A 71863-nucleotide genomic window follows, 5' to 3' on the forward strand; every position below is an offset into this window, starting at 1 on the left:
TCTGTCTATCTATCTGTCTATCTATCTATCTATCTATCTATCTATCTATCTATCTATATATATATGCCTGTCTGTCTGTCTGTCTGCCTGCCTGCCTGCCTGTCTGTCTATGTCTGTCTGTCTGCCTGTCTGTCTATCTATCTGTCTATCTATCTATCTATCTATCTATCTATCTATCTATATATATATGCCTGTCTGTCTGTCTGTCTGCCTGCCTGCCTGCCTGTCTGTCTATGTCTGTCTGTCTGCCTGTCTGTCTATCTATCTGTCTATCTATCTATCTATCTATCTATCTATCTATCTATCTATATATAGATGCCTGTCTGTCTGCCTGCCTACCTGTCTGTCTGTCTATGTCTGTCTGTCTGCCTGTCTGTCTATCTATCTGTCTATCTATCTATCTATCTATCTATCTATCTGACTGTCTGTCTGTCTGTCTGTCCATGTCGATGCTATGAATGTGAATGTGAACCACTGCTAGTACTAATAACCTTCATTAATGCTGTGCTCTTTTTTGTAGCTGTGAATTCTGATTTTAAGAACCTTCGACCTGTGAAAAACATCTGGATGCTTCATTCATTCATTCTGCTGATGCTGAAAATCAGATTTGATCTGAACGTCTGAACAGCTGGATTGTGGATGGTGACATGAAAGGAGATCCTGAAGGTGATGTGAGCTGGTTTGCAGGTTTAGTTGATGTTATTTGAATTATGTGAGATCATTGGGGCAGTTAATCAATATCATATTCTCCAATTTTAGTTTTGCTGAAATATCATTTTTGTGATAGACAATGGGGAATATAAATAAGTGATCAATAGCATCACTGTTTTAAATATGTATCAGAAATACACTTTTCTATTACTCCAGATAATAACTCTGCTTGTCTTGTGGTATATATATTGACATATAAAGAGTTCAGAACAGTATGGTGATTACTGGTTACCTAGGCTGTGTCCCAATTGCGTACTACTTAGTAATACTAACTACTTTATGAGTATGTAGTATGTAGAATAGAATAAAAGAGTATACTGAAATATCCACAATCTGTTTTTGAGTGTGGTTATGATGGACACTACTATCCCACAATGCAATGTAGCCATGCACATCTGTAAAAATGAGAAAAAAATGGTGCACACCGATGTGATGCAGTGATCTATTTTGGGATAGTAACTCTTCATCACTTCATCACTAGTATCCTGCCAAACCCGCACTATTAAGATGAGTGTATTAGCGTATTAGTGTGTAGTAGGCAATTGGGACACAGCCCTAGTTTTATATAGACATCGATCAGCCATAATATTAAAACCACTGACTGGTTCCAGTGGCTCCTGTAATCAGGTGGATCTATCACTCAGTGAGTGAACAGTCAGCTCTTGAAGGTCTTGAAGGTCTTGAAGGTGATGAAGGTGATGAAGCAGGAAAAATAAACAAGCGTAAGAATCTGAGACACTTTGACAAGAACCAGACAAATGTTCTAGATAACGACTGGGTCAGAACATCTCCAGAACATCAGGCAGGTCTTGTGGGGTGTTTCTCCCGGTATGCAGTGGACTGTACCTACCAAAAGTGCTCCAAGAAAGGACAACCTATGAACCCAGTGACAGGGTCTCAAGGCTCACTGATGCTCATGGAGGTCCCGCCCACCTCACAACTTACGGGACTTGCTGGATCTGCTGCTAATGTTAGTCTTGATGCCAGAGATGACAGCAGGACACCTTCAGAGTCCACCTGTGGAGTCCATGACGTGACCAGTCAGAGCTTTTTGAAGGTCAACTCAATATTAGGCAGGGGGTTTTAATGTTTCGGCCGGTTAGTTGAATTAAATCCCCTTAAACCTCCCTCGGTGCACTCACAGGGGTGTTATTTGGTGCATGTTTCCGAAGGGTTGAGCTAATTGCAGAAAAAGTGTGACGATTGTAAACCGCAGACCTGAAAGGCTATTTCCTATTAGACAAGACGATCTTGGTCCTGTGGTGAAAGACTACTTTTTAAATAGTTTAATGCTCAGCTTTCAGTCACGGAGTATGGAGTGTGTGAGCTGGTGGGCGTTGAGGTCACATTCAAAGCGTGGTCCTGTTCAATATGAGTGAGTGTTAGGGCGGCTTTCTGATAATGACGCTGACCTCGTTTGAAATCACTTGCAGAAAGTTTGTGTCATCAGAGGCACTTCCGCCACCCCCCGGAGTAAACTGGTTCTGAGTTTCTCCGCCATGGAATCTCTCTTTCCTCCCATTCGCTGATCTCACTGACGTTAATCAGAACTAGACTGATTTTCTGATTTCTCTGGTTTTTTGTAAAAAGGAGAACAAAATTGATCAGTGTCATCAAACTTAACCAGGTTATGGGGTGCAGGACGGCAAATGAAAAATATTGATAAATATTAAAAACTTCATAACCATTATTTATTTTATGTATACTTCATTTATACTATTTTATAAGAATTAGATAGATTACATGGATTCCACTTCATTGTCAGAGCTCAGTACAAGTACAAGGCAACAAAAAGAGCTTTATCTGAGTTGTATCTAGTGCAAAAAAGAGCACTGTGCAAAAACAAAATAAATTCAACTTAAAACTAAACTTTAAAAAAGGTGGTATATGGGCAGCATATGTGCAGTATATAGGCACATACAAATACTGTCCATACACTGCCTACACACTGCACATATTCTGCACACATGCATGCCTATGTGCAGCTACCGGAAGTGCAAATAACAGCACTGTGCAAAAACAGCACAGAGTGGAAGTCAACATCAATTAAATAAAACAGTATTATTATATAAGCAGTTTATGGACAGTAAATGGACAGTATATAAGCAGTATATGGACAATATATAGACAGTATATAAGCATTATATGGACAGTATATAGGCAGTATATAAACAGTATACAGGAGGTATATGGGCAGTATATAGGAGGAATATGGTCATATATAGGCAGTATATGTGCTGTATATAAGTAGTATATAGGCAGTTTATACACTGTACAAAATATCAAAATACCATATAGGAAGTGTATGGGCAGTATATAGGCAGTATATGGACAGTATAAGTGCAGTATATGGACAGTATAAGTGCAGTATATGAACAGTATATAGGCAAAATAAGTGGAGTATATGTGCAGTATATGTGGAGTAAAAGTGGAGTATATGGGCAGTATAAGTGCAGTATATGGACAGTATATAGGCAGTATATGGGCAGCATAAGTGGAGTATATGGACAGTATATTGGCAGTATAAAGGCAGTAGTATAAGTGGAGTATATGGGGAATATAAGTATAAGTGTAATATATGAACAATATACAGGCAATAAATGGACAGTATATAGGCAGTATATGGGCAGAATAAGTGCAGTATATGGACAGTGTATATAAGCCATATATGAACAGTATATAGGCAATAAATGGACAGTGTATAGGCAGTATATGGGCAGAATAAGTGCAGTATATGGACAGTGTATATAAGCCATATATGAACAGTATATAGGCAATAAATGGACAGTGTATAGGCAGTATATGGACAGTATAAGTGTAGTATGTGCAGTAAATGTGGAGTAAAAGTGCAGTTTTAGTGGAGTATATGGATAGTATAAGTGGAGTATATGGATAGTATATAGGTCATATATGGACAGTATATAGGCAGTTTATGGACAGTATAAGTGCAGTATATGAACAGTATAAGTGCAGTATTTGGACAGTATATAGGCAGTATACAGACAGTATATAGGCAGTATACAGACATCATATAGGCAGAATTAGTACAGTATATAGGCAGTATATGGACAGTATATAGGCAGTATATGGGCAGAATAAGTGGAGTATGTGCAGTAAATGTGGAGTAAAAGTGCAGTTTTAGTGGAGTATATGGATAGTATAAGTGGAGTATATGGATAGTATATAGGTCATATATGGACAGTATATAGGCAGTTTATGGACAGTATAAGTGCAGTATATGAACAGTATAAGTGCAGTATTTGGACAGTATATAGGCAGTATACAGACAGTATATAGGCAGTATACAGACATCATATAGGCAGAATTAGTACAGTATATAGGCAGTATATGGACAGTATATAGGCAGTTTATGGACAGTATAAGTGCAGTATATGAACAGTATAAGTGCAGTATATGGACAGTATATAGGCAGTATACAGACATCATATAGGCAGAATTAGTACAGTATATGGGCAGTATATGGGCAGTATATTGGCAGTATATAGGCAGTATAAGTGCAGTATATGGGCAATAATAAGTGATGCTTAATCAGTGCATGTGTTTAGTAATTACTATTATTAATTGATTAAAATGTTAATTCAATATTATCATACAATATTAATTCTTACAATATTGTAAGTTATTGTGCAATCTTTTCCACTCCTGTGGTTTCTGAATCATGACTTCTGACCCCTTTGATGGAGGTTCTATAACTCTTTCCACTAACCTTCTTAGAGCAGTTTCAAAACTTCCAGGAATGTGTCACTTTACACTCGTCCCTGCATCACTCTCATCATCTCTCTCTCTCTCTCTCTGAAGGAACGAGTGAGGAACCAGGGGCTTTCTGTGTGACCCAAAAAACAGCCACAGCCCTAGACCTAAGACCGCAGAGAGCGGCGTTATACCCTGCCATCAAACGTCAGCATTTCTGAGCCAGTTTTTAAAATATTACTCCATCGGAGAATAAAGCCCAGGATGTTGGCTCATGAGAAACATGGCGTGATGAAACCGATGACTTGCCTACATCAAACACTCACTAAATATGTGCAGAAATGAAGCCCTGCTCTTTGTTTTGTGTCAGATTGCTTCATCCATTCCACCACTGAAATGTGTTCCTGAGAAAAGTCCTAACAGAAAGTCTAGGTCAGATTCATGATGTGTTTCTTATCATGATGAAGCCTCAATGTTCTGCTGGAACACAGTCTAGCTGATGATCAGTCATTTTAAGGACTGTGTGCTCCCATAGTGGTAAGGATTTCGGCACCTTTTACCTTCTGTAAAACGAGCCATAAAAATAACCTCAGGTTATATTAAACAACAGGTGGGTAAATATTCTGTCATATCCTGTGGAGGTGGCTTTTCTCAAGTACGGAGGCTCTTTAGGGGGCATTTAGTTTTGACAAGCATGGCACCAATATCTTAAGCTTAAGTCTTAATAAGTAAACAATTCATCTCTATGATCAGACTATTTACTGTATATATACACAGTATTGATCAGACATGTTAGCCCCCTAACCTCATCCCTCTACCCCCCCAGCCCGTCTCTCAGCAGTGAGAGGGTTCTACAGTAGAAGCTCCAGATCTCATCAGAACAGATAAAGCAGCTGAACATGAATCCAGTAAAAAGGAGAAACAAGAGCTTCTCATTCTGAAGAAAGAAAGTAGTGAGATCTTGTCGGTGAGCTAGTCTGAAGAACAGAGCTCGGTTCCTCCAGGTTTCTCCTGGACGCCCCCCAGTCCAGCCAGCACAGCGTGGAGGATGTGTTCACCTCCATCAGCAGCAGCAGCAGCAGCAGCAGCTCACCTGATTTACCATCATTAAGCCCTGATTTACCACCAAACCAGGTGTTGATCTGAGGAGAACTCTAAATAATACTAGACTCCATGAGAGAGGAGAACTTTGGAGATGTTCTAATGATGAACACAGTGATGGAGAACCTCCACCACTTTCTGTAGGAGTGATATTAGTTACTTTCTGTAGGAGTGATATTAGTTACTTTCTGTAGGAGTGATATTAGTTACTTTCTGTAGGAGTGATATTAGTTATCTGCTAACAGGACTCTACAGGACTCAGTGTTTGTGTTTTTGATTAAAATCATCAAAAATAAACACAAACACAGAATCAGTATCAGTATCAGTATCAGTAAGGACTGACAGACATTTAGACCCAGAGCTCCTAATATGGGCAAAATGCCGACTACAACATGACTCATGACTTCTGTTTTGGTGCTGCCATAGTGCTCAGTACCCAAACATGACCCCCTCGCCACCCCTACAGATATATATATATATATATATATATATATATATATATATATATACACACACACTGATATTCATATATGCATACATATATATATATTTGCAGCCTTATGCAAAAGGTGTCTAGACTCTAAAGTGTAATTGCTTTTCTGAGCGTAAAGAAGCCATATCCTCTGCAGAGACACACTTCAGTACCCTTTAATAAACCCCTACTGATTATTTACTCAGTTTAACAAATTACAAAAAGTATTAAATGTGCAAAACACATGTGCAAAAGTAATGGCAGCAATTTGTTTTCTGAACTGTTTAGTTCAGTAAATACATTTTAAATGTGTTTCAAATGTGCAGAAAACATATTTATTCACATATTTATACATATTTATAATCCACAGTATCTGCCACATGCAGATGCAGGCGTGTGGAAACCTTTGTGTAAGACATTGCATAAGAAGATCTTGTAGTTTTTAATTCAGTTCTAAGAATAAAAACACAAACCAGCCCTTTTCCTGTCACATCACTCAGACTAATTTCAGCCCAAAAGGTGTGAATTCCAGCACTCTGTCTGAGGGTATTCAGAGGTTAGCAGCGTCTAAGCTGTGTGTCCACACACACACACACTGAGACATAAACAGTGGGTTTCGGTGTTTGCATCTGAAATGAGGGCAAAGAAGTGCTGATTGTCTTCCGATGCTGAAGACGAGTGAAGAGCAGCAGGACGCCAGTCAAAGTGAAAGATGAAGGAGAAAAAAACCCCAGAGGATACCAGCAGACCACATCACACACACACACACACACACACATACACACTGCAGCGCTGTATATGGTGGTTGGTCATACAAGGAAATATGAAGTGTGTATAGGTTAATTCAGTAAGCTGATCTTTACTGTAAAGTTGGTGCAGTCGGCTCTCGGCCCGCGGTAACGTTTCCAGCTGCAGAGCATCATTAACGCACCAGCTTTTATATTTCACATATATTAAATATATATTGTATAAAACTGAGTAAAAATAGAGTGGCTTTATTTATTACTGCTGATGCTCTTCTACACATTACAGCTATTGACAGATATTGAGAGTGAAATCCTTTAATGGATGTGTACATTGTATATGCAATGTACACAGTATACTGCTTTTACAGATATACAGTATATTTATATTTATATGACCAAGGAGGACACCATTGTTGAAACCAAATCATAAAAAAGCCAGACTGGAATTTGCCAAACTACATGTTGACAAGCCTCAAAGCTTCTGGGAGAATGTCCAATGGACAGATGGAAGTTTTTGCCAAGGCACATCAGCTCTATGTTCACAGATGGAAAAATGAAGCATATCAAGAAAAGAACACTGTCCCTACTGTGAAACATGGAGGAGGCTCTGTTATGTTCTGAGGCTGCTTTGCTGCATCTGGCACCGGATGTCTTGAATCTCTGCAGGGTACAATGAAATCTCAAGACTATCAAGTGATTCTAGAGAGAAATGTGCTGCCCAGTGTCAGAAAGCTTGGTCTCAGTCGCAGGTCATGGGTCTTGCAACAGGATAATGACCCAAAACACACAGCTAAAAACACCCAAGAATGGCTAAGAGGAAAACATTGGACTATTCTGAAGTGGTCTTCTATGAGCCCTGATCTAAATCCTATTGAGCATCTTTGGAAGGAGCTGAAACATGCCGTCTGGAAAAGACACCCTTCAAACCTCATGCTCATGAGGAGCGGACCAAAATACCTGCTGAGAGGTGCAGAAGTCTCACTGACAGTTACAGGAATTGTTTGATTGCAGTAATTGCCTCAAAACGTTGTGCAACAAAATATTAAGTTAAGGGTGCCATCATTTCTGTCCAGGCCTGTTTCATAAGTTTATATTTTTAAATAATTCTGGTGAAGCATGGTTGAAAAGCAATGTCTGACTTTCAGTGGTTAATTTTCATAGAATTTTTATTTATTATTACTTTTGTCAGATTCAAGTTATTTCTGTGACCATTGTGGGTTTTTCTTTCATTAACCGAGGGGTACCAACAATTTTGTCCACATATATATATATATATATATATATATATATATATATATATATAGTTATTTAAAATGTTTCATCCAGTTCTGTCATATTCCCTATATATAGACAAAAGTATTTGGACACCTACACATTCCACCTACAGGAGCTTTTATGACATCCCATTTAACCTGGAGCCGGTCCTCCTTTGCTCTAAGCTCTACCAGCAGCAGCAGGTCTGGAGCTTTTCTGCACTCTGCTCTGAGCTCAGCACTCGGCCCTGACCCCGCTCTGTAACTTTACGTGGTCTGACAGACACTCGGTGGACACTGAGCTGCTCTCTGTGAGCTGTTCCTCCTAAACTCTTCCACTGTTCAATAATAACACCACCCACAGCTGATGGAGGAAGATCTAGGAGGGAGGAGATTTCACCAGCTGACTTGTTGTTGTTGGTGCAGCGGTGTCTCCTATTACATACAGAACCACGCTGGAGTTCAGTGAGCTCTTCAGAACCTCCCGTTCTTTCACTGATGTGTGGAAGAAAGACAGACTGCAGGGCTAGAGGCTGGAGTTTATACACCTGTGGAAATGGGACTGAATCAGACACCTGAATTCAGTGATAAAGAGGTGTGTCCCAATACTTTTGTCCATATTGTGTATTTACTCTATACAGACAATTTAACAAGAACCTGACTGTGATGTTCTAGACAATGACTGGGTCAGAACATCTCCAAAACATCAGACAGGTCTTGTGGGGTGTTCCCGGTATGTAGTGGTCAAACGTGCTCTGAGGAAGGACAGCTGGTGAACTGGGTCATGGCTCGCCCACCTCACAACTTACAGGACTTAAAGGATCTGCTGCTAATACAGGTGCCTCAATGCTACCTCGACAGGTCAGAGCTGTTTTGCTGACACCAGGGAAACCTACAGAGCATTAGGCAGGTGGTTTTAATGTTCTGGCTGATTTGTCATTAATAAGATGCTGCCCAATAACAGCAGTTCATCAGTGTGTCCAGTACATTCACAGATTCTAAACACCCAGATAGAAGCTGATACTCAGGGATCCAGGCTGGGAGCTGCAGTGAGGCAGTGTGTGTTCTCAGTGTCGCGCTCTGAGCTGGGCCTCAGTGTGGGAGGCAGATATAGGCCACCGTCTGCACACTCACGGTAGCCGAGCGCCCCGCGGCTGAGCTCGTATCAGCGCTCACGATCTATCAAGAGCATCTTTCTCACTGATCAGGCAGATAAGGCCTGAAACACACAGGGGAGCAGTACTGGAATGATGCAGCACCAGGCAGAAGCTGCCTTTTCCCGCTCTCTGAGCGGGTGAGTGGCTTCTCTGGTTGATGGGTGAACAGATAATACTCCGTGCTTTCATGTTGAACTGCAAAACCACGCTGAAAAACACCATTGTTTTACATTTTGCTTATTATAACAAATCTGTATTCACAGGTAAGCACTTTACTCCCAACAGCATTTCACTTTCAGAATTCCTTCATGTTCTGCAGATCTTAAATATCCTCATATTTACTCCAGTCATGTGTGTGTACTGTACTCCCACCCGGCCACTGAGCATGATTGCTTTGTGTGTGCAAAATGAGCCAAAATACTGCATTTATTTTGTATTATTTCTGTATATCTTCTGTATACCAGTCCCATGTATCTCCATGCTGACCCACAAAGCATTGAACATATTTGCCTCTGTTAGCAACTAATTCTCAGCAAATAATTGAAAAGTATATGATTATGATGATTCACATTTAGCATGTTCATATGTATATGTAGAATAATAGTATTTAAGATTAGAAGCCCCACATGTGCAACTACTGTGCAAATATTTTATTTCATTCATTTATTTAGATTTAGTTTTTATTTTTTGTGTTTTTGCTCAAATTAACATTTCATATTTACACATGCATCCCTGTCCTATGTGTTATTTCTTTGTGCTTACTAAGCAGAAATTTAATATTTATATTTTTGCCCATTTTACATTTTGATATATATATATAAATATATACCAGTAGTATTTAAAATGTGTGCCTGCATATACAATGCTAAATCTTTTTTTTCTTTTGATTTTTGTTGTTTTAAAAATTGTGAATACATGATAGAAAATATGTACAATGTTATATGTACAATGCTGTAAATTATATTTTCCCAACAGTATCTGGAATAATTATCTTGTACATGCTGTGCAAGGAATTACTACATCAATTATTGTTTCTGCATCAATTTTAGCATATTTTAAAAATCTTATTTTATTTGTATCATGTACTTAAATCCCACCTTTACTGAATATGACATGTATCTGCAACTATATTACATTTTGCATGCATTTATTTAGCCTATTTTCACAGTTTAACAGTTTACAGCAAAAGGAGCTATATTAATTATAAAAGCATTTATTTATTTATTTGCACATTTATTTATTTTAGCATATGTTTTATCTTACATTTGACAAGTAGTTCTCTCAATAGCATTCCAGATAAATGAGCTGCATAAGAGAATATTTAGTTGTAGATGCAGACAGACAGTGTAGACATTCAGTAGAGGAAATAAGTATATATATGTATATGTATATACACTCATTTATACAGCGTGTTCTTTCTCACTCACCTACACACCTGTCCATGAAGCACCTCCCCCCCAGCAGAGCGTGAACCCTCCACACACACAGTGGCACTGAAGAAAGTGTGTGTGGTGAGGGTGGGCTCAGAGCAGAGGTGAACCAAAGCCCAGAGTCATGCTCAGTTACATCATCCACAATCAGTCACACATTACACAAGCCATGTGAAGACCGAAACCACGGCGGCCCTGCTCTTTACACCTCTGACAGATGAGCAGTAAACACTGTGGTGCTTATCAGATCAGTCTTACATCCGTAAACCCAAGATATTCCTGAGAAAAAAGAGATTCATGCAGAATTATTAATAGATAAGCTGTTAAACCCTTACAGAAACCAACAGGAGGCGCTCTATTCACAAGCTTTTCTCACATGCTCGAACAATACTGACTCTAAAGAAACGAAGCTGTATGTTTATTGTTTGTCAGATTATTCAGTGAGACTAATCACTGACCAGGCCTACGGGCACGCAAGTTGAGCAGCGGCCACTAGGGGGCCCTCAGCCAGTATAGGCTTTTAAAACAACATCCTGGTTATATTGACGCTCATATTCACAGCCAGTGATATATCTAGAACAGGCAGAAAGACTAGAGTACAGTTTCTCCTGCTCACACTCACAGCCTATCTAGAACAGATCTATCTAGAACAGGCAGAAAGACTAGAGTACAGTTTATCCTGCTCACACTCACAGCCTATCTAGAACATGCATATCTAGAACAGGCAGAAACACTATAGTAAAGTTTCTCCTGCTCACACTCACAGTCTATCTAGAACAGGCATATCTAGAACAGGCAGAAAGACTAAAGTTTCTCCTGCTCACACTCACAGCCTATCTAGAACAGGTCTATCTAGAACAGGCAGAAAGACTAGAGTACAGTTTCTCCTGCTCACACTCACAGCCTATCTAGAACAGGCATATCTAGAACAGGCAGAAATACTAAAGTAAAGTTTGTTCTGCTCACACTCCCAGTCTATCTAGAACAGGCAGAAAGACTAGAGTACAGTTTCTCCCGCTCACACTCACAGCCTATCTAGAACAGATCTATCTAGAACAGGCAGAAATACTAGAGTAAAGTTTGTTCTCCTCACACTCCCAGTCTATCTAGAACAGGCAGAAAGACTAGAGTACAGTTTATCCTGCTCACACTCACAGCCTATCTAAAACATGCATATCTAGAACAGGCAGAAACACTATAGTAAAGTTTCTCCTGCTCACACTCACAGTCTATCTAGAACAGGCATATCTAGAACAGGCAGAAAGACTAAAGTTTCTCCTGCTCACACTCACAGCCTATCTAGAACAGGTCTATCTAGAACAGGCAGAAAGACTAGAGTACAGTTTCTCCTGCTCACACTCACAGCCTATCTAGAACAGGCATATCTAGAACAGGCAGAAATACTAAAGTAAAGTTTGTTCTGCTCACACTCACAGTCTATCTAGAACAGGCAGAAAGACTAGAGTACAGTTTCTCCCGCTCACACTCACAGCCTATCTAGAACAGATCTATCTAGAACAGGCAGAAATACTAGAGTAAAGTTTGTTCTCCTCACACTCCCAGTCTATCTAGAACAGGCAGAAAGACTAGAGTACAGTTTATCCTGCTCACACTCACAGCCTATCTAGAACATGCATATCTAGAACAGGCAGAAACACTATAGTAAAGTTTCTCCTGCTCACACTCACAGTCTATCTAGAACAGGCATATCTAGAACAGGCAGAAAGACTAAAGTTTCTCCTGCTCACACTCACAGCCTATCTAGAACAGGTCTATCTAGAACAGGCAGAAAGACTAGAGTACAGTTTCTCCTGCTCACACTCACAGCCTATCTAGAACAGGCATATCTAGAACAGGCAGAAATACTAAAGTAAAGTTTGTTCTGCTCACACTCCCAGTCTATCTAGAACAGGCAGAAAGACTATAGAAAGGTTTCTCCTGCTCCCACTCACAGCCTATCTAGAACAGGCATATCTAAAACAGGCAGAAATACTAAAGTAAAGTTTGTTCTGCTCACAATCACAGTCTATCTAGAACAGGCATATCTAGAACAGGCAGAAATACTAAAGTAAAGTTTGTTCTGCTCACACTCCCAGTCTATCTAGAACAGGCAGAAAGACTATAGAAAGGTTTCTCCTGCTCCCACTCACAGCCTATCTAGAACAGGCATATCTAAAACAGGCAGAAATACTAAAGTAAAGTTTGTTCTGCTCACAATCACAGTCTATCTAGAACAGGCATATCTAGAACAGGCAGAAATACTAAAGTAAAGTTTGTTCTGCTCACACTCCCAGTCTATCTAGAACAGGCAGAAAGACTATAGAAAGGTTTCTCCTGCTCCCACTCACAGCCTATCTAGAACAGGCATATCTAAAACAGGCAGAAATACTAAAGTAAAGTTTGTTCTGCTCACAATCACAGTCTATCTAGAACAGGCATATCTAGAACAGGCAGAAATACTAAAGTAAAGTTTGTTCTGCTCACACTCCCAGTCTATCTAGAACAGGCACAAAGACTATAGAAAGGTTTCTCCTGCTCACACTCACAGCCTATCTAGAACATGCATATCTAGAACAGGCAGAAATACTAAAGTAAAGTTTGTTCTGCTCACAATCACAGCCTATCTAGAACATGCATGCAATTCAAATCAGAAGCTGGACCTGGATCTGAGTGAAACCAATGTAGACCACCTAATCAAAACTGAAACCACAGCGCCCCCTAGATTTCCAGTGCGATCTCAAACTGTAGATGTCACATTTGGTTACTTTTTTATGAGAAGGCAATTTTTTTTTATGTAAATTAATTATAAATGAAATAAAATTGAGATATTATTTTAAGTAATTGTGAAGTGTTTCTATTGATCCATTCATTCAATCAATTCAGCTGTATTGTTATTATATTAATACAGGCGTGTACAGAACCACCAAACACTGTTAGACTGAGTCTATACAATAGGACATACACTTGTGCAGGACAGTAGACATAACACGAGACAGGGTGCAGAGACAATAAGCACAAAGACAAGAAGAGACTGAATAAGCTCATAAAGAGGGCCGGACGGCTCTGTCCTGGGGTGCTTCTTAGACCCAGTGCAGGTGGTGGGAGACAGGAGGATGACAGCCAAGCTGGAGAACAGCTCCCACCCCATGCATGAGACTCGGGCAGCTCTGGCAGCCCCTTCAGAGACAGTGTGTAGAGAAGGAGGGGTATCACAGGTCCTTCCTACCTGCTGCCCTCAGACTCTACAACACACACACACTTAACCCCTACACACCTACAGGAAATAGAGCTCCTTCAATGTAACAATACAATGTGCAATAGTTTTCCTTGTGTGTGTACATGCAGAGTAAACAGGGAGGTCAGGAGTGTGGTTGGTGGCTGGTTTTTGAACAGCATCTCGTACGTAAACAGAGAGTAGCAGTAGCAGCTAGCGCTCAGGTAGAGAGAACAGTACACAGCTGATGTCTGCAGACAGTCCCTGATCTGATCTGCTGGAGCTCAGTGTGGAAATGTTCATCAGGAAATATTTACCCAGTGAAGAAGTGTAGAGAACAGCAGTGATATACACAAATACACATCCCCCCTGGACGTCCAGGTGCTGCAATCTGAGGCCATGCTACAGTTATGTGTGATTAATGAAGCACAAGTGAAAATAGTGATCACACTGCAAAACATCCTCCTCAGCAGGTGAAACAATCACAATCAGAATAACAGATACATTCAAATAGGAATCCGAATCCGAATCTGAATCAAAATCAAAATCAGAATCAGAATCAAAATCAAAATCAGAATCAACATCAAGAATCAAATCAGAATTTGAATCAGGATTAGTACTGGATCCAAAATCAAAATACAGTCAGAATCAGAATTGCAGTTAGAAATTGAATTAAATTAAAACTAAAACAGAATAAGAAATAGAACCAGAACTGGAAGTAGATTTACAGTCTAAATGGGAATCAGAATAAGGATTTGATTCAGAGTCAGAATCAGAATGACCTATTGAGTCAGAATTGAAATCAGAATCACGTATTGAGTCAGAATTAGAAGGTAAATATACAACAGAATTGAAATCTGAAACCTGGACTGAAATTGAAATTGAATATGAAACATAATTAGAACTGGAATTAGATTCAGAATCAAAATTGGAATCAGAGTCACATACTGAGTCAGAATGTCTTGTATTGGAATGTAACAGTGTAAACAGGAAGTGAGCTGAGAGGGATCAGAGCCGCATGTGTCCATCTGTATTAATATCTACATTAATAAATAAAAGCATAATGATTCATGCATTTTATTACACGCCTCAGGATCTAACTGCGATGATGACGAAGCAGCAGTGATCTGAACCTGGGCTGAGAAGCTCTGTAAGCTTTTTCACACTGAGAGGTTCTGAGAGCTCTGCCTGTTTCAGTAGTATTAAGAGAAAAGCCCACTGCTGCTTTTCTGCCTTCAGCGCTAATCAGACTGTGGGTGGGGATGGCGTGCGGCTGCAGCGGGCCTCTTCCTCCATTCTGTCTAGATCAGAGAGGCCGCACTGATTCAGTGATGCCCCTGATTTCCACCAACCTGGATCAGATGGGGGTACACCTCAAACTCATTTAACGCAAAGTTCCTCTCTTCAGCAGATTCCCCCTCCTCTTCTCAGTAATGGAACGCAGAGATTCGAGACTCCCCCATTCCTATCAACTGATCTGATGAAGTAATCCAGGTCAGAGATAGGTCGCCTTATCTACAGACCATCAATCAATGTGCTTGCATAAATAGAGCACCAGCGAGAGGTTTTAGACAGTTTAGGAACCCTACCGAGACGCTAATGCGATGTTTCCCGGCTGCAGACAGACGGTGAGTGTGAATGTGTTTAAACCTGTTAAAACTCTAGATTTATTATTCTGTTATTAATCATAACGCAGGAAAACTACTACACTAGCAATGACTTCAAAACAGGCATGCACATTTTCTGGAGTCCCACAGGGTTCTAGTTTAGGGTCTATAAAACTGATAATTATTGGAGTGATGCAGTCATGAGGGGGAAAAACTGAAGTGTGGACCTAATCACAGGGTCTAATCGCAATCTGGATGCCATGCCGTACAGACATATTTACATATGCAAATTACTTTTATACATCAGTGCTATTACAATAGTCTTACGATGAGGAGAAAGGTTCTAGATATTAGAGGGAACAGATTGTATCAGTGGCCTGTGTTAAAAGTTCAAATGCTCTGGTTGTTCAACTGACCATTCGTCTGGCCTTCAGCTCATGTTCAGTCTTAACGTCTGGTCTGAATGTTTACTCAGCAGGTGGTTCTCGGCCTGGTTCTCTTGGCGTTGAGCCTAGTGGACTCTAAATCCACCCAGAAGAGAATCTGCGACATCGGCCTGAAAATTCCTGAAGATTTCCACACGGCTGAGGCCGAGGCGCTGGGGGGGAATGGCAACATCAACAACCGATCAATCTCCTCCTGGACCTGGACGTGAGTTACTCGCCACACCTGAGCACCTTACCTGACAGGTCTTTTAGTTACAGTCAGTAATTAGTCAGTAATAGTTTAGATGGAATGTCACTGACTGGTCCACTGGAATCTCTTGGGGGAAAACTTGGTTCCTTGAAGCAGCTCAGATGAACAATCTGAATCGGAATTAGAATTTGTATCAGAATTTGTATTGGGGCCAGAATCAGAATACAGTAGAACATATTTAATAATTAATCATAAACAATAATAGTGGGATTTAGAATCAGATCTGGAATTAAAGTCAGAATTTGGAATTCCAGATCCAGAATTAGAATTTGAACTGAAATCAGAATCACAATTTAAATACAAATTAGTAGTGAGATTAAAATTAGAATAGGAATCTGAATTCCAAATCCAAAACAGAACAGAAATCATAATCAGACGTTATTTCCGTCCGTTATTTATGTGAAGCACGTAGACGTCTAACGTTTATGACTGTACTTGGTCTCAGTGCTGCTGTTTTGTATTAAAGGTGAAACTGCAGACCGAAGAGAGAGTAGTCTCAGCATGTAGGTCACCAAAGGTCAATCACACAAGGGCCCTGTGAGCAATCACGCAGACTGCAGAACCGCACGCGCTCTGTTTACACCTGGGTTAAAGGCAGCTGGAGTCCGACCGTAATCTGAACACACTGCGCTCTGGGTGTGTTTACACCTGGCTTTACATGTCAAGTGAAATCTGCCTGTGATCTGATCCGTGTGAATGTAGAGTGTAAAAAAGCTCGGAATGGCTTCCAAAGCTGCAAAGACCAAAGTTTAAAAGTACAGAATTATTAATCATATTTTTAGGCTTGTAATTAAAAAAAATGACCAATTTAATGTGTTTGAAAACAGAAATATATATGAAAAAATGGGGGGAAAGAGAACGAGAGGCCAAGTCTGTAAATCTAAATTCATCTAAACAATAAAAAAAATAATAATTTAATTAACTATCAAAATAAGAATCAATAAAACAAATATATAAAAAAAATTTACAATGTACAACAAAAAAGAAATATTAATTTTGTGAAAAACAAGTGAATTATCGTAAATAAACCCTGATCTGTAGTTTTTAACATTTTTAAAGACCCCTATTTACACCATTGGTGTTGGATACAGATGGAATTTGGCCCACCTGTGCAGTGATGACACACAGTGACAGTGAGCACACATGCCCAGAGAGGTGGGCAGCCATCGCTCTGAGGGTTAAAGGCCTTGCTCAAGGGCCCAACAGTGGCAGCTCAATAGACCCGGAGTTCTAACTTATTGAAATAATGACACTAAAAGTTGATTAAATGAATATTAATTAAGCCGAATAAGCCATGAAATCTGCTTTTACCTGCTTTCAGACGGTTAACTGACGGGTTAACTGTGCCACTACGGTTTTACTGTTTTCCGGCCCCTCAAATCTATATTCCCTCCTTTCTGACTCTTGCAGTCCACAAACCAGCTCCCACCGGATCCCGGGGGTCATCTTTGAGGCTCAGTGTCAGGACCACTACTGCTTCGACCCCAACGGCAACCTGCAGACAGAGCTGAACTCTGTGCCCATTTATCACTACATGCTGGTGCTGCACCAGGACAAGCAGGACCGGAGATGCTTCACTGCGTCGTATCAGAGAGTGGCTGTGGGCTGCACGTGTGTTTGGGCCCAGTCCTCATAAAAAACACCACTCCCAGCAGGACCTACACCTTCACAATGGTCCAAACAGCAAATCTGATTCATTCATAGTTGTTTTTCTGATGAACCTGATGGATAAAGAGGCGTGGAATATGATATAGATGTTGAGGTATGTGAGTAAATGATGTTGAGTGTACCGGCATTGTGAGTTTGGCCTGAATTCTTAAACTGAAATGCATGAAGAAGCTCCTGTTCAGTAAGACTCAGTGTTAACCTCCTAATCAGTCCTATCAAGAGTATTATGCTAAGGCTGTGGTTGCTGATTTGTCACTGTCTGTCCTTAAAAAAATAAAAAAAGTAAAGGTGCAGGTCTCTGTCCCTGCACTGTGTACCGCAAAATGTGTCCTCTGCATTTTACCCATCTGTGTGAACACACACACACACACACACACACACACACAAGTGAACTAGGGGCAGTGAGCACACACACACACCCAGAGCGGTGGGCAGCCAACTCCAGCGCCTGGGGAGCAGAGAGGGTAAAGGGCCTTGCTCAAGGGCCCAACAGTGGCAGCTTGCCGAGCCCGGGAATCGAACCCACAACCCTGTGATCAAAAGCCCAGAGCTCTAACCGCTGAGCACCACTGCCCAAGTCAGTACTGTACAGGAAGAAAACTGTACAGTTACACAGGAGCATTGCTGTGAGGATTTGATTGCATTCAGCAACAAGTTAGTGAGGTCAGGATGTTGAATGATGATCATCACCCCACCTCATCATCCCCAACTCATCCTAAAGTACTGGATGGAGCTCCTCCACCATCATTCCAGAGAACACAGTTCCTCCACTGCTCCACAGCTCCTCAATGCTGGGGGGCTTTATACCCCTCTAGCCCACGCCTGGCATTATTAGGCAGCATGGAGCCAATAGGGTCATGATGTTGATCTGCTCCAGAGAGTCCTATTCTATTGGCAGTACTTCTTCTCTACACTGACTCTACAGGAAACATTATAAGTGTTATATTATGGATACATGGAAAAGTGAATGGTCCAGAAAAGGTTCTGTGTGGAAGAGTGTGTGTGGGAGAGGAGATCCAACCCTTGTCTAGCATGTTCACTATGTAGGGAGTAGGGAGTTAGCTTAGCTGGCTAGGTGTGGAAATGCAAATTTTTGCTTTTATTTCTGTTAAATTTATTTTCTTCTTTAATCTTTCATCTGTGTTTATTGTAGATGCTGGTGTCTGTTACACGTTTACAACTCAAATAAAATTCTGTAGCCAGATATTAAAGCAAACAAACAAGCTAGCTAGCAAACAGGCTAACAAACTAATTAGCTAATAAGCATAAGTTAACAGTTTAGCCAGCCAACGTTGTTATAATTAGCTGGCTTTTTCCAGTGTACTGATGCGAAGTGCGTGTTAATTCCTCCAGTGCGACTGCAGAAGGTGGAGCGCCTGTGCACTATGTAGGGAGTAGGGAGCCATTTGGAACGTAGCCGCGGTGTGTGGGTCGTTCGCCGGCCGCTCGGTTCAGCGCCCTCTACCGGTGCGGAGGGTCGAAGGCGCTTCTCTCACAGTCGGCTTCGAGAGCTCGGCTCGTCAACAACTCCAGAAAACTTTCAGTTTATGACTTTCTGAAGTCTCCTTTCTGCGAACTCCCGTCTTGCTCTCGCCGCAGCCCCCGTCCAGCTGGAAGGTGTGTGGTGTGCAGTGCTCCCGCCGCGCCTGGGCTGCCTGCAGCGGTCAGGGCAGTTAGCTTAGCTGGCTAGGTGTGGACATGCTAACGCTGTTTCTGCTGGATGCTTAGCTGGACTCCAGAGCTCAGTCTCAGCTGGAGGTAAATAATCAGGCTGATTAACGAAAACACAGGAAAAGTATCATATATTTACTGCTCAGCGGGCGAGTGAGCTTAGTGGTGGGGTATAGTAGTAACCAGGCTAACAGGCTAACAGGCTAACTAACTAATATTAAGACTGAATGGAGAATGTAATGGTTTAATAGACTTTTATTAAAGTGTGTGTGTTTGTTTGCAGTGGTACTGAGTGAGCTGCAGGGGAGCAGAGCAGAGAGAGACTCTGGGAGTACTGTAAGTACTGTAAATACTGTAAGTACTGTAAGTACTGTAAATGGGGAACAGCGCTCTAAAAGCCCATTTGGAGACTTCTCAGAAAACTGGGGTCTTTCAGCTGACTGGAAAAGGCCTGCAGGAGGTAAACACACACACACACACACACACACACACTCTGATTACTAATAATCAAAATAATAATAATAATAACACAACAGCACAGTTTCCTTATCTTTAACTATCTACACCATGATTATTATATTATGATTATGATCAGAGCAGTTCAGCAGTTTAGATGGTTTGGTAACTTTTATCAATAATTAATAAATAGTTCTGATCAGAGGAGGACGGGTCGGCTCCCCTGAGAGTCTTGGTTCCTCCCAAGGTTTCCTCCTCCAGCTCTGAGGGAGGTTCTCCTGCACTGTCTCTGTTGGGGGTCTTTTTTTCTGTCTTTTACTAATGACTGATTATGTAAAGCTGCTTTGTGACGACAACAGTTATAAAAAGCTATAAAAATTCATTAGACTTGACTTGACTTTCTTCTAAAGTCAAGGGTATTAAAAGAGGATTTGATTGTATTCAGCAACAAAACCATTAGTGAGGTCAGGACCCCACCCCATCATCCCCAACTCATCCTAAAAGTGCTGGATGGAGCTCCTCCACCATCATTCCAGAGAACACAGTTCCTCCACTGCTCCACAGCTCCTCAATGCTGGGGGGCTTTATACCCCTCTAGCCCATGCCTGGCATTAGGCAGCATGGAGCCGATAGGGTCATGATGTTGATCTGCTCCAGAGAGTCCTATTCTATTGGCAGTACTTCTCTACAGGGACTAGACAAGCTGTGTGTGTCAGCAATGGGTGCAGCGTACAGTAGCTGAATGCATTTGTTAGAAGGGGTGTCCACAAACATTTGGACACACAGTGTATATTGATAGATCACTTTAGTTGCATCTGGTCGCACCAGTTGCCCACTCTCCTTTACCGACTGTATTAAAGTTTAAATGGATTGTTAACTATGAAATTGCTGCTATTATTATTATTATGATTATTATTACTAGCAGCATATCTATGATTAGAGCAGTACACCTGAACACAATGACAGTCTTATATACAGCCACATATATACATAAATATATAAATAGCTATGTAAGCTGTTATTAACAATAATAATCCTGTACCTGTTTGGTGTCTGCAGTTCCCAGAGGAGCTACAGAGGCTGGCTGGAAACCTGCGGACAGTTGATCTGTCCAACAACAAAATAGAGGTGCTGCCGGCTTTCGTCGGAGGCTTCCAGCAGCTGAAAAGCCTCACCATAAGCAACAACAAGCTAAGTACGTAGAGTCTAATTTAATGTCCGTAGTGTTAACTGTGGTATATTGAAGTCTGAAGAAATATCCCAAATCAGAAGGGAGTTTTTCATCAGTTATATTATATTTTAATCAGTATTATATTAAATTAAGGTCTTTGGTTCTTGGGGATCTGCAGATTTTTAACAAACAATGGAGAACATACATGTTATGATTAACATTATGAAAATAACATGTAATCAAAATAAAGTAAATTCATTAAGGTCGACCAATCAGAGTTCAGTATTATATCTCCTCCTCATACTCAGTTCATCATTCATATATAACTGAGTTAAGCCCATTCAGAGGTGAGGAGTCCCTGGTTTGTTGGAGCGATGTGTTAATAACGGAGGGGTGTGTGTGTGTGTGTGTGTGTGTGTGTGTGTGTGTGTGTGTGTGTGTGTGTGTTTGTGTGTGTCTGTGTTTACAGCCAGTCTTCCAAATGACCTCGGGAAGCTGAAGAAGTTGGAGACTCTGGTGTTGAATGGGAACCTACTCCACCAGCTCCCCACCTCTTTGGGCCAGCTGAAAGCCCTGCGTACCCTCAGCCTCTCCGGGAACCAGTTCCGGGAGTTTCCCGGTGGTCTCGGGACCCTCCGCCAGCTGGATGTGCTGGACCTGTCCAAGAACCGCATTCAGGCCGTGCCGGCGGAGGTGTCTGAACTGCAGGCCATTGAAATCAACCTCAACCAGAATCAGGTGACCACAAACAGGGGTCCCTATTTTTAAGGTTTATCAAGGAACAGAACCCAGACTGTAGGCAGTGCAGGATATTATGGGAATGGTGGGAATTCAACCTCTGAAGCAAAGTGGAGCGGCTGGGGTTGGGATTGACAGACCTGTTCTGTAGAGTTTGGGGGATGTGAACCTCCTCAGCTTGGTAGTAGCTAACGGACGAGCAGATATCATATATTTAGAATATAGGGACTCAAAGGAGTGGCTGGGCAGACATTGGTGATGTAAAGAGGGCGGAGTCCGTGACAAATTATGCAAATTTGGAGTGATAGGAACCAATCAAGATGTTGTAAGCTTTATCTCCAGCACTGTAAAACAGTTCTCCTTATTTAGTTCCTAGCTACACTATATGGACAAATGTTTTGGGACACCTGCTCATTGATTGTCTTTTCTGAAATCAAGGCTACTAAAAGAGCTGATCCTGCTTCTGTTGGAGTAACTGTCTCTACTGTCCAGAGAAGAAGACCTTCTACTAGATACTGGAGGAGGAGCATTGCTGTGAGGATTTAATTGCATTCAGCAACAAAAGCATTAGTTAGTTAGAGATGTTGGATGATGATAATCACCCCACCTCATCATCCCCAACTCATCCTAAAAGTGCTGGATGGAGCTCTTCCACCATCATTCCAGAGAACACAGCTCTTCCACTGCTCCACAGCTCCTCAATGCTGGGGGGCTTTATACCCCTCTAGCCCACACCTGGCATTAGGCAGCATGGAGCCAATAGGGTCATGATGTTGATCTGCTCCAGAGAGTCCTATTCTATTGGCAGTACTTCTCTACAGTACATTTGCACATCTGTGTCAGCAATAGATGCAGCTTAATGTAGCTGAATGCAGTAGATGCAGTGCAGGTCACCAGGCTTTCTGCAGACTGGCTGATTTGTGTGTGTGTGTGTGTGTGTGTTTCAGATTTCAGCTCTGACGCCAGAAGTGTCCCGCTGTCCCAGACTGAAGGTGCTGAGGCTGGAAGAAAACTGTCTGGAGCTTCTCTCCATCCCCACCTCCATCCTCACAAACTCCAGTGTCTCGCTGCTCTCTCTGGAGGGAAACCTGTTCGAGGTGAAGAAGCTGCGGGACCTGGAAGGGTATGAAAAGGTGAGAGAAGGTGGAAGTCGCTTCACTGTGCACCAGTTTCTCTGACATCACATGTCTTTTCTGTGTCACAGCTCGTGTGTGTAGGCCTTATCTTTACCCACATGTTAACACTGACCTAGTTTTGTTTTGTCACGTTTCTTTGTAAGCAGCAGGAGGTCCAGTCTAAGCTAAATGCTGTTCTGAAGTTAGTGTTCTAATTTAAACAGAAAGGATCTGTTAATCTGTGATGTTTCACCTCTAGTGTGAAGTGTCCCAGCAGCGTTTTAACGTTAGAATTAGGGCTCAGTCTGTCCCACACCATGTGGCTTTACATCAGAAAAAATTAGTCATCAGCAAAATCGTCAAAGAAAGGAAAAGCTAAAGTATCATTTACTGACATAATTAAAGCCCTGCTCTGTAATGTTCATATGACCCACACGCTCACTCTGACAGACTGTAATACACTACAGGAAGCGTAGGGGGCGCTCTATAATGCTCTGTAATGTTCATATGACCCACACGCTCACTCTGACAGACTGTAATACACTACAGGAAGCGTAGGGGGCGCTCTATAATGCTCTATAATGATCATATGATCCACACGCTCACTCTGACAGACTGTAATACACTACAGGAAGCGTAGGGGGCGCTCTATAATGCTCTATAATGATCATATGATCCACACGCTCATTCTGACAGACTGTAATACACTACAGGAAGCGTAGGGGGCGCTCTATAATGCTCTATAATGTTCATATGATCCACACGCTCATTCTGACAGACTGTAATACACTACAGGAAGCGTAGGGGGCGCTCTATAATGTTCATATGATCCACACGCTCATTCTGACAGACTGTAATACACTACAGGAAGCGTAGGGGGCGCTCTATAATGCTCTATAATGCTCATATGATCCACACGCTCATTCTGACAGACTGTAATACACTACAGGAAGCGTAGGGGGCGCTCTATAATGCTCTGTAATGTTCATATGACCCACACGCTCACTCTGACAGACTGTAATACACTACAGGAAGCGTAGGGAGCGCTCTATAATGCTCTATAATGATCATATGATCCACATGCTCATTCTGACAGACTGTAATACACTACAGGAAGAGTAGGGGGCGCTCTATAATGCTCTATAATGTTCATATGACCCACACGCTCACTCTGACAGACTGTAATACACTACAGGAAGCGTAGGGGGCGCTCTATAATGCTCTATAATGTTCATATGATCCACACGCTCATTCTGACAGACTGTATTACACTACAGGAAGAGTAGGGGGCGCTCTATAATGCTCTATAATGTTCATATGACCCACACACTCACTCTGACAGACTGTAATACACTACAGGAAGCGTAGGGGGCGCTCTATAATGCTCTATAATGTTCATATGACCCACACACTCACTCTGACAGACTGTAATACACTACAGGAAGCGTAGGGGGCGCTCTATAATGCTCTATAATGTTCATATGATCCACATGCTCATTCTGACAGACTGTAATACAGTACAGGAAGAGTAGGGGGCGCTCTATAATGCTCTATAATGTTCATATGATCCACACGCTCATTCTGACAGACTGTATTACACTACAGGAAGAGTAGGGGGCGCTCTATAATGCTCTATAATGTTCATATGACCCACACACTCACTCTGACAGACTGTAATACACTACAGGAAGCGTAGGGGGCGCTCTATAATGCTCTATAATGTTCATATGATCCACACACTCACTCTGACAGACTGTAATACACTACAGGAAGCGTAGGGGGCGCTCTATAATGTTCATATGATCCACACGCTCATTCTGACAGACTGTAATACACTACAGGAAGAGTAGGGGGCGCTCTATAATGCTCTATAATGTTCATATGATCCACATGCTCATTCTGACAGACTTTAATACACTACAGGAAGCGTAGGGGGCGCTCTATAATGTTCATATGATCCACACGCTCATTCTGACAGACTGTAATACACTACAGGAAGCGTAGGGGGCGCTCTATAATGCTCTATAATGCTCATATGATCCACACACTCATTGCTATATGGTTGCTTGGTGATATCTTAAGGATGATCCATCTGCTCAGCTAACTCTGTCCCAGCTAACCTTCTTAGATGGTCCCCTGTTCACCATGTGGCTGATAGAGATACAGTATTTCTGTGTGTGTGTGTGTGTGTGTGTGTGTGTGTGTGTGTGTGTGTGTGCTGTAAACAGTGAATGTTTAAAAGTGAAACAGGGCTGATCTGTGTGTGTGTGTATTTAAAATAGAGATAAGAGGTTTTTGGAGTTGTGAGGGGATTTTGAGAGCAGGATCAGAATAAGGAGGTGAAAGTTCAGGAGTTCAGGATTAGTCTGACTCTAAACTCCTGAAGCCATAATGCATGCTCTCACATGAGCTGTAAAAATAACCCGGCCTCTCTCTCTTTCTTGCTCTCCCCAACATTCTCACTTTATTAAATTTAAATAGCTTTATTGTTGGCATTAATTGTAATTAGCAGATGTTGCCAGCATTGAGGAGCTGTGGAGCAGATGAAGAACTGTGTTCTCTGGAATGATGATGGAGGAGCTCCATCCAGTACTTTTGGATAAGTTTGGGATGATGAGGTGGGGTGGTGATCATCATCCAACATCATCTTGTTGCTAAATGCAATCAAATCCTCACAGCAATGCTCCTCCTCCGAAATCTAGTAGAAAGTCTTCTTCTCTTGGACAGTAGAAACAAGAAATGAGCAGCTGTCCCAATACATTTGTCCATATTATGTATGTTCTATTTAGAAATATGGGTCAAACCTGTTATTAATACATTTGTACAAACTAGCATATCATAAACAATTGTATAATAAATGAGCAGGTGTCCCAATACTTTTGTCCATGTGGTGTATATGTTACTTTAATGGTATTTATGTAGATATTTTTTTTCTCACAGTACATGGAGCGCTTCACTGCAACCAAGAAGAAGTTCGCTTGAAGTCCGAAATGCTGCCCTCTGGTGTCGGCTGTCTGAGTTGCGCTGCACTGGGCAGTATGGGTATGTGTGGCACCGTGTGTCTCTGCCTGCACAGGCTGGGTGAGGAACGACACGGCGGAGATAAACTGCTTTAATGCATGCTCAGGCTGCAGCACGGGGTCTTCTGCTGTACAGCCCACTTCAGTTACCGTGCAGGAATACCTGCGTAACGTCTCACACGCCTCTTTCTCATTTACAGACGTCGTATAACCACAGAGAGCTGTACGCATTTACACCAGCTGATAGACTACTGTATATCCCTGCACACAGTGTAAACTCCGGACAGAAGCTTTCATTAGTCCTTAATAACGCTAAAGATGACCTGCTTAAAAAAGCTTATTTCCCCTTTAATACAGTGGTGTGCAAAAGTGTTAACTTGACACTCGTTAAATTGTTTAAAGCGCCCATATCCCACATACTATTTTATATATATATATATATATATATATATATATATATATATATATATATATATATATAAATATTTTCCACCTATACTTTAACTATTCTGTTTTACTGCACCTTTCAGACTGATGTGAGTAAATTACCTCCGTTCGGATTGGTTTCCCTGAATAGTATCTCATTCAGTCCTAAAACACTACTTAAACTTCAGCAGGAATGGGTGGAGCTAAATTTATATTTTTTGTGACATCACAAAAACAGTAAACTCACTTCTTTTTTTTACAGCTGTTCCTGTTGATGTCTCCATGATATGGGCTCTTTAAAACTGTGTAAAAATCTGTATAACATCAAAATAAACCCCCATAAAGTCAGTGGTCAGTGAGAGTGTCTACCTGTAATTAACTCTTTATAACATTAGAATAAACCCAAATAAACATAAAGTCAGTGGTCAATGAGAGTGTCTACCTGTAATTAACTCTTTATAACATTAGAATAAACCCAAATAAACATAAAGTCAGTGGTCAGTGAGAGAGTCTACCTGTAATTAATGTTTATTTGTGTTTATTCTAACGTTATATAGAGTTAATTACAGGTAGACACTCTCACTGACCACTGAGTATGTTTATTTGGGTTTATTCTAATGTTATATAAAGTCAGTGGTCAGTGAGAGTGTCTACCTGTAATTAACTCTATATAACATTAGTTAGGAGAGCACAGGTTTGGGTGCTGATCTTCTCGGTGAACTCCAGACACTGTATGGATGTGGTCAGTTCCAGCAGCAGCAGCTCACCTGATCTACTGTAATGAAGGCCTGGTTAGATAAACTAGGGGCTAGAGGGGAAACTGGGAATAGTGGTCTTCCTCTGGAGGGGAAACTGGGAATAGTGGTCTTCCTCTGGAGGGGCACTAAGGCAGCCCTCACCCTCCTGACCGTCACACTGAAGTGTTTATATCTGGTTATTCTAATGCTGGATTAAATAAGGCCTCTGTGCTGTGGGACTTTTGCTCAGTACTCTGTGGGGGTTTATCTACAGGAGGGGGTTCTGTCTGTGCAGCGTTGCTGAGCGAGAGCGCGCTTCACAGTTACTGAAACTTGCTTCCTGATTCTTTTCCTCCATTAGAACCATCGCTCAGAAGAGACCGGGGATCATTTACCTGAAGGAAACACTCGCACACTGTTATTTTCAATAGGAGAGCAGTCATTTCAGTAAACGCTTACCTTTAAAGCGATAGTCTGGCAGAGGCAGTTCAGGTTCTAGATAACAGTGAGTCATCCAATTAGCTCCAAGCTCAGTCAGAGTCGGGGGTCCGGTGTGAATCTGAGCTTCACTGTAGAGAAACTGACCCACTCTGATCTCTCTACAGTGGAGGTGAATGGAAGCAGGCGTCGGTTGCCATGACTACAACACCACAGATACAGCCCATAATTTATCTCCTATCCAAACCCACCAGTGCAGCTACAAGAGTCTTCTGAGTTTTATATGGAGTGATGATGATGATGATGATGATGATGAAGGTAAAATAGTGAATAGAGAATCTGAACTAATCCAGTTTTCTTTAGGGACTACTTTCTGTAGCCGCACTACACCCTGCAGCATGTATCCCTCCACCATTTTAATGATCTGATTTTAAAAGCAGGTTCTAGAGCCAAACTCTTCTCAGAACTCTGGTAGAACCGTGTCTCAGGCATCAGGCAGCGTCTTCATCACCATTAGGTGAAGAACTTTCTGTGAGGAGCTTTTATTAGAGCTGCAGACGTCTGCTTCCCTTCACCTCCACTGTAGAACTCCAGCTCCAGCGGAAATTATCTAGAACCCAGCGTTTCTCACCCCCACTCTGACTGAGTCTGTTCACATATTAGCTGTTAAAGGGTTTTTTTTGTAGAGAAATGGGTTGAAATGATCTGTGGTAACTGGAGAACTCTGGAGGTTCTCTTTGAAGGAAAGTGCTCATTAATCCGCAGTGCTGTGGTTCTCTTTCGACTCCTTTCTCATTAATATTCATTACTATTGTTTTATTATTATTGTTATTATTATTATTATTATTCTTTGATCATTTCTAGCTTGAATTTGTTTCTGTTTCCTTTTCCAGATGGGAGATGATGTTGTAGTGTGTCAGACTGAATGTGAGAGGATTGTAATTGTGAATATTTATTTTGTAATAATTGTTTCTCTGTACTTGAACTGAGTGAACGAGTCATTATTACTGTTAGAGAGGTGAGGCAGCCTCAGCACGCTTCTCCAGACTTCAGAGCGAGGGCAGAACTCTACGCCTTGGGTTGGTTGCAATGTGTTTGCTAGTTAGGGGTGAATTACTGAACTCTATGCAGTTGTGTTGGAGCTGAAGCTGCAGGTTGATTTAGCATTGCTGATTTTAAAGGCCTGCAGTGCAAACCAGCGAGTGAAGCACAGCCTGGGTCATAGCGCCAGTGTCCAGTCTGGCTTTTTCTACAGTTATTAATGATATGCTAATTTGTAGGGGTGTAACAATACCAGGTCGGGCCCAAATTATTTGTATTTATATATAGAGCATGCACAGTATGGACAAAAGTATTGGGACACCTGCTGATTCATTGTTTCTTCTAAAATCAAAGCTATTAAAAGAGCTGATCCTGCTTTAGTTGGAGAAGCATTGCTGTGAGGATTTGATTGCATTCAGCAACAAGAGCGTTAGTGAGGTCAGGATGTTGGATGATGATCACCACCCCACCTCATCATCCCCTCCTCAACCCCTTCCAAAAGTACTAGATGGAGCTCCTCCACCATCATTCCAGAGAACACAGTCCCTCCACTGCTCCACAGCTCCTCAATGCTGGGGGGCTTTATTATACCCCTCTAGTCCACGCCTGGCATTAGGCAGCATGGAGCCAATAGGGTCATGATGTTGATCTGCTCCAGAGAGTCCTATTCTATTGGCAGTACTTCTTCTCTACAGGGACTAGACAAGCTGTGTGTGTGCATTTGCATGTCTGTGTCAGCAATGGGTGCAGCTTAAAGTAGCTGAATCTATTCATTAGAAGGGGTGTCCAGAAATATTATTATAGCTGATTTAATGCATCATAAAATTACTAAAATTTAATAAACCTTAAAAATCACAAATAGCCCCCAGCTGTTTGAGGGTGGGTGTGTCGAAAGCACAAGCCCCACCCACTTTCAGACAGCATTGCTCTTATGGACTAGTTTTGACAGCAGACCTTTAGTAGTTGACTACTTTGAGGACAATAAAGAATAAAGAGAAAATTGAGGACAAATAAATGTGATGGTGCGCTCAACTTAAAGTTTGATTTTTGTAAATAAGAAAATATAAATAATAAATATTGTAAATAATAATGTAATATTAATATTGTATTAAAATGGCCCCATATCAGCCCGTCCCTGGACATTGTTACACCCCTTAGTAGTTTGTCCTTTTTACTAATCCTGTGAAATCCATGTTATTTCTGTCCCTGTTGACACTTGATGTAATTGGACTTTACTGTTAAAGCTCGTCAGCAGGAGGTGGGGCTGCAGCCTCCGGACAGAATACCAGTATTGTGATTATATTGATACACATGTGATATGAGTTATATTAAAACACTCAGATGGAACAAGATTAAAGACTTGTTTCAGTTATTTTGACCAAAATTACAACCGTGATTGGTTTTGAATGCTCACAGCACATCAATACTGACTAAAGGCTTATTTATTTATGTATGTATTACAGCTCCTCATACCAAAGATTGTATATAATGTTTATTCCAGCTGTCTATGTCAGGATTGTAAAATACATCATAATAATAACAATGTACTTTATATAGTCTGCCCTAGTTGTTAGCCAGTACGAGTACTAGTTGTTACGACCATTAAATCTGATATTTAACTCCAGTAAAATCAGGAATTTCTTCAGTTATTCAGATGATTTATTCATTCATTTATTTATTTATTTATTTATTTTAATTATCACCCTGCCCAAAGATTATACAGACCATTGTTTTCCTTTTATTTGTTCAGTGATAGAAAAAGAAACAGTACTATGAATATAAAACATCAGCATTTTGTGGAGGGTACAGAGGGGTGAGGCGTGCTGTAGGATGGAGATGTTCACTACATGAAGATCAGTAAAAGATAAAGCGGAGGAGGCAGGACGGAGCTGCTGATCCACTAACACTGTTTAAGACGTCTCGGACGCTTTCTGTGCAGCAGCTGGTTCTAATGCACTTATTAAACAATACAACAAAACAGCCTGGCCAGCTCACACTGGTCAAACTGGACCAACCTGACCAAACCAGTCAACCAGTATGACCGAAACCAAGCTGGTCAAGCTCAACCCTTAGGGAATGTTTCTCACTGTGGTTTAGCTGGTTTACAACCCTGGTCAACCTGACCAGCCTAGACAATCAGTATGACCCTGTTTAACCATGCTGATCGACCAGCATCACCAAACCCGACCAACATTAATGCAAACACTGCGCTGAGGAGTGTGACCAGTATGACCAGCTTTTCTTACCAGTACAGGTTATTTTTTTTAACCATGACCAGATTTTCAACCAGTTTGACCATCAGAGACCAGCGAAATCTAGTGCTGAGCTGAGCTTTTCATAAGGAACGGCAGACATTCGCTAGATTACAGAAAGCGCTGTAAACGGCCTCCGCCACCGCCGCTAAACTAGCTTGTGTGCTAATTCTTAGATAATGCTAGTGTTTGTTTTTTTTACATTTATTTTATGATTCATATTTGTGATGTAAACGTTTACACAAACCCAAAATCAGTTTGTATGTGTTTGTATTTTACTGCAACAGTTTGGCAAAAAGTTTTCCCTTTACACGCCTGTAGCATAGCTACAGCTAACATTAGCTAGCAGCCTCCATGTTCTAGATAACATGTTCTAGAGAAGCATACAGTGTCAGAAAACCTGTCATCACGTCTGTTAGAGGTTGCTGAACACATCCACACACGCTGAGGAGAGCGTGGTGATTTGGACATAGTTAGCATCATGCTAATCTGCACTACTCAGCTAGCCACGTGAGCCTCGTAGCTCCAGCGCAGAACTAAAGATTAGATTTTCCACCAAAGTATGGCTTTAATATCAATAAACCAGAGTAACACTATTCCGGCAGGCAGCGCGGGAGAGGAGTGTGTTTACGTAATGTAGAACAGGACAATAATACTACTACTACTAATAATAATAATAATGATGATGATAATAATAATGAGGCAGAAATGTAGAAAAGTATGCAAATATTCAACAAGCACACAACAGGGGTCACAGATGAATACAAAAAGTACAAAAATCATCTTATTCCTCACAAAAACAATATCTGAAATAATCTCATCGGTTCTGAACCTCGTTTAAGCCACCAAAAGTCTAATTTCATTAAAGGAACAGCTCGTACAATCTGGCCTCCGTTTCCCGAAACATCGCTGAAACAGACGGACTGTTTTAAAACGGACACTGGACATAAAAATGGCACCATCCAACGTTTCCCTCCGACATATTTAAAAATTAATAATAATAATAATATGGAATATTATGGAAGAAGGTCTTCAGTTGGGGATTCAGGTGTGTTTGATGGAATATTTGCCCTTCTGAAGCTGAGAGATGTAGAGTTTGGATTTGCTGCCGTCCACACGCTTATACCAGACTTCATCGTGGTTGATGGTTGTTATTATGGCACTATAGCGAGAGAGAGAGAGAGAGTGAGAGAGAGAGAGAGCGAGCGAGAGAGAGACACTGTAAAGCAGGAGCTACAGTCGTCAGTGTTGTTTATATCCACTAATAATTCGGGAGTTTAGTATTTTAAGTTTTAAAAAAGGGCAAAACAAGAAACAGAGACTTCACTAGACTGAGAGAATATAAACACTGTATAATTAAAGAAATGCATCCAGTCATGCTGCGTTATTTTCATGCAAAAACCTTGAATCTCCAGAACAGCAGCTTTACAGGAGGAGGAAAAAAACCCTTCCTAACCTTCAGTGGAAGTTAATGTAACTGATCTATTCATTCAAATAGTCAATGCAGTGTTAGTGGGCAGGGCTAAGCTGTGGTAGGCTGAATAGGTGGAGATATGCAAATGAGTTTAAAAAGAGGCTGATTGAACAGTTTTGTTTCTGTATATAGACCGGGGGACCAAGGGGTGTGGGATTTTAGGTCTGTAGGACTGGGGGAGTGGGGGAGGGTAGGATTGTAGGACTGTAGGACTGAAGGACTGGGGGAGTGTAGGATTGTAGGACTGAAGGACTGGAGAAGTGTAGGATTGTAGGACTGGGGGAGTCGTAGGTGTGTAGAACTGTGGGACTGGGAGAGTGGAGGACTGGAGGACTGGAGGACTGGGGGAGTGTAGGACTGTAGGACTGGAGGACTGGAGGACTGGGGGAGTGTAGGACTGAAGGACTGGGGGAGTGTAGGATTGTAGGACTGGGGGAGTGTAGGATTGTAGGACTGGGGGAGTGTAGGACTGAAGGACTGGAGGACTGGGGGAGTCGTAGGTGTGTAGAACTGTGGGACTGGGAGAGTGGAGGACTGTAGGATTATGGGACCCCACCATCCTTTAGCACATCTCACCTTGATGGGTACTCATCCTTCTTGTCTATGCAGATGGTTTGGCCCCGGCTGTACCATTCTCCATCATAAAAGAGCCGCCCGTCCTCGGAGCGAGCGTTATGCTGGTGCTTTTCACTCTTGGAAGAAGGAACTGCAGGAAGTGAGAGAAGGTTTTACTGTTCTGATGTAAAGCTGAAAACCAAACATCTGTAAAACCCCTCCTACACTGTAGAAACCGCCGCCCCTCCGTGAGTAAAGAAGCACTTTTATTTCATCTGCGTTCATATAAACCTACGCCTGGCAGGGGGGGGCACCACAGTCACCCCACACTGATCCAGCACCTTAATCACATATTAAATATACATATGCATTTTAATACTGACTGAACTTTAATAAGACCACAATGAGGGCAGAGCTTTACCTCAAAATTACAGACAGGGAGAAAAAGGGAAATATCCAACAGATCATCATACATACATATATTATTATTATTATATATTTTATTATAAATTATGAATGAAATCTGATGAAATACTGTAGTATTATGTTAAAAGCTCTAATATATTGGAAATAAAAAAAAATTAAAAAATCCTTTTCAAGTGAAAGAAGCACACACACAAAGAAATTAAACCAATCTCAATCAGATCTGAGATTCCCACCCCTCAGGTAGACTGCTGAGATGTAGTGCGCACACACACACACACACACACACACACACACACACACACACACACACACACACACACACTAGTAAACTAGAGGCAGTGAGCACACATACACCCAACTCCAGCACCCGGGGAGCAGAGAGGGTGAAGGGTCTTGCTGAAGAGCCCAACAGTGGCAGTTTGCCGAGCCCAGGTATCGAACCCACAACCCTGTTATCAACAGCCCGGAGCTCAAACCTCTGAGCACCGCTGCCCCTCATCTGCATAGACAAGAAGGAGGAGTATCCATCAAGGTGAGATGTGCTAAAGGATGGTGGGGTCCTCCACTCCCCCAGCCCTAAGATCCTACAATCCTGTGATGCCCTACTCCTACGCCCCCCCCACTCCCACAGCCCTACGCCTCCCCCAGTCCCCCAAAAGGTGGACAGTCGTTGATTTCAGGTAATAAAATCCCTGACCGCTGGGGGCTCTGGGGCTCAGACCATCACAACTCACCATCAGGTTTGACTCTGTGGGGTCCCAGCGTGGCCATGGCCTGAAAAACAACCAATATTAAACTGGGTGTAAACACGTGCTGATCTGAGGGAATCTGTAATATTTACTATATGAAAGCTGTGACCGTTCACTGACCTTTCTAATGGCCGTCCAGTCCTCCAGGATATCCAAGTCCTGCAGCATGTAAACAATATACGGGCGTATGAGTGTTAAGAAATACAAGCGGATCCATCCTCAACAACCAACAGTGCATCAGTTTCACGACTGATCGGACAGAATTAAAAGGATATCAGAGACGACGACAGGCTTTTTCTTCTTGTCTGGACTGAAGGGATCTTTCTTCTTGTTTTTTCTTGACTGCAGTTCATCGTTCCACAGTTCTGCCCAGAACACAAATAATTAGAACCACAGACATCAGAAAACTGACAAAATGTAACGGAATTAATGTCTAATAATGTTGTATTAATAACGCAGACAAGATATTATATTATTATTATCATTTTCTTTGTCATTAATATTACTATTATTTTTAATAACAATAATAGTAATAATAGTATTAGTAATAATAATAAATGGCTTTATTTATATAGCACTTTTGTTTAACAAAAGAAAGGAAGTAACACAGAATAAAACAGAATTCTAAAAATGTTAGACATAGTAGTAAACTAAAAAAGAATAAACTAAAGTTTAAATAAAAACTTTTTATTTTTTATTTTAAAAGTTAAAATAAAATAAAACATTACAATAGTGTGTATATATATATATATTTACTGGTATTACTCAATAATTATAGTGTATGAATTATATTGTCGCTGTCGTGCAAAAAACCTCCTTAACGTAAAATGATGAAAAAACATAAAAACATCATTTCTATTGGTCTATTCATCATCTATTGATGATACAATAACAACTGTCAGATTTACATTCTGGAGAAAAATCAAAAACTGCCAAAACAGAGATACAAGGTACAGAAATGAATATGTAGAAATAATATTAATTAGGGCTGGGCGATATGGTAAAATACTATATCACGATATTTAAAGACTTATCACAATACACGATATTTATCACGATACATGTAATCACAGACTAAAGACTTCAGTATCAGATTCTTATAAACTGCTGTTCAGATCCTCTCCTGTACTGAATCCAGTGATTTCTACTCTATAACATCTGCTTCATCTAATGAACCCTTCAGTCTAATCACACTGTTAGTAATGAGCAGTGTTTATTAAGCACTGACGATATTGTCATATTGCCCAGCTCTAATATTAATATCACAGCTATTATTAGTATTAACTAGTACTAGTTAGTATTAGTAGTCTGTACCTGAGGTAATGTCTATACTGTGCCGGTCTTCCTCCAAACGCCTGATTTTCTCCTCCAGTTCAGTCTGAACTGTATCAAACAGCAGCAGCTTTTCACTCTGACAGAAAAACAGAGTAAATACAGTTTTCTTTGATACACTTCAAACACATCTCCAACATACACCACTTTAATAATTAACTAATCAATTAATCAATCAATCAGACGATTCAACTCCCTCTGAAACGAGTCTAACATCCATTCTGCTCTGGCGGAGGAGCTCACCTCCCAGTGCTGGAAGGCTGCTTGAGTTTCACAGTCATATTTATGCTTCACGGACTCCAAACACAGCTCTCTGTAGATACCTGCTCCAACAAAACACACCTCACCAGTTAACCAGAACCCAACAGTTACAAAAACAAAACACTGTACTAATAATTAATAAATACATCATTTCATATTCATAGGAGAGCTAAACAATAACAACACATTAACAACAAAACTGTAATACTGCTGCAGCTGCGATCATTCGACACCCTGCAATTTAATAAAACACGCCTGTGAATCAGTGACGGGGTGGGAAAATTATTTATTTTTACTAAATTAATGAATCAGAACACCCATAGAAACTCATCTGGAGCTGTGATTGGTCAGGATAATCACTGCACACACTGAATTTGCATATTGCAGCCTTCTGCAATATCAGTATTGCAAAGACTAACATAATAACAATTGTAATGAACAACACTGTGCAGCGCTAAATCACATCAATCACATCCAATCACATCTGTTCACCGATTCTTTATTGGATTAGCAGTGAAATCACAGTCTGTACACAGTGCTGTTTTAGCTGTTATGAGGAACGTCAGACTCACCCGCAACTTTAGTTCTGATCTGCATGTTCTCCTGAAGATTCGCAAGAGGTTCCAGGTACTCAGGAGCCTTCCCGGACATCACTTCTTGAAGTTTGGCATCAACCTGACTTAACCTCTCCTTATACAACCTGCAAAGCACCACAGCACTGGTCAGCTTCTGCATAAAGATCAGAAATCATGTGCAAAAGCTTGGAAACGTCTGGTCAAACATCCTCTACAGAGACGCCCTGCTATACTCTAATACACCATTACTGTTCATTTACTGAAATTAACAGATTGGAAAATAACAAAATAGGAGCAATGCTGTAAATAAATAGAAACAGTGTTGTAAAAATGTGTGGTAGAGAATTTAGCAATTAAATTAATTAAATACTTACTGATCTTTTAGATCTGTGAACTGCTTCTCCAGGTTAGTCATCTCATCCAGGCACTCCATCCTCCTCCTCTCGCAATCTTCATCATCCATCTCTGCATGAACACAAAGCTGAGCATCAGTAACTACATCAGTAACATCACTGCTCGCTGACCCCAGATGCAGTTGTAGCTGGATTAATGTAATTGTGCAGAGTTTTTGACATGACACAAATCTTAATTAAATTAAAAATAATAATAATATTAATAATAATTCGGCTTAGTTTCCATGTATAGACTGTATTCCTTGGTTTACACCTGTGTTTACTCACGACAACAAACTCTTATTTTGAAAAAGTGAGGAACGCTCATTGGTTTTTCATAATAAGAGCCCTTTAATAGTCCGGGTTAATGCAGAAGGTGACTGTGGGGGTGGAAATGTTAGCTCAGGCTCACAGTGCTGGAGTATTGGTTCAGTTTTTGGGAGTAAAACTAATAATCACTCCCTACCTGAGCTCTCTCCATCCTCAGACACAGACGAGCTCTCCGTTTCCTCTTCATCCGAGCTGCTGCCCTCCTGCTCGGCGTAGTCCACCTCCATCTCCTCGTGGTTGGTTTCTTTCTTCTCCTTGGAGTGCACCGGCATTTCTGCCCTCTCTGCCCCTCTCTCCCCTCTCTCCCCTCTCTGCCCCTCTCTGCCCCTCTCTGCCCTCTCTGCCCTCTCTGCAGGCGGTTTGTCTGGGCTTCCTCGCAGCTGTGAGCCGCTGGGTCTCTGGCTCTTACCGCCTAATGTTCAGAGATTTGTCGCTGGAGAAAGAGAAATAACCCGTCGCCCTTCGTCATTCTCCCTCTACACAGCCGCCGACATCGATCCTAACTGATAAAAGCTGCAAACTTTCCACTTGTAACTAATTACTGCTCGATTTCCCTCCAATGTTTTGCTAAAACGCTTCTGCCCGAAGCGCTGGATGGGGGCTCTGGCGCGGAGTGTGCTCCAGCTCGCGACTCTGGGATTTGTAGTTTTTAATCTCTTCCTGCTCTCCTCAGTGCAGCGCAATGGCGCTTCATAGAAAACTACAATTCCCAAGAGCTTCCCCATTCTATAGACAGCGTGTTTACAGTTTTTCTTTACAAGGCTGAAGCGGTCAATCGATGAAGGATGGATGTTTGTAGTTTCAATTATTATTATTATTATTATTATTATTATGATGATCATTAAATAAACAAACTTAATAAATACGCTTAAAATTGATAAAACTGCCTTTTAGCCCTAAAAGGGAAAACCTGCACTAATGATGATAGCTTTAATCTCTTTATGTAAATTAGCTGTTTTAATTAAAGCAGCTTGTTATTCTGAACCATTTATTCATCGTATTTATTATTTAAATTTATTATTTAAAGAATTTGATTCCTAGTTGTTCATGTAATATCATCTGACATTTTTTGGTATTATTATTTATTATTATTATTATTATTATTATCTAAATTACCATAGATATATTCATATATTTGTTGATTTTAATTACAGTAGTGTACATACATTATTAATTTTATTGTTGTTATTGTTGTTGTTGTTGTTGTTGTTGTGCAAAGCAAAGCTCGTCCCGGACTCGGATTTTTAGTGCAAAAGTTAAGCCATCCTTCCCCTGTGATCCAAACACCCAACCAGCCGTCTGGGATCACAGCAACCACACTGCAACACTACAGCATCTCTTAGCAAGACCATATCAACCACCTGGTGTACCATAGCTCCTCATAGCAACTACATGAAACACTATATCTGGGATACCATACCAACCATCTAGAAACATCACAGTGTGTACCATAGCACCTTCAAAGCAACCACCTAGCAGCATTATAGCATCCACTAGCCAAACAATAGCAACCACCTGAGATACCATAGCAACTTCATAGCAACACTATAACACCCATCTAGGAAATCCATAACATCAACCTGGGATACTATAGCAACCATCTTAAAACATCATACCAACTGCCTAGCAACTCCATATCAAACACCTGGTATACCATAGCAATCACCTGGCATACTAAATCAAACACTATGGCAACATCATAACAACTGTCTAGCAACCACCTAGCAACACTATACGCACTATATAAACTAACAACATTAAGACACCATAGCAATCACCTGGAATACCATAACAACGTCATAGCAACCACCAAACAAAATTATAGCAACCTCCTGGAATAGCTTAACAAGCATCTAGCAACTACCTAGCAACCCCATATCAACCACCTGGTATACCAAAGCAACCATATGGCAACAATGTAACAACTGCCTAGCAACAACCTAATAACACTATAGGCACTATAGGAATCACCTGGAATACCATAACAACGTCATAGTAACCACTAAACAAAATTAAAACAACATCCTGGGATAGCTTAGCAAGCATCTAGCAACTACCAAGCAACCCCATATTAAACACCTGGTATACCAAAGCAACCATATGGCAACATTATGACTGCCTAGCAACTACCTAGCAACCCCATATCAGCCACCTTGTATATTATAGCAATCACCTGGCATACTAAACCAAACACTATGGCAACATCATAACAACTGTCTAGCAACCACCAAGCAAAACTATAGCAACATCCTGGGATATCTTAGCAAGCATCTTGCAACTGCCTAGCAACCCCATATCAACCACCTGGTATACCAAAGCAACCAGATGACAACAACGTAACGACTGCCTAGCAACCACCTAGTAACACTATAGGCACTATAAGTATCACCTAGAATGCCATGACAACTTTATAGCAACCATCAAGCAAAACTATAGCAACATCCTGGGATATCTTAGCAAGCATCTTGCAACTGCCTAGCAACCCCATATCAACCACCTGGTATACCAAAGCAACCAGATGACAACAACGTAACGACTGCCTAGCAACCACCTAGTAACACTATAGGCACTATAAGTATCACCTAGAATGCCATGACAACTTTATAGCAACCATCAAGCAAAACTATAGCAACATCCTGGGATAGCTTAGCAAGCATCTAGCAACTGCCTAGCAACCCCATAGCAACCACCTGGTATAGCAATCAGCTTGTGACCACACTGACAACATAGCAATAGATATTATTTTGGCTTGAATTTTCCACTTATTTTTTAACAGGGGAATGAATGAGTATAATTAATGATAAAAGTAATGATTAATATATAAATATTAAATGAAACAGAGGAGGGAGGGTGTGTGTGAGTTCGATGAGCTCCGGCTCGATTACGTTGTTTTTCATGAAGCTCCGCCATGTTTCGAGGTTTTCCTCTGTGTGTGTGAGAGAGGGCAGTGTGTGTGTGTGTGTGTGTAGATGTGAGTATATATGTGTGTGTGTTTCAGAGCTCAGCCTTTGTGCAGAAATGCACTCCTCTCCCCCGGTTTATTCCGCTTTAATGAGCCGGGCTGGGCGGTAACCGTGCTGTTGGACCGCGCCGCTGCCGCTGCCGCTGCCGCTGCTCCCCCTCTGTGTGTCTGCGGATCAGCAGCTGCTCCTTCAGCCCGCCGCAGCTTCTCCTCTCTGCGGGATGTTCTCCAAAAAGCCCCACGGAGATGTGAGGAAGTCCACACAGAAAGTGTTGGATCCCAAGAAGGACGTGCTGACCCGCCTCAAGCACCTGCGGATCGTTATCGGTGAGTCGCTGGAGGCCTTAGCTAGGTTTGCTTGTTTTGGGAGTGAAGTTGGGCTGCTTCTTGGAATTCTCCGGTCCACCTTAAATGGTGCAGCAGTTGCAGTCTGGCGCCCGAGGCGGTACTACTGTAACCCCTGCACCATTTAAGGTGGACCGGGGAATTCCAAGAAGCAGCCCAACTTCAGCTGCGACTGAGTTCTGGACGGTGCTGTACCGATCCACAGCCGCCCGGATTCACCGCGATTATATTAGTATAGATTTTCACAACTTTAAAACACACTACACATTATTATTATTATTATTATTATTAGCAGTAGTAGTAGAAGTAGTACAAAACAAAATACATTCATTATATAGTAAGACTTTTTCAGTAATTTAGAAACTCAACTTAAAATCTACTTCATATATTATTATTATTATCCTTATTATTATTATTATTATTATTATTAGTAGTAGTAGTAGTAATGTGAGTAGTAGTGGTTAATCTTATTTCCTTTCCAAAATCAAAAAACACGAAAATAAATAAATAAGCCATTAAATGAACACAAAACAAAATACATAAATTATATGATAAGATATTTTTAGTATGTCTAATTTTGAAACTCAACTTATCTGCTAATTGCTGCAAAAATAATAATAATAATAATAATTATTATTATTATTATTATGATTATTATTAGTAGTAGTGGTTGATTTCATTGCTTTCCAAAATTGATTAGCACAAAAATAAACAAATAAGCCATTAAATGAACACAAAACACATTAATTATATAGTAATAGACTTTTTTGTGCCTCTAACTTAGAAACCCAACTTAAAACACACACAGACACACACACACACACACACACACACACACACACAGACACACACACACACACACACACACACACACACACAAATAAACAAGTCAACAAGTAAATAATTCGAAGGCAACAGCTTAGGTCAGACTGAGACTATGCTAAGCTAAGCTATCACTTCACAAAGCCGAAGCATAAGTCCATGCACTTTAATAAAGCATATTTTAATGAGTTATTGCTCACAATTGATCATGTATCATAATACCCTGCAATCGCCCAGCCCTACTCCTCCACCCTCCACCCGCAGCACACCGCCGCTCGTTCAGGGCCACTTCTGACTGTGTGTGTCAGGCCTGACGGCTTCTTCCTGTTTCTGCACTTCCGCTGTTTACCTGTCGAGCTCACCTCACCTGTCGAGCTCACCTCACCTGTCGAGCTCACCTCACCTGTCGAGCGACCCACACAGTGACTCAGTGTTCTTTAAGCGCTGCTGAGATCCTGACGTGCTCAGGAAAGTCTACTGCGTCATATTGCCCACCTGTAGTTCACCTGTCCGGTGCACAGAGCTGAAAGCCGGTGCTGTTCATTTCACAGACGTCTGACTGACCTCCCTGACCCTGTTGGCGAGCTGTTTGGGTGTAATAGCTGTATTATAGTGAATTAGGGTGAATGTGCTGTGATGTTTCTCTAACTCTGCTTTAGCATTAGCATTAGCTGCCCCTCTCTTTCAGGTTTGGGCTGCTGTTCAGCGCCGATTCTGGGTTTTAAGCAGCTGCGAAAGCAATGCGAGACGCACCACGATACCGGGGTTACGGTTTAATATATTGCAGAAAAATATTGAATAATTTTAGGGGGGTCCGAGTGGGGGGTCCGAGTTATGCTCTCTCTGTTGGCAAGCAGCATGACCCGGCATTTGAACCGGCGACCCTCGGATCACAATGGCAGCTCCACTGGACCTCAGAGCCTTCTAAAACTATTATTATTATTTATTTATTTTACAATATATTAAATCATAACTCCGGTGTCGTGGTGCGTATCGTATCGCCAGGTTGTTGCCACTGTACTCCGAGGATCACTGGTTCGAATGCTGAGTCATGCGGCTTGCAGAAGTCCGAGACAGCATAATTGGGCTGACGGTTGATGGCACGTCCTCCTCACGTCACTCCTAGTGTGATGTTGGTCAGCGCAGGCGTCTGTTAGCTGTGTCGGAGCTGAGGAGCCGGCTTTCCTCCTCCTGCCTGGCGATGCTGCATAGGTGCAGAGGTGGTGGTGCAGAGGAGGTGGTGCAGAGGAGACGTGTGCTGGTCCTCAGCCTCTTAGTGTTGGGGGCACTGGCCTTCCAAATGTGGTAAAATAATATGGCAATACTTTGATATTTTGATATTTTCGTACACCGCTTCGTGCAACAGCAGCGTTTCTGGCTCCTTGGTGTGTAGTCTGTCATGCAGGCCTCAGCACAGCGTCTGCTGATGAAGGAGTGGAGGGAAGTGGTGGAGTGGAGTCGAGGGAGGGTCTGCGGGGTGGAGGAGCGCAGGGCGGGACGGCAGAGAGAAACAGAAATAAACGGGAGCTTCCTCTGGGAGCAGCAGGGAAGCGGGAGAAGGAGAAGCAGGCCGTCTCCACAGGCTTCCTGACGGACGTTAGGAAGGGGCCTGTTTTTGGGAAGATCGCTCCGAGATTTAGCTTTGACTCGTTTATCCGTCTCTCAGTATCATGAAACAAAGCATTAAAGGGGAACTGCACCTAATTCTCCAAATTCTCCTCATGTCTCAGAGTGAGAGCTGAGCTCAGTCAGACTCGGGGGTCCGGTGTGAATTTGAGCTTCACTGTAGAGAAACTGACCCACTCTGATCTCTCTACAGTGGAGGTGAATGGAAGCAGGCGTCGGTCGCCATGACTACAACAACACAGATACAGCCCATAATTTATCTCCTATCCAAACCCACCAGTGCAGCTACACGAGTCTTCTGAGTTTTATATGGAATGATGATGATGATGATGATGATGATGAAGGTAAAATAGTGAATAGAGAATCTGAACTAATGCAGTTCTCTTTAGGGACTACTTTCTGTAGCCGCACTACACCCTGCAGCATGTATCCCTCCACCATTTTAATGATCTGGTTCTAAAAGCAGGTTCTAGAGCCGAACTCTTCTCAGAACTCTGGTAGAACCGTGTCTCAGGCATCAGGCAGCGTCTTCATCACCATTAGGTGAAGAACTTTCTGTGAGGAGCTTTTATTAGAGCTTCAGACGTCTGCTTCCCTTCTCCTCCACTGTAGAACCACAGCTCTGACTGGGGGAGCTTATCTAGAACCTCCACTGTAGAACCACAGCTCTGACTGGGGGAGCTTATCTAGAACCTCCACTGTAGAACCACAGCTCTGACTGGGGGAGCTTATCTAGAACCGAGTGTTTCTCACCCCCACTCTGACGGAGTCTGTTCACACTGTTTAATTTTGCAGACAGGTTTGAGAATTTGGGGGAATTCCCCTTCAAGCCTGTTTCTCTGAGCAGTGGCAGTCCAATCACATGAGGCCATTTCCTTCTTTGTGTTCTGGGCCGGGTCCGGGCTTCCTGTCCGTCGTGGTGAAGGAGCTGGCCCAGAGCTAACAGCAGCAGAGCGTCTGAGCTGATAGCAGGAGCACAGAGGAGGGTGGTGCCGGGTGCAGCGGCAGTACCGTGTGCTGAACTCCAGGGTGAGTCAGTGCTGAGTCTGGGTTAAAGATCACCCTGCAGTGTTTCACCAACGCAGCGTCCCGCAGCGTCCCTCAGCGTCCCTCAGCGTCCCTCAGCGTCCCGCAGCCGGGGTGCACGAATAACCTGAATCTGCACAGACTGAGGTGGAGCCCTTCAGTTACCCCTTCAGACCCCCTGTAGGCTGATTGGGTGGGGCTAAGACACTGTAGTCTGATTGGGTGGGGCTGAGCTACTGTAGTCTGATTGGGTGGGGCTGAGCTACTGTAGGCTGGTTGGGTGGGGCTAAGCTACTGTAGGCTGGTTGGGTGGGGCTGAGCTACTGTAGGCTGATTGGGTGGGGCTAAGCTACTGTAGGCTGATTGGGTGGGGCTAAGCTACTGTAGGCTGGTTGGGTGGGGCTAAGCTACTGTAGGCTGGTTGGGTGGGGTTAAACTGCTGTAGGCTGAATGGGTGGGGCTAAGATTCTGGGTGGGGCTAAGCTACTGTAGGCTGGTTGGGTGGGGCTAAGCTACTGTAGGCTGGTTGGGTGGGGTTAAACTGCTGTAGGCTGAATGGGTGGGGCTAAGATTCTGGGTGGGGCTAAGCTACTGTAGGCTGAATGGGTGGGGCTAAGCTACTGTAGGCTGAATGGGTGGGGCTAAGATTCTGGGTGGGGCTAAGCTACTGTAGGCTGAATGGGTGGGGCTAAGATTCTGGGTGGGGCTGAAGTGCTGAGTGGGTTGGTCTCTCTGGGCGGTTCTGGCCGGTCTGATGCTGCAGTCGGGCTGGGCAGTGAGGGGACGCTTGGCTAATTGCTGCTGTGCTCCGAGGTTCTGCTCCTGATCCTGATTAGGAGTTCATCACAGTAGAGGAAGCTCCTCCGCGCCCCGGTCCTGCATTCCCTGGGTTTGGTGTTTGGGTATTTCTGGATCGTGGCTGGCTCTGCTTTCCATCACCGCGGCTGCAGCTCATCCCTGAGAGGCTTAACTGTGCCGTCGGACTGCAGAACCCTCCTGCGGTTCGGTTTTAGAGGAGGAACGACTGGTGTTTAATTACCGTCACTCAGCCGTGCTCCCACTACTCTCACTGTCTCACACACTCGTTCAGACCCCTTGATATTGAATATATATATATATATATAAGTTAAAAATTCTGAATATCTGGTAAAATGAGTTCATTTATCAGACGGGCCGCCTGGGTCATAATATCAGAACCGGAAATGTGTACATTCTGTATGAATCTTTTAGAATTGTTCCCATTATATTATTATATTTATATTACTATTATATTGCCCTGTTATCCTGTTGTATTTAAACATAATATACTATGGAAATTATAAGTATTATACTATATACTTTGTAACATTATTAAACATTATTATATTATGTTTATGCTGTATTATATTCAGGGATGCACTGATACCCCTCTTTCCTTTCCGATACCAGATTTTTAAGCTGATACAGAGAACCGATCCCAACCCTGACTTAAATAGTTGATAGACGGCTCTAAATCCTGACATTTATAGAAGTTTAGTCTCTCTCTGCTCTGAAACGTGAATTTAAACCCTGATTAAAAGCGGTTTAGTGAAGCTGAGGCAGATTCAGCTCTAATACCTGCCCGAGTTTCTGCTTATTATTATTATTATTTCAGCTCAAATGTGCAGATCCTCAACCAGTAAACTCTGTTCTTTAAAGCTTATTAGATCTTATTTGGGATAAATTATAAAAAAGTACAACCCATAAAAAGTGAAACTTAAATATCAGGATTTAGAGACATCCATCCAGTATTCCAGTCAGAGCTGGTATCGGTACTCGGTATCGGCAGATAATTGAAAATCTGGTATCGGAAAGGAAAAGGTGGTATCGGTGCAGCTGTATTATGCAGTATTACACGGTACTGCTGTATTATAGAGCTCTGTATTGTGCTATAGTATAGTAACAGTGTATATATACAATACACTGTAATCTTAATCCTGGACTAACTACTGTTCAGACCCTCTCCTGTACTGAATTCAGTGATTTATACTCTATAACATCTGCTGCTCTTCATCTAATGAACCCTTCAGTCTAATTACACTGTTAGTAATGAACCCTGCAGCTGAACAGTCTCCTCCATATGATCAGAGAAGCTTATCGTTATCACACCATATGATAAAATAGCGTCATATTGCCCATCTACCCTGTTGCATTACACTGTACTATACTATACTATGCTGTACAATATTCTAGTATATGATATCGTACTGTACTGATATGCTGTTATGCTGCTCTATGCTAGTGTAATATAGTGTATATATGATACACTGCTTTATTTAATACATCATAATGTACTCTATATGCTCTCTCTCTACTCTGTATTACAGCTTGGGGAGTTGGATCTGCTGTATAGAGCAGTGTGAGTGTGTGTCTGTGTTTGGGTTTGACCTGACAATGCTGGAATGTGTGCTGAGTGATGTGGAAGTGTGTGTGTGTTCAGTGAAAGTTAAGCTGAGATATTGATCTGTGTTGCTTCTCTGTGTATTTAATTCACTTCCCCCTTTATTCACAGTAACTGATTCATTCAGAGTGTGAGAGTATAGAGGACCAGGATGGATGAGGGGAGCGTGAGCGCGTGTTAGTCTTTGGGTTCGAAGATTTAAAACATGTACATGTGGAGTTTGTAATCAAGTATAAACATTCTAGAGCATTATAGAGCGCCCCCTACGCTTCCTGTAGAGTATTACAGTCTGTCAGAATGAGCGTGTGGATCATATGATCATTATAGAGCATTATAGAGCGCCCCCTACGCTTCCTGTAGAGTATTACAGTCTGTCAGAATGAGCGTGTGGATCATATGATCATTATAGAGCATTATAGAGCGCCCCCTACGCTTCCTGTAGAGTATTACAGTCTGTCAGAATGAGCGTGTGGATCATATGAACATTATAGAGCGCCCCCTACGCTTCCTGTAGTGTATTACAGTCTGTCAGAGTGAGCGTGTGGATCATGTAAACATTATAGAGCATTATAGAGCGCCCCCTATGCTTCCTGTAGTGTATTACAGTCTGTCAGAATGAGCGTGTGGATCATATGAACATTATAGAGCATTATAGAGCGCCCCCTACGCTTCCTGTAGAGTATTACAGTCTGTCAGAGTGAGCGTGTGGATCATGTAAACATTATAGAGCATTATAGAGCGCCCCCTATGCTTCCTGTAGTGTATTACAGTCTGTCAGAATGAGCGTGTGGATCATATGAACATTATAGAGCATTATAGAGCGCCCCCTACGCTTCCTGTAGAGTATTACAGTCTGTCAGAATGAGCGTGTGGATCATATGATCATTATAGAGCATTATAGAGCGCCCCCTACGCTTCCTGTAGAGTATTACAGTCTGTCAGAATGAGCGTGTGGATCATATGATCATTATAGAGCATTATAGAGCGCCCCCTACGCTTCCTGTAGTGTATTACAGTCTGTCAGAATGAGCGTGTGGATCATATGATCATTATAGAGCATTATAGAGCGCCCCCTATGCTTCCTGTAGAGTATTACAGTCTGTCAGAATGAGCGTGTGGATCATATGATCATTATAGAGCATTATAGAGCGCCCCCTATGCTTCCTGTAGAGTATTACAGTCTGTCAGAATGAGCGTGTGGATCATATGATCATTATAGAGCATTATAGAGCGCCCCCTACGCTTCCTGTAGTGTATTACAGTCTGTCAGAATGAGTGTGTGGATCATATGATCATTATAGAGCATTATAGAGCGCCCCCTACGCTTCCTGTAGTGTATTACAGTCTGTCAGAATGAGCGTGTGGATCATATGAACATTATAGAGCATTATAGAGCGCCCCCTACGCTTCCTGTAGTGTATTACAGTCTGTCAGAATGAGCGTGTGGATCATATGATCATTATAGAGCATTATAGAGCGCCCCCTACGCTTCATGTAGTGTATTACAGTCTGTCAGAATGAGCGTGTGGATCATATGAACATTATAGAGCGCCCCCTACGCTTCCTGTAGTGTATTACAGTCTGTCAGAATGAGCATGTGGATCATATGAACATTATAGAGCATTATAGAGCGCCCCCTATGCTTCCTGTAGAGTATTACAGTCTGTCAGAATGAGCGTGTGGATCATATGAACATTATAGAGCATTATAGAGCGCCCCCTACACTTCCTGTAGTGTATTACAGTCTGTCAGAATGAGTGTGTGGATCATATGATCATTATAGAGCATTATAGAGCGCCCCCTACACTTCCTGTAGTGTATTACAGTCTGTCAGAATGAGCGTGTGGATCATATAAACATTATAGAGCATTATAGAGCGCCCCCTACACTTCCGGTAGTGTATTACAGTCTGTCAGAATGAGTGTGTGGATCATATGATCATTATAGAGCATTATAGAGCGCCCCCTACACTTCCTGTAGTGTATTACAGTCTGTCAGAATGAGTGTGTGGATCATATGATCATTATAGAGCATTATAGAGCGCCCCCTACACTTCCTGTAGTGTATTACAGTCTGTCAGAATGAGCGTGTGGATCATATGATCATTATAGAGCATTATAGAGCGCCCCCTACGCTTCCTGTGGTGTATTACAGTCTGTCAGAATGAGCGTGTGGATCATATGAACATTATAGAGCGCCCCCTACGCTTCCTGTAGTGTATTACAGTCTGTCAGAATGAGCGTGTGGATCATATGATCATTATAGAGCATTATAGAGCGCCCCCTACACTTCCTGTAGTGTATTACAGTCTGTCAGAATGAGCGTGTGGATCATATGAACATTATAGAGCATTATAGAGCGCCCCCTATGCTTCCTGTAGAGTATTACAGTCTGTCAGAATGAGCGTGTGGATCATATGAACATTATAGAGCATTATAGAGCGCCCCCTATGCTTCCTGTAGAGTATTACAGTCTATCAGAATGAGCGTGGGGATCATATGATCATTATAGAGCATTATAGAGCGCCCCCTATGCTTCCTGTAGTGTATTACAGTCTGTCAGAATGAGCGTGTGGATCATATGATCATTATAGAGCATTATAGAGCGCCCCCTATGCTTCCTGTAGAGTATTACAGTCTGTCAGAATGAGCGTGTGGATCATATGAACATTATAGAGCATTATAGAGCGCCCCCTACACTTCCTGTAGTGTATTACAGTCTGTCAGAATGAGTGTGTGGATCATATGATCATTATAGAGCATTATAGAGTTCCCCCTACACTTCCTGTAGTGTATTACAGTCTGTCAGAATGAGCGTGTGGATCATATAAACATTATAGAGCATTATAGAGCGCCCCCTACACTTCCGGTAGTGTATTACAGTCTGTCAGAATGAGTGTGTGGATCATATGATCATTATAGAGCATTATAGAGCGCCCCCTACACTTCCTGTAGTGTATTACAGTCTGTCAGAATGAGTGTGTGGATCATATGATCATTATAGAGCATTATAGAGCGCCCCCTACACTTCCTGTAGTGTATTACAGTCTGTCAGAATGAGCGTGTGGATCATATGATCATTATAGAGCATTATAGAGCGCCCCCTACGCTTCCTGTAGTGTATTACAGTCTGTCAGAATGAGTGTGTGGATCATATGATCATTATAGAGCATTATAGAGCGCCCCCTACACTTCCTGTAGTGTATTACAGTCTGTCAGAATGAGCGTGTGGATCATATGAACATTATAGAGCATTATAGAGCGCCCCCTACACTTCCTGTAGTGTATTACAGTCTGTCAGAATGAGCGTGTGGATCATATGAACATTATAGAGCGCCCCCTACGCTTCCTGTAGTGTATTACAGTCTGTCAGAATGAGCGTGTGGATCATATGATCATTATAGAGCATTATAGAGCGCCCCCTACGCTTCCTGTAGTGTATTACAGTCTGTCAGAATGAGCGTGTGGATCATATAAACATTATAGAGCGCCCCCTACACTTCCTGTAGTGTATTACAGTCTGTCAGAATGAGCGTGTGGATCATATGAACATTATAGAGCATAATAGAGCGCCCCCTATACTTCCTGTAGTGTATTACAGTCTGTCAGAATGAGCGTGTGGATCATATGAACATTATAGAGCATTATAGAGCGCCCCCTACACTTCCTGTAGTGTATTACAGTCTGTCAGAATGAGCGTGTGGATCATATGAACATTATAGAGCATTATAGAGCGCCCCCTACGCTTCCTGTAGTGTATTACAGTCTATCAGAATGAGCGTGTGGATCATATGAGCATTATAGAGCATTATAGAGCGCCCCCTACGCTTTCTGTAGTGTATTACCGACCCTGTAATTTATCCAACCTTTTGATTAATATATATTAATATGAAGGGTTCTCCAAATGGTTCTTTGATCATTGCCATAGAATAACCCCTTTTGGTTCCATATGGGAACCATGTTTGTAGTAGAGGTTGTGTGGGGGTGAGTGTGAAGAACCTTTAAATTGATAGAGCACCTTCAAGACCGTAGAACCTCATTGGCCTCCCTGGTGACTGCTGTCATACTTAGCCCTGCTGCACCAGTGGTGCGTGCTCAGTGGCACCAGTTCCCCCTGACTGTGGTAATGGCCCCCATTTTTACAGGTGTCCGCAGATTGGGGTAAAACGTGGCTAAACTAGAAGGTTTCTTCCACACTGTCGCTTTAAGGACTGGAGGACAGTAGGACGTTGACCGCAGGGTGAGTCTGGGCCTAATGTTAGGAGTTGGTGGACAGTGGTCAGACCTGTTTGACCGTTAGTCAGCCTGCTGTAGCTTTAAGTAGTGACCCTGTGGGAACACACACTCCTCTCCAGTTAAGGTCATCTCTGAGTGTTCAGGGAGAGTGTGACGAGGTGTGTGTAGACACACAGCAGATCACGCTCCCCTCGTCCGAACACGGAGCGACGTTATAATCCCTGCAGCCGTCCACCCCACCCGCAAGCGACAGGGCGTGATGGGGCATGCCGCCTCTGACGGACACCCTGTCTCTGTCGTTAAGCCACGCCTCCATAGAGACTAAAGCGCAGCAGTCTCTGAGTTCGTGTCCATGTACACTATATGGACAAAAGTATTAGGACACCTGCTCATTCACGGTTTCCTCTCAAATCCAGCTTTTGTTGGAGTAACTGTCTCTACTGCCCAGAGAAGAAGACTTTCTACTAGATTCTGGAGGAACATTGCTGTGAGGATTTGATTGCATTCAGCAACAAGACCGTTAGTGAGGTCAGGATGTTAGACGATGATCACCACCCCACCTCATCATCCCCAACTCCTCCCAAAAGTACTGGATGGAGCTCCTCCACCATCATTCCAGAGAACACAGTTCCTCCACTGCTCCACAGCTCCTCAATGCTGGGGGGCTTTATACCCCTCTAGTCCACGCCTGGCATTATTAGGCAGCATGGAGCCAATAGGGTCACGTTTGTCTTATTCTATTGGCAGTAGGTATATTTGCAGATTGTGACGGTAAACATTACCATTGTCTGATAAATCACTGCATGATGTGTTTTGATAGTAAGAGAAGCTCTTTCTTTCATCCCCGACAGAAAATGCTGAACCAGCTGAACTCAAGCACTTCTTTGACCAGAACTACTCCCACATCTACTACGTCTTCTTCGAAAACTTTGTCAGCATCGAGGTTAACCTGAAACAGAAAGGTGAGTCTCAGTACACCGTTTCCAGCTGCTTATGTGTCACAGTCTGTCAGAATGAGCGTGTGAATCATATGATCATTATAGAGCATTATAGAGCGCCCCCTACGCTTCCTGTAGTGTATTACAGTCTGTCAGAATGAGCGTGTGGATCATATGAGCATTATAGAGCGCCCCCTACGCTTCCTGTAGTGTATTACAGTCTGTCAGAATGAGTGTGTGGATCATATGATCATTATAGAGCATTATAGAGCGCCCCCTACGCTTCCTGTAGTGTATTACAGTCTGTCAGAATGAGCGTGTGAATCATATGAACATTATAGAGCATTATAGAGCGCCCCCTACGCTTCCTGTAGTGTATTACAGTCTGTCAGAATGAGCGTGTGGATCATATGAACATTATTGAGCATTATAGAGCGCCCCCTACACTTCCTGTAGTGTATTACAGTCTGTCAGAATGAGCGTGTGGATCATATGAACATTATTGAGCATTATAGAGCGCCCCCTACACTTCCTGTAGTGTAGAAAATGACCCGTTGGTTGTTTGTTCTGGTGTTAATCTGTTTCTGAGCTCTGGAGTGACTCTTGTTCCCTTTTTATGTGCTAGGTCACAAATCACAAAGGGAAGAGCTGGACTCCATTCTTTTCATTTTTGAGGTAAGAAATGTTGGTGGCCTTTTCTACACTCGAGAGACACACACACACACACACACACACTCACACACACTGCTGCCTGAAACAGGTCTGTACTGCTTCTCTGATTTTAATCTGAATCCAAGTGGATGCAGAGAGAAGCTGTGTCCGAATATATACAGTAGTGTGCAAAAGTTTTAGTCCTCTGTGTAAATCAGAGTGTAAAGCTGCTGATCTGGTCACACTAATAACACTCCTACAGAAAGTGGTGGAGGTTCTCCATCACTGTGTTCATCATTAGAACATCTCCAAAGTTCTCCTCTCTCATGGAGTCTAGTGTTATTTAGAGTTCTCCTCAGATCAACACCTGGTTTGGTGGTAAATCAGGGCTTAATGATGGTAAATCAGGTGAGCTGCTGCTGCTGCTGCTGCTGCTGCTGATGGAGGTGAACACATCCTCCACGCTGTGCTGGCTGGACTGGGGGGCGTCCAGGAGAACCCTGGAGGAACCGAGCTCTGTTCTTCAGACTAGCTCACCGACAAGATCTCACTACTTTCTTTCTTCAGAATGAGAAGCTCTTGTTTCTCCTTTTTACTGGATTCATGTTCAGCTGCTTTATCTGTTCTGATGAGATCTGGAGCTCCTACAGTAGAACCCTCTCACTGCTGAGAGACGGGGGGGAAGAGGGATGGGATTAGGTTTCAAAATACTGCAGTACTTTTTTACCAGCGACTATATTCAGTATATCTACACACAACTTTACACATAACCTTAAAAGTCACGAGATTGCTCAGGATTGTAGAATATGTGTTGGGTGTGATTGCAGCACACAGCAGTGTTTATTAGACACACACGCCTGTAAACGCTGAATTATATAAGGCTGCTGAGCAACACGGCCTCTTAGCAAACTTCCCCACCACTGAGAGTGAGCAGAGTGCTTAAACATGAGCAGTAATCATCAGAATCATTATTCGTCATTGATGTATTTCAGATTACGTGCTCGTATGTAGAATAAAATAATAATCAGATTTAAGATAGAAAATGTTACACTGTGCTTATTGATTAGACATCAGGATAGAATTCTTCATGTGCCATGTGATAACTCATAAAAGGTTCATGTGTAGAAGTCAGAATTCACTCCTGTCTTATCTGAATCTCCTCTTGGTGGCGTAATGGAGCACCGTTTTAAAGCAGATCAGGTTTAACTCACAGTGAGAGCTAGCCAGGCTAAAGTACAGCCTCCAAACATGGTGGAGGTAGTTTCACACACTGGTACTATGACTAAGACCCTCAACCCTCCTCCAGTCCAACACATTCCGTGGCACACATGTCCGGAGCGGTGGGCAGCCATTGCTGCAGCGCCCGGGGAGCAGAGAGGGTGAAGGGCCTTGCTCAAGGGCCCAACAGTGGCAGCTTGCTGAGCCCGGGTATCGAACCCACAACCCTGTTATCAACAGCCCAGAGCTCTAACTGCTGAGCCTCCGTTCCCCGTTAGTGTTAGTTAGCTAGTTAGTGTTTTACTGTAGCTCAGCTAACTCGTGCCGGTGGAGGACGGTGTGGTCTTGTGGTAATTATGTATTTTCCGGCTGGGGCAGTGACAGTGACAGTGGCACGCCCGTCCCAGGACGCATCGAGACATTTGGTCATTAATGTTAATGATAATTAACAATAATAATGTGGTCAAATGCGTCTCTGATCACCTCTGAATGTGGCTTAAGTGACCACATTACAGTGCGTACTCGAGGCAAACTGTACCCCAGTCACACCTGAACACGCGCTGCTCACTTATGATCGGATCACCCAGGACAGATGGTGCCCGGTATTTATTTAATTTTTTTTAATTTTACTTTGTCAGAATTTAATCTTAGCCATCAACCATTTTCCAACCTCCTTTTATCCCTTGTAGAATGAAACTGTTCTGTTTTATAAACCATTTCTGTTGAGTTTGAGTTGAAGTGGGTGGGACTAAAGTCCAGTAGGCGTAATAGTAGTTTTAATAATAATTAGTTTTCATCAGTGGAAATTTAAAAAGTATTCAGACATTATATCTAAACTAAATGTGTAAAAATTAGACTTCTCTTCTTTCCCCATTAGAGGGGTTCTTTAAACAGCCATAAAGGAGCTTTTCCTTCATAGAGAAGCATTTAAGCATGCAGGCGGATGGTGGAGTTTCCATGGTTCTGTACAGAGCCGTTGCCTTTATTAAAGAGCTCATTTTAAAAGGTGTGTGTGTATATGTATGTATGTATGTGTGTGTGTGTGTATATAAATATATATATATATACACACACACACACACACACACACACACACTAGATTTTTCCAGCTGTGGATCGGATGCTATGTCTGCCTTCTGATGTATTCTGTATTATAATAGTGAGGTCTGTTACCTCACTGTCCCGCCACCGCAGTCGTCCTTTTCCCTTCTGCTCGGTGCACATGTGGAGTTGGATTGATGTAAACGTTGCATGAATTCTGGCCAGACTGTTCAGACTCGCCGTGTATCGGAATTAGTTTCGCACGTGAAAGCAACCCAAGCTGGAACTGTAAATGTCAGATTGTCGTCGCAGCCTTATAGTAGTTTATAATAAACACTTCAGACTGTTTAAATCTTGTGTGTTTTTGTTTGTTTCTTTTACAGAAAATTTTGCAGCTGTTACCTGAGAGAATACACGGGCGATGGCAGTTCCACAGCATCGGTGAATACACACACTCCTCCTGCTGTCTTTACACCACAACCCCTGTAGCTAAAATCTGATTTACATTTACAGCGTTTATCAGACTCTCTTCTCCAGAGTTCTTACAGAAGAGCTTCACTGTTTACTGAAGAAGAACCTCAGCTGGTTTAAATAGACTAAAGTTCAGATCCTCTAATCTTAGACTCTACTAAACACAATATGAAGACCATAATACTCTACTCTTCACCAAGTCCTCTCAGAAGGACTTCAGTCTGGTCTGGGTTTGAGGACAGTGAGTGTTGGACTCTGCTGTTCGGAGCTCTTCCTTCATAGAGAAGCATTTAAGCACACAGGCGGTTGGGGGAGTTTCCATGGTTGTGTATTAAAGCCATTTCCTTTATTAAAGAGCTCATTTTAAAAGGTATAGGAGCTCATCTGTGTGCCACTTAAATACTGATAATGATCCAGCCTGGTCGTGTTGATGTAGCATTTCAACTATTATTATTATTATTATTATTATTATTATTTAATTAGTTTATTTATTGATCTTTTGTCATGTTTGATCGTGTCTCTTTCATGCACACTGATTGTAAAGCCATGTTCAGGAAGGTGGTCTGTCCTTTTCCTCTGCACTGAAAGCTGATGTCAGTAGGATACATAGACCACCGAGAGAAATGCAGAGAGAGCCAAGGATCTGGCATTGAGCCGAGCCAGATCTGACCGAGACCTCTTACACTGTCCACACCTGTATACACACATATGTGTGTGTGTTTGTGTGTTTTGAGAGCTCTTTCTGTGCTCAATAATGGTTTTTTGTGTGTGTGTGTGTGTGTGTGTGTGTGTGTGTGTGTGTGTGTGTGTTTCACAGGCCTCATACTGAAGAAGCTGCTGCACACGGGGAACTCCCTAAAGGTACCAACTGTTTAGACCAACACACAGGTTGGCGGTTCTGGTTCTGGGTGGATAACTCTCATTCAGGGCAGCTTATTTTAAGCAGTGCTAAAAATGAATGACTGTTCCTTGCCAGACCGAAAGGGGGCGCTAGTCATTTCAGGATACTGTGAGGAGTAGGAAATGAAGGTGGTGGTGCTGCTTGTGTGATGTGGGTTATACATTTACATTTACAGCCTTTAGCAGACGCACTCATCCAGCGCCCCCTACAGGCAATTATTAGCAGCACCAGTGAGGACTAATGTAAAACACTCACTTTGTTACCTAAAAAAAAGCATGTGTACACTTCAGTCCCCCCCCTCCCCTCCATAAGACCTACAGTGTGTTTCAGACAATTTCTGTCTTTTATTATTTAGTTCTGATAAGTGTGATGCTGAATCCATAAGATGTGCAGAATAGCCCAACCTCTAGTTTGGAGAGTGGCTTGGGGCTGTAAGGGTTAATGTTATGGTAAAATGTGTGTGTGTGTGTGTGTGTGTGTGTGTGTGTGTGTGTGTGTGTGTGTGTGTAGATCCGCAGGGAGGGTGTGCGTCTCTTCCTGCTGTGGCTACAGGCTCTGCAGTGTAACGCTCTGAGAGAGCAGCTGTGGATTTTCGCTGCTCTAATCCCAGGATTTCCCGCCCAGCCTCAATCCGACCTGGGCCCACGGACCCTGGAGAACATCATCACCCCCGCTCTCAACCTGCAGGAGGGTCAGTAATACCCCACAGCTGGGACTTTGGATTCTGATCATCAATAACGATGACAAGATTGTAATAATCTACAGAATCAGAATCTCTTTATTTCATCAAAGTATGTTACACATACAAGGAATTTGTCTTGGTGAGAGCAACACGTATGACAAGTAACAAAAAAACACAGAACACAGATTATTTAGTCTTAAACTAAAGGAAAATTACAATAAACAATAAACAGGGTAGGGGATACATTAAAAAAGTAAAAAGTACTAAAGGTAATAAAGAGCTGATATTTACAGAAAGTAAAGAGCTGATATTTACAGAAAAGAACATCTGTACAGGTGTGCAAATAGTCATAGTGCAAATAGTCATAGTGCAGATAGTCAGAGTGCAAAATAGCTGTTCAGTCCGGTTTGGTACAGTTCAGCTGTATGTTTTGAGGTTTACAGTGGGAGGTGTCCACTGTGGTTGAGGAGCGCTACAGCTCTGGGGAAGAAGCTGTTAGCATGACGTGTTGTGCTGGTTTTGATGGACCGCAGTCTTCTACCAGAGGGGAGTGTCTATAAGAGGAGGTGTCCAGGATGTGAGGGGTCAGATGTAATCTTGCCAGCCCGCTTCCTCACCCTGCTGGTGTAGATCTGCTGAAGTGATGGCAGGTTACATCCTACAGTCATAAGCAGCAGCGTATAAAGTAATATCGATCAGATCGATCAGCAGCACTGTGATCGAGCCCTCCTGTATTGATCACTGACCCACCCAAAATTACTGATCAGGTTTTTGTCATTAATAAAATCTTAGTAGATAAAAATAAATCTAACAGATGAAAACCTGTGTATTAAATACAGAACACAGCCCCGGCTGCTCGCCCCGTTTGCATTAAACATGCATTAAATATTACTGACAGTTTGTGTTTCTGTAGCTGCTCAAGTCTCTTGAGCATCAAACCTGTATAACATCACAGAGTTCTGTGCATTCTGGGAAATCAGGAAAACACAGAAATGTAAAGATTATTTGTCCAGGCATGAACATTTCTGGAAAATGAAAAAAAATGCTGAAAAAATGTTCAAGATAATGTCAGTAATTGAGCTGCTGAGCCTCTGGGATTGCATGTTTTAGCTACTGATGCCTTGTTTATAGTTGTTTGCTATGCAAGACATGAATATTAAAGGGCCAGAGTCATTCATTTAATTTTTAAATTTTTAGTCTAATATATTATATCTAAAGCTGCAGAAATTGCTAATTATCAGTTCACTGTTTTTCTGATGTCATAAAAATCAATGCATATAGATGTATCCATCTACGCAGCCTACCGCAGTTTAGCCCCACCCACTCACACTCAGGCTACAAGTAGCGTTTTAGACTGGGCTACTTTTTTTAATTGTGGCCTGATACAGAGCAGCTAATCAGAACAGAGCTCATTTACATATATTAGTGTTAAAGGCGCCATTCTATCAGCAGCCTGTTTTATTCTAAAGAAATGTATAAAATGAATTTTGACCAGATGTGGAGTTCAGATGATGAAAAAAAGAGATATAAAAGATATTTTTTTTAATTTATTGATGTTTTCTTTACTCTGCAGCTCAAGTGACCCCAGAGGAGATCAGTCCGCTGGTGCTGCCCCAGTCCGGGGACAAAGCTCAGGAGGATCTCACAGGATATTTTCTAGAGGCTCTTCTCAAATACATGGTAAACCAGGTACTCCCCCCAACCCCTCCCACTAACACTGCTAATGCTAACGCTGCTGCTGCTGCTGCTGTGCTGGACGCTCCACCGGAGCTGCAGAGACCTGCTAGAGCACGCTGCTACATGACTGACCCTGGAGCTGTAGGTAACCCAGAGAGAGAGAGAGAGAGGGAGGCCAGCTGTATGACCTCATATCTACATAACTTCCATATTAGTTACTATTAGTTAATAACCGGATTGCTGAATTCTGAATAATAAACATGCATTGCTGGTCAAAAGTTTGGAAACACCTGACTGAATATGTTTTTTCACAATTCTAAAGCTATTTTACAGACTGAAGGGCATTATAGACTGAAGGGTACTATGAACTAAAGGGCAGTATAGACAGTCAGTCAGTGCCGATAGAATGGCTGTACAGACTGAAGGGTGGTACAGACAGAAGTATCACAGAGACTGAACAGCAATACTGGCAGAATAAATGTGTAGACTGTAGGACAATGTGGACAGAATGACAATAGACTGAGGGTCAGTTTAGATAACAGCAGTAAACACTGGACAGCAATGCTGTCAGAACAAATGTACAGACTGAAGGGCTCAGTGCAGACTGAACGATGCTGCAGACTGAAGGGCAGTGCACACTGAACAATAATGCAGACTGAAGGACAATGCAGACAGAACGATGTTGCAGACTGAAGTACAGTGCAGACAGAACGATGCTGCAGACTGAAGGGCAGTGCAGACTGAACGATGCTGCAGACTGAAGGGCAGTGCACACTGAACAATAATGCAGACTGAAGGACAGTGCAGACAGAACGATGTTGCAGACTGAAGTACAGTGCACACAACGGTAATGCAGACTGAAGGGCAGTGCACACAACGGTAATGCAGACTGAAGGGCAGTGCATGCTGAACGATAATGCAGACGGAAGTACAGTGCACACTGAACATTAATGCAGACGACAAATGTACAGACTGAAGGGCTCAGTGCAGACTAAACGATGCTGCAGACTGAAGGGCAGTGCATGCTGAACGATGCTGCAGACTGAATAATGCTTGCAATAATGCTGACTGAAGGACTGACTGAAGGACAATGCAGACAGAACGATGTTGCAGACTGAAGTACAGTGCAGACAGAACGATGCTGCAGACTGAAGGGCAGTGCAGACTGAACGATGCTGCAGACTGAAGGGCAGTGCACACTGAACAATAATGCAGACTGAAGGACAATGCAGACAGAACGATGTTGCAGACTGAAGTACAGTGCAGACAGAACGATGCTGCAGACTGAAGGGCAGTGCAGACTGAACGATGCTGCAGACGGAAGTACAGTGCACACTGAACATTAATGCAGACGACAAATGTACAGACTGAGGGGATCAGTGCAGACTAAACGATGCTGCAGACTGAAGGGCAGTGCATGCTGAACGATGCTGCAGACTGAAGGGCAGTGCATGCTGAACGATAAGGCAGAATGAAGGGCAGTGCACACTGAACAATAATGCTGACTGAAGGACAGCGCAGACTGAACGGTGCTGCAGACTAAAGGGCAGTGCACACGAAACAATAATGCAGACTGAAGGGCAGTGCAGACAGAACGATGTTGCAGACTGAAGGGCAGTGCATGCTGAACGATAATGCATGCTGAACGATAATGCAGACTGAACGATAATGCAGACTGAACGATAATGCAGACTGAAGGGCAGTGCAGACTGAATGATAATGCAGACTGACTGAAGGGCAGTGCGCGCTGAATGATGTTGCAGACTGAAGCAGAGAATAAACGGCCGTGCAGACTGAACAGGAACCCGAGACTGAATAGCTTAGAGGTGTGGTGCCTCTTTAACAGGGAGGAGTGAACCGATATACAGTATGATCTACATAAACAGCTTGTGGTGCGGTTCAGTCTGTAAACAGTGGAAAGAGTTTAGTGGTGCTGGTGTGACGGTAGTGGAGGAGTGCTTCGAGAGTCAGAGTGTCCAAACTTTTAACCGGTTCTGTCCGTCTGTATTTCTGCCCTCAATCTCCTGCTGTCTGTCGGCTGTTTGCTCTCCCCCTGCCTCTCTCACTCTACACAAAAGCTCCTCGCACGGCCTGCCTCCACTGACTCAATTAGAGCGGGAAAGCACACACTGCTGTGAATAAGTGTCTGACCACTGTTTGAGAGCTCTCCAAATGAGTGTTCATCCAAGTCCCCCCCTCCTGTTCTTAAAGGGCCGGTGTTATGCAAAACCTAACTTTCCCTCCAATAGACCAGTTTGTATTTTATAAAAAGTGTCTCTATTTGGAAGTTTAATTTGTAATGAATTATTGACAGCCCCCCTTTTAAGCTGTCTTCATTAGGATGGGAAGGCAGGCTGATCCTGAGTCAGCAGTGATAATGCTGGTGTTTGAGTGCTGTGGTGTGTCCTAACAGGCCAAAAGTCTGGAGTGGAGGTGTAAAGAGAACCATGAGAAGGGCTTTGCTTTCCTCTTCGCCAACTTTAAGAAGTATTACCTGCCCCACATCTTCCCCAACTTCTCCAAGGAGACCAGTCTGTACAACCCTATTCTGGGTAAGATCAATTGATTGTTTAATATACACAGTTTCAGAAACATAAATGTGTATACACCTCTATAAAACCTTGCAGAGCTGTGTTTGTGTGTGTGTGTGTGTGTATGTCCAAGTCATATAATTCTAATAATTAAAATAAATAAATATTACAAATATTTTCTTTATTTATCACAAAACATACACTAAATGAATACACTAATATCTCCTATTCTAGTGTATAGGAGTGTTTATTGAGGTGTTTATGGACTAATATCTCCTATTCTAGTGTATAGGAGTGTTTATCGAGGTGTTTATGGACTAATATCTCATATTCTAGTGTATAGGAGTGTTTATCGAGGTGTTTATGGACGAATATCTGCTATTCTAGTGTATATGAGTGTTTATTGAGGTGTGTATGGACTAATATTTCTATTCTAGTGTATAGGAGTGTTTATTGAGGTGTGTATGGACTAATATCTCCTATTCTAGTGTATAGGAGTGTTTATTGAGGTGTGTATGGGCTAATATCTCCTATTCTAGTGTATAGGAGTGTTTATTGAGGTGTGTATGGACTAATATCTCCTATTCTAGTGTATAGGAGTGTTTATTAAGGTGTTTATGGACTAATATCTCCTATTCTAGTGTATAGGAGTGTTTATTGAGGTGTGTATGGACTAATATCTCATATTCTAGTGTATAGGAGTGTTTATCGAGGTGTTTATGGACTAATATCTCATATTCTAGTGTATAGGAGTGTTTATTGAGGTGTTTATGGACTAATATCTCCTATTCTAGTGTATAGGAGTGTTTATTGAAGTGTGTATGGACTAATATCTCCTATTCTAGTGTATAGGAGTGTTTATTGAGGTGTTTATGGACTGATATCTCCCATTCTAGTGTATAGGAGTGTTTATTAAGGTGTTTATGGACTGATATCTCCTATTCTAGTGTATAGGAGTGTTTATTGAGGTGTTTATGGACTAATATCTCCTATTCTAGTGTATAGGAGTGTTTATTGAGGTGTGTATGGACTAATATCTCCTATTCTAGTGTATAGGAGTGTTTATTGAGGTGTTTATGGACTAATATCTCCTATTCTAGTGTATAGGAGTGTTTATTGAGGTGTGTATGGACTAATATCTCCTATTCTAGTGTATAGGAGTGTTTATTGAGGTGTTTATGGACTAATATCTCCTATTTTGGTGTATAGGAGTATTTATTGAGGTGTGTATGGATTAATATCTCCTATTCCAGTGTATAGGAGTGTTTATTGAGGTGTGTATGGACTAATATCTCCTATTCTGGTGTATAGGAGTGTTTATTGAGGTGTGTATGGATTAATATCTCCTATTCTGGTGTATAGGAGTGTTTATTGAGGTGTGTATGGATTAATATCTCCTATTCCAGTGTATAGGAGTATTTATTGAGGTGTGTATGGATTAATATCTCCTATTCCAGTGTATAGGAGTGTTTATTGAGGTGTGTATGGACTAATATTTCCTATTCTAGTGTATAGGAGTGTTTATTGAGGTGTTTATGGACTAATATCTCCTATTTTGGTGTATAGGAGTATTTATTGAGGTGTGTATGGATTAATATCTCCTATTCCAGTGTATAGGAGTGTTTATTGAGGTGTGTATGGACTAATATTTCCTATTCTAGTGTATAGGAGTGTTTATTGAGGTGTTTATGGACTAATATCTCCTATTTTGGTGTATAGGAGTGTTTATTGAGGTGTGTATGGACTAATATCTCCTATTCTAGTGTATAGGAGTATTTATTGAGGTGTGTATGGATTAATATCTCCTATTCCAGTGTATAGGAGTGTTTATTGAGGTGTGTATGGACTAATATCTCCTATTCTGGTGTATAGGAGTGTTTATTGAGGTGTTTATGGACTGATATCTCCCATTCTAGTGTATAGGAGTGTTTATTAAGGTGTTTATGGACTGATATCTCCTATTCTAGTGTATAGGAGTGTTTATTGAGGTGTTTATGGACTAATATCTCCTATTCTAGTGTATAGGAGTGTTTATTGAGGTGTGTATGGACTAATATCTCCTATTCTAGTGTATAGGAGTGTTTATTGAGGTGTTTATGGACTAATATCTCCTATTCTAGTGTATAGGAGTGTTTATTGAGGTGTGTATGGACTAATATCTCCTATTCTAGTGTATAGGAGTGTTTATTGAGGTGTTTATGGACTAATATTTCCTATTCTAGTGTATAGGAGTGTTTATTGAGGTGTTTATGGACTAATATCTCCTATTTTGGTGTATAGGAGTATTTATTGAGGTGTGTATGGATTAATATCTCCTATTCCAGTGTATAGGAGTGTTTATTGAGGTGTGTATGGACTAATATCTCCTATTCTGGTGTATAGGAGTGTTTATTGAGGTGTGTATGGACTAATATCTCATATTCTGGTGTATAGGAGTGTTTATTGAGGTGTGTATAGACCTACTAAATATTATTTTTTTATTAATCCAGATAGTTTGTTTGTTGGATAAATTATCAGCTTATATTATTTACAAATCACCTGACAGTCCATTTTTAGAGTAAACCTGACCTTAAGCTGGTGGCCACTGACACACCTCTCTTTGTGTAGGTATCTAGTGCAGTCTGCAGTCAAAGTAATAAATGTATTGGAGCCTTATTTAGAAAATAGATTAAAAAAAAAACACACACACAGATTTGATCATTTTCACCTACTTATGTGGTAGGTTCCTGCTACACGCCCTTCAAACTCAGCGCTAGGATTGCAGGAACATCCCCCCCCCCAAGTTTAGGCCGTTAACCTTTGAAAACAATTTATTTTTAATCAAACAAATAATTTATAATAAAGGACAAACAAAAATGTCTTGGACATAAGTATTCAGACTAGGGCTGGGCTCTAATTCAGACCCTTTGCTATGATAGAGTAAAGTTAGCTCTGAGGGTGTCAGATTTCTCCTGATTGCCTTTGAGATGTTTCTGCACCTTCATTGAAGCCAATTCATTTGAATAAACATGATCTGGAGAGACACACCTCTGTCTGTATGAGGTCTCACAACACCAAGCCATGAGGAGGAAAGAGCTGCCTGCAGAGCTCAGAGACAGAACTGGTGGAGGCACAGATCTGCAGAAAGCTGCAGACAATTCTGCCGCACTGAAAGTTCCCAAGTAACCACAGTGAAAAGAGGAGGCTGAGAACCCAAATGTCACTCTGGCTAAGCTCCAGGATGGGAGAAACTTCCAGAAAGTCGCCCATCACCGCAGTACTCCACCACTCTGGGCTTTATGGCAGAGTGGCCAGACAGAAGCGTCTCCTCAGTAAAGACTCGTGAAGGACATAAGATTCTCTGGTCTGATGAAGCTAAGAGGAAACCAGGCACTGCTCATCACCTGCCCAATACCATGCTACAGTGGAAGGAGCATGGTGGTGCTGGCGGCATCACACTGGGGACTGTTTTTCAGCGGCTGGGGCGGGCAGACTGGTCAGAGTACAGAGATGTTCTTAATGAAGACCTGATCCAGAGCGCTCTGGGCCGAAGGTTCGCTCTCCAACAAGACAGTGACCCTGAGCACCCAGCCAAGACAAGACAGGAGTGACTCTGTGAATGTCCATGAGTGACTCAGCCTGAGCTTTGACTTGAACCCGGTCGAACGTCCACCGATGGTCCCCATCCAACCTGACCGAGCTGCTTGAGAGGATCTGCAGAGAAGGACGGCAGAAAATCTATGCAAAATCAAATGCAGGTGTGCAAACCCCAAGAATGGCTGGAGGCAAAGGTGCTTCAACGGAGTAAAGCGTCTGAATACTTATGTCAATGCGAGATTTTGGTTTCCTTTTCAGTAAATTTGCAAAAATGTCGAATTCTGTTTTTACTGTCTCAATCAGCAGATCGATGGGGAAAGAAACTTTATTTTTTATCATTAAGAATTTTATTCTCACACAAAACAAAATGTGAAACACTGAAAGGGTCTGAAGAGTTTCTGAACATTTCAGCTGTAATTGCCTCAAACTGTATGTTAATAAACAATAAAGCAGGGTACATAGTAGAGCACATGATATAAAAATTAAATGTGATCTCATTTGAATTAATTATATATTTAATATATATTATATATTAAAATTAAAAGCGTGTCTGACTGGATGTGCTGCTAGTAATCTTACTGACCTCTTCATCCAGCAAATATCCAAAATCCACAATTACAGTGTTACCATTCCCGACTGTACACACCTACTGTCATAATCATATTAATAATAATCAAATAAATCATATTTATTGTACATAATGGCCAAAGGTTATCAGATGCTGAGGCTGGGTTTACTGACCACACTGCAAAACAACATCTGAGATGTAAACATAAACAAGTGTGTAAAAACAGCTGTTAAAAACGTGTGTTTAACAGCTAAAATGTGTTTATAACTAGATATAAGATATAGTGTGTTTAAATGTGTAATATACTGTGTTTATAATATTTTTTATAATAATGAAATATACTGTATCTCTCTCTCTCTCTATCTCTCCCCCCTCCCAGAGGTTCCCCCTATGAGACCAAAGCCGTATTATGTAGTTGTAAAGAGAGACCCAGAGACCAATGAAGCTTTGTACTGCACTAAGGAGAACTTCCTGAACGCCAGAGTTATCTTCATCCGCTGGCTCGTCTCCTTCTGGCTCGAGCCCAGAGCCAACACGGGCACACACATCCCGGGAGTGGACGGAGAGAATGTGCCAAAGAACATCCAGGTAATTGGTTAATGAAGCTCTTCTCGTTCAGCTCCGGGTTTTAGAATATGGGATTAATTACGGACGGCAGCAGCAGCAGGGGGTCACTATAATAAGGACACTGTGTCCCAGTCGGGCTTTTTCAGGTACGTATCCAGTGTGTGCTCCAGTAAATCAGACAGAACACCAATGTACAGATCACTACACACAGCCTACAGCGGTTTGGCCCCGCCCATTCGGCCTACAGCGGTTTGGCCCCGCCCATTCGGCCTACAGCGGTTTGGCCCCGCCCATTCGGCCTACAGCGGTTTGGCCCCGCCCATTCGGCCTACAGCGGTTTGGCCCCGCCCATTCGGCCTACAGCGGTTTGGCCCCGCCCATTCGGCCTACAGCGGTTTGGCCCCGCCCATTTGGCAGCCAGCAGTATAGCCCTGCCCATTCAGCCTACAGCAGTGTAGCCCCACCCATTTGTCCTACGTCAGTTTGGCCCCACCCATTCGTTCTACAGCTGTTTGACCCCACCTATTTGGCTGACAGCTGTTTGGCCACGCCCATTCTGCCTACAGCAGTTTCACGGTACACAGAAGATGCAAGTGCTCAGTGTGTGTGTGTGTGTGTGTGTGTGCACCCATGTGTTCCAGAGAGCAGCAGCGGGCCTGGCGGCGCGAGTGGAGGACGCCCCCCGGCCGGATGCTCTGGAGGGTGGAGGAGGTTGTGGGGAGCCCGAACAGTCACACTCCAACACCAGCACACTGACGGAGCGCGAGCCGAGCTCCTCCAGCCTCTGCAGCGTGGATGAGGAGCACCTGACCGACATCGAGGTGGTCCGCCGAGTCCTCTGCTCCTCACGCACCAACGTCAACTTCATCACTGAGATATTCAGACAGGTACCCCCACACACCAGGAACATGCTCCCACTGTTTAAGCTTTAAAATCCCTACATTACGCCACACTACAGTGTGAAACACTAAAATCAATAAATCAATCAATACATCTGTGCTCATGTGAGTTAGTTGCATCATGAGTGTTTGAGGAAGATGAAGCCTTCATATTTTATAAAGTGTGATTGAATAGTGTGTGTGTGTGTGTGTGTGTGTGTGTGTGTGTGCGTGTTTGCAGGCGTTCCTGCTGCCGATGTGTGAGGCAGCAGCGATGCGGAAGGTGGTGCGGGTGTATCAGGAGTGGATCTCCCAGGAGGACAAACCCTCGTTTATGGCAGAGCCGGAGGAGGAGGAGCGGTTTCTGGGGCAGGGGGGCGCTGTAGAGCGCGGCTCAGACACGCAGGCAGAGGTCAGCACTACACTCTTACAGGGATAGCTCACCAGCAATCAAATTTACACAACTTTAAGGCACAGGTTGATTTAGTTTAAATTAGTTTAAAGTAAAAGTGAAAAGCTGTGTTTTGTTGACAGTGCTGGGAAACCGCACAGGTTTCTGATAGCTTGTAGGAAAATGAGTGTTTTTAGAGAGTGTGAAACTGGGCTGAGGGTGAGTGCTGTGTGTAGACGTAGATAAAAACATCTCTTAATCTCTTAACTTCTTGCTGTTTCCACACTTGGAAATACTGACCAGAACACCAGAAAAATCCGGAGTCAGTGATGAGCAGATTATCATTGGTTAAGATGATAAACATTTAATGTAACGCATGATCAAACAGCTGTTTATGCAGCCTTTGATACTTAAAATCGTCTAATTAGGTTTGCAGTCCATTATATGATCATGTTTTGTGTGTGTGTGTGTGTGTGTGTGTGTGTGTAAAAAGGGCTCTGGACGCTGTAGAAACCCTGGTTGGAGTAAAGGTTCTGATGCTGAGCTGCTGGAGTACAGTGTGAATGCTGGAGTTCAGGCAACTCTGCAGGTACACACTTCACACACACACACACACACACACACACTGATGCTTATCTGTGAAAACAAATTAGTTTGAGACTTTAGTGAAGTTTATAATTTTAGATCATCTGAATTTGGACCATTGTTATTTCCTAATTAAAAATAAAAAAGCCCTCATTAATGCATTTCAGCCAATCGGCTGCATTGTGCTGACAGAGAGGCCCTTAATAGCTGTATTTGGTATAAGACCAGTATTTCTGATCGTCATTATTAGTTTATTAGAAAACAATATATTTAATAAACTTAAATAATTAGATAATTATTATATATACATAAATATTATCTGTCTCTCCTCTCCTCCTCTGCAGGTTTTCATTATGAACTCCTCCAACGTGTTCCTGCTGGAGCCGGCCAATGAGCTGAAGACGCTCCTGGAGGAGCATGTTGATATGTGCAAGCGCGTCCTCAACATCTACCGCAGCCTTGTCATGCACCAGACCATGGACCAGAAAACCTGGTACTCTTTCCTCCTTCCTTTAGAGCAGCATTTCAGTTTGATCTTTATTATATTATTTTGTATTTCTGTGTATTATAAAACGTTATTTAACCCTTTAAACCATTAGTTACTGATTCAGTTAGTCATCCTGAGGTGAAAACTACAGTAGGCTCAGCTTAGCAGTCCCACAGGGTTCTATTTTAGGGCCTGTGAAAGTGACGTAATGAAGTGTGAACCTACACACAGGGTTTAAAGGGTTTAAGGGGTTAAACAGCCCTCTGTGATGGAAGCAGGTACCCCACCTATTAGCATGCTGCTAACTGCAGGTCTAAATCAGCACACACTCCTTAAAGCGTCTGCAGGTGTTCAGTCATCTCTGATATACTTGATTATGTGGATGCTGCCACTGTATGTCTTACTGATATCTACAACATGCTCTGAAGTACAGAGCAGAGCTAAATGTGTGTGTGTGTGTGTGTGTGTGTGTGTGTGTGTGTGTGTGTGTGTGTGTGTGTGTGTGTGTGTGTGTGTGTGTGTGTGTGTGTGTCTCTCTCAGGGAGCAAGTCCTGCTGGTGTTGCTGAGAGTGACGGAGTGTGTGATGAAGCGACCTCCCTCCGTCATGCCTCATGGGAAGAAGAGTAACACACTCTCAGGACGCCTCGCAGGAGCCGTTTTTCAGGTCCTTCAGCAGCCACACAACACACACACACACACACAGCACAGAGCATCCTGATGTCTCACTATATCGCTTTATCCCAACTTCAAGTGTCTTAAATCCTGATACTAAAATTAAGGGAAAAATTATTTACAAAAATGAAATTCTCATATAGTTTGTTAATATAATTACAGCAGTATTGGAAATAAAACCTCGATGACAAGGATTAATATTTTCTCTTTATTTAGCTCTATTAAGTTCAGTTTAAATTATTATTATTATTATTATTATTATTATTTATTTTTCCCCCCAAAAATAAGACTAAGAATAAACAAACACATTGATGCATCACAGTGAGGCTGAGAGAGAAATAAATATGTATATAAATAAATAAGAAAACACTAAATGAGAGACACTTTTGCACCACACACAGCTTCATGTCTGATTAGGCAACTCTCTAACAAAGGCAGTCGGACTGTGGCTGCCCTGGCGTGATGGAATCTGGCAGTGATTCGCTGTAGTATGTTTGCTGTGGTAGTCGTATTTGCTTCTCCGCGCTTTAGGAAAGTAGAAAACACACTTTAATAAACGTAACACCGGTGGAGGGCTTCAGGACTTCCCGTACAGTGTCAGTTACACTTTTTATACGCCACAAACACACGACGAACGTGCATTACACAACATTCACACTCTGAATCACCTGGTTTCCATCACCTCTGATGTCCATATGCTGAGAACGCTGGTGAGGCTGGTGTGAGGCTTGTAGACGCCACTGTCTCAAGATAACGAAGTCACCATCTGTCTGCTCCTGTTCCCCAGACAGTTCCAGATGTAACAGCATGTGGAAAACTAAAACAAATGAAATGAAAATTACCTACACACACAGTACTGCCATTCCTGAAACATCCCCCCACTAGTATAAGATGTATGAACAAACGTTTTACAAGTACGTCCTACTCAATCCTGAATTTTAACATAGCAGCCAGTAACACCCGGATTGGTCATGTTAAAAGTGGAATTCCATCAGTCTGAGAGCATTCTGGGTCGTTACGTTCACTGCAGTTTTCTCCTGGAGTTACAGGGTTTCAGATTCTGCACTCGTCATCTTTTTCACTGCTCAGGAACTTACTTCTGCTGCTTCGTCGTCTTCTTGTACATCTGCAGTCCTGGACTCCACTGACACGTCACGCTAATACCAGCGCATATGTATATGCGCATGTTTACTCAGTATTGTCATATATCTGCTGATACCCGCTCCTCCTGCACATTGTTCATTCTTTATTCTTTATAACTGCACAGCCTTTCATCTCCGGGTGGTCCAATATATATTTTTTACATTTATTTCATTATTATTATTATTATTATTATTATTAATTTCCAGGATCAATAAAGTATCTATCCATCTCCTTCATCACTGTAATTCCTGTTCTCTCTCTGTGTGTCTGTCTGTGTGTCTGTCTGTCTGTGTGTGTGTGTGTGTGTGTGTGTGTGTGTGTGTGTGTGTGTGTGTGTGTGTGTGTCTGTGTGTGTGTGCAGACTCTGATAGTGGCCTGGATTAAAGGGAATCTGAACGTGTATATTTCGCGGGAGCTGTGGGACGACCTGCTGGCCGTCCTGTCCTCTCTCACCTGGTGGGAAGAGCTGGTCACCGAGTGGTCCCTCACCATGGAAACACTCACCAAGGTGCTGGCCCGAAACCTGTACAGCCTGGACCTCAACGAGCTGCCTCTGGACAAACTCAGCGAGCAGAAACTGAAGAAGCACAAAGGCAAAGGTGACCCAGACACACCCTCAGATACCCCCAACCCGCCCCTCCACCCGCAGGCTGGGGCAGGTTTTAACGGGGCTCTCGTGGAGCATTTACAGCTGTTACATTTTGTGATGATGCCTGAAGATGTGTAACAACTATTTATGTTCAGTGAAATTAAGTAAACTTTTTTTTAGGCCAGAATTTGGTCATTATACACCAATATACTGACCAAGAACTGACCGTTCACTTGCTGCCTAATATATCCACACTTGCCGGGAACTACTAGAACCAGATCATCAGTATTTTCACTTCGGTTTTAATGTTATGGCTGATTGGTGTAATAAATTATGATAAATAATTAAATAATTGTCTGTAATAATGTGGAGGTTTGTGTCGATTATATGAAGAACATGCACGTCTCACTGACCCCCTACAGGTGGCGCTCATGAGGGCCAGAAGATGGTGGTGGACCGCTCTTTTTCCAAAGGCTGGAGCCGGGACCCCCCCGGCCAGGCGGCAGCCATGCGGCAGCGCAGCGCGACGACCGCTGGTTCCCCGGGCATCGAGAAGGCCCGGAGCATCGTCCGACAGAAGACCGTGGGTGAGTCTCACACTGTTACTGTAGTAACGATGAATTCACACCTGAGGACCAGTCTGATCACTGCAGAACGTCCGATGTGAGCCGTGACACGTTTACAGTGTGATTTCCTCCTAAATGCACGTTTAATCCGTTGCTTAGCAACTTGCTACAGTGCAACACACAAGGAAACCTCTCGCCAGGATCTCCTTACTGCTGAATATTATTGCACCGTTTAAATCACACAGATGAACTCGATCATCACCGGGAAGCAGAGAGAACTCTCTTATTAGAACTTTATTAGAACTACAAACACACTTTATTAGTAGTAGTATGAGAAAACTGGTATTTTTGCTCCTGGGCTCCCCCTACAGGTGAGGAGTGTAATTCACTTTTACTCCACTGCAGTAAATACAACTCAGGCTTTGAGCGCCCCCTCATGGACAGCTGTACACATGCTTAGTGGTGGTGGAGCAGCATGTGGGCTTAGGTGGTGGAGTAATACTACAGGATTTTACACTAATATGACTCTATGGGTTCTGCAGCGTTACACAGCAGCAGTTCTGGAGAGAGGTTCTCCTCCTGCAGCTCCACCACCAAACCTCCATAGTGCAGTAGCAGCAGCAGCGCTCCGGCCCGGAGTGGGAATGACGGAGACGCCCTTCTCCCTGTTCCAGTCAGTGGTCTTACAGCTGTCCATGAGGGGGCGCGTAAAGCATGATATTTACTGCAGTGGAGTAAGAGTGAATTACGCTTCCCACCTGTAGGGGGAGCTTAGGATCTTACATAATGACTCTCTGCAGTGAGTTTGAAATGGTTTAGTCTGCTGGGTGTTTCTAGTTATTGAATAAGGAATTTATTATTTATATTTTTAATATCAGATTTACATATTGTCTCCTCTACTGCTGCTAGTGCGTGAATACAGCCTGCACTGGCTGATCGCTGGTTTATTTTGTCTCCAGTTGCTTTAAAAATGTCATTTCCTTACTATATAGCCAAATGTTTTTGGACACCCCTTCTAATAAAAAGTCAGCTTTATGGTCAAAACTGTAAATTCATTCTGTACAGAAGTACTGCTAATAGAATAGGACTCTCTGGAGCAGATTAATCAACATAATGACCCTATCGGCTCCATGCTGCCTAATGCCAGGTGTGGGCTAGAGGGGTATAAAGCCCCCCAGCATTGAGGAGCTGTGGAGCAGTGCAAGAGCTGTGTTCTCTGGAATGATGGTGGAGGAGCTCCATCCAGTACTTTTGAGATGAGTTGTGGAGTTGGGGATGATGAGGTGAGGTGGTGATCATCATGACCTGATCTCTAACACTCTTGATTGCTGAATGCAATCAGATCCTCACAGCAATGCTCCTCCTCCAGA

General features: G+C 42.4%; 4 protein-coding genes across 11 annotated transcripts in view; 3 read left to right on the forward strand and 1 right to left on the reverse strand.

The window, feature by feature from the left end:
* Positions 1–15057: 15057 nt before the first annotated feature.
* Positions 15058–17973, forward strand: il17a/f2 (interleukin 17a/f2). The gene is made up of 3 exons (XM_072690192.1): positions 15058–15162; positions 15881–16053; positions 17509–17973. The coding sequence occupies exons 1-3, from the start codon at positions 15058–15060 to the stop codon at positions 17732–17734; spliced, it is 504 nt and encodes a 167-aa protein (XP_072546293.1). The 3' UTR covers positions 17735–17973.
* Positions 17974–19243: 1270 nt separating this feature from the next.
* On the forward strand, positions 19244–30193 carry lrrc57 (leucine rich repeat containing 57). 2 transcript variants are annotated; one of them, XM_072688945.1, is made up of 6 exons: positions 19244–19524; positions 19721–19897; positions 20953–21088; positions 21534–21802; positions 22750–22935; positions 25858–30193. In XM_072688945.1, exons 2-6 carry the CDS (start codon positions 19814–19816, stop codon positions 25897–25899), a joined length of 717 nt encoding a protein of 238 aa, XP_072545046.1. In that variant the 5' UTR covers positions 19244–19524; positions 19721–19813; the 3' UTR covers positions 25900–30193. The 2 variants fall into 2 exon arrangements, with proteins under 2 accessions (XP_072545046.1, XP_072545047.1); XM_072688946.1 differs by having other exon boundaries at positions 19244–19383.
* Positions 30194–30304: 111 nt separating this feature from the next.
* brms1la (BRMS1 like transcriptional repressor a) lies at positions 30305–37741 on the reverse strand. Its single transcript, XM_072688944.1, has 10 exons — positions 37062–37741; positions 36578–36668; positions 36201–36328; positions 35611–35690; positions 35350–35446; positions 34311–34400; positions 34156–34220; positions 34021–34060; positions 32882–33011; positions 30305–31993 (listed from the first exon to the last, which is right to left on the reverse strand). The coding sequence occupies exons 1-10, from the start codon at positions 37195–37197 to the stop codon at positions 31876–31878; spliced, it is 975 nt and encodes a 324-aa protein (XP_072545045.1). The 5' UTR covers positions 37198–37741; the 3' UTR covers positions 30305–31875.
* A 2066-nt stretch (positions 37742–39807) lies between these two features.
* Positions 39808–71863, forward strand: part of ralgapa1 (Ral GTPase activating protein catalytic subunit alpha 1) — a 108038-nt gene continuing 75982 nt past the window's right edge. For 3 of the 7 annotated variants that reach the window (XM_072688953.1, XM_072688947.1, XM_072688948.1), the window contains exons 1-16: positions 39808–40214; positions 51212–51322; positions 51924–51973; positions 54592–54649; positions 55497–55540; positions 56091–56271; positions 57836–57951; positions 60353–60491; positions 64994–65202; positions 65823–66068; positions 66301–66471; positions 66944–67039; positions 67380–67528; positions 68064–68187; positions 69700–69937; positions 70350–70514. In XM_072688953.1, coding sequence (XP_072545054.1) covers positions 40109–40214; positions 51212–51322; positions 51924–51973; positions 54592–54649; positions 55497–55540; positions 56091–56271; positions 57836–57951; positions 60353–60491; positions 64994–65202; positions 65823–66068; positions 66301–66471; positions 66944–67039; positions 67380–67528; positions 68064–68187; positions 69700–69937; positions 70350–70514 — 2203 coding nt within the window. In that variant the 5' untranslated portion in view covers positions 39808–40108. The remainder of the gene's footprint in view (positions 40215–51211; positions 51323–51923; positions 51974–54591; positions 54650–55496; positions 55541–56090; positions 56272–57835; positions 57952–60352; positions 60492–64993; positions 65203–65822; positions 66069–66300; positions 66472–66943; positions 67040–67379; positions 67529–68063; positions 68188–69699; positions 69938–70349; positions 70515–71863) is intronic. The other 4 variants (XM_072688949.1, XM_072688951.1, XM_072688952.1 and 1 more) reach the window with 2 other exon arrangements.

Source organism: Salminus brasiliensis, chromosome 10, assembly GCF_030463535.1.
Source record: "Salminus brasiliensis chromosome 10, fSalBra1.hap2, whole genome shotgun sequence".
Taxonomy (NCBI): domain Eukaryota; kingdom Metazoa; phylum Chordata; class Actinopteri; order Characiformes; family Bryconidae; genus Salminus; species Salminus brasiliensis.

Coding starts and splice junctions, on each gene's coding strand:
- il17a/f2 (XM_072690192.1), top strand. CDS start 15,058: ATGGCGTGCGGCTGCAGCGGGCCTCTTCCTCCATTCTGTCTAGATCAG. Junction 15,163..15,880: donor CCAACCTGGATCAGATGGGG/GTACACCTCAAA, acceptor TTTACTCAGCAG/GTGGTTCTCGGCCTGGTTCT. Junction 16,054..17,508: donor ATCTCCTCCTGGACCTGGAC/GTGAGTTACTCG, acceptor TGACTCTTGCAG/TCCACAAACCAGCTCCCACC.
- lrrc57 (XM_072688945.1), top strand. CDS start 19,814: ATGGGGAACAGCGCTCTAAAAGCCCATTTGGAGACTTCTCAGAAAACT. Junction 19,898..20,952: donor CTGGAAAAGGCCTGCAGGAG/GTAAACACACAC, acceptor TGGTGTCTGCAG/TTCCCAGAGGAGCTACAGAG. Junction 21,803..22,749: donor TCAACCTCAACCAGAATCAG/GTGACCACAAAC, acceptor TGTGTGTTTCAG/ATTTCAGCTCTGACGCCAGA.
- brms1la (XM_072688944.1), bottom strand. CDS start 37,197: ATGCCGGTGCACTCCAAGGAGAAGAAAGAAACCAACCACGAGGAGATG. Junction 36,329..36,577: donor TTCACAGATCTAAAAGATCA/GTAAGTATTTAA, acceptor GGTGCTTTGCAG/GTTGTATAAGGAGAGGTTAA. Junction 35,447..35,610: donor CAGCCTTCCAGCACTGGGAG/GTGAGCTCCTCC, acceptor TTTTTCTGTCAG/AGTGAAAAGCTGCTGCTGTT.